The 71,382-nt window shown below is 34.2% G+C and overlaps 6 protein-coding genes across 9 annotated transcripts; 2 read left to right on the forward strand and 4 right to left on the reverse strand.

Moving 5' to 3' along the window:
* Positions 1-412: 412 nt before the first annotated feature.
* LOC117931119 (dormancy-associated protein homolog 3) lies at positions 413-2,374 on the reverse strand. The gene is made up of 3 exons (XM_034851997.1): positions 2,184-2,374; positions 1,818-1,979; positions 413-918 (listed from the first exon to the last, which is right to left on the reverse strand). The coding sequence occupies exons 1-3, from the start codon at positions 2,296-2,298 to the stop codon at positions 815-817; spliced, it is 381 nt and encodes a 126-aa protein (XP_034707888.1). The 5' UTR covers positions 2,299-2,374; the 3' UTR covers positions 413-814.
* Positions 2,375-6,174: 3,800 nt separating this feature from the next.
* LOC117929553 (50S ribosomal protein L18) lies at positions 6,175-8,749 on the reverse strand. Its single transcript, XM_034849864.1, has 2 exons — positions 8,639-8,749; positions 6,175-6,839 (listed from the first exon to the last, which is right to left on the reverse strand). The coding sequence occupies exon 2, from the start codon at positions 6,793-6,795 to the stop codon at positions 6,451-6,453; it is 345 nt and encodes a 114-aa protein (XP_034705755.1). The 5' UTR covers positions 6,796-6,839; positions 8,639-8,749; the 3' UTR covers positions 6,175-6,450.
* Positions 8,750-14,355: 5,606 nt separating this feature from the next.
* On the reverse strand, positions 14,356-26,622 carry LOC117931402 (fumarate hydratase 1, mitochondrial-like). 4 transcript variants are annotated; one of them, XM_034852382.1, is made up of 18 exons: positions 26,523-26,622; positions 25,002-25,165; positions 23,479-23,596; positions 21,287-21,436; positions 20,118-20,228; positions 19,827-19,910; positions 18,979-19,077; positions 18,794-18,844; positions 18,663-18,712; positions 17,623-17,704; positions 17,434-17,528; positions 17,286-17,352; positions 17,118-17,168; positions 16,796-16,891; positions 15,559-15,657; positions 15,419-15,448; positions 15,217-15,282; positions 14,356-14,897 (listed from the first exon to the last, which is right to left on the reverse strand). In XM_034852382.1, the coding sequence occupies exons 2-18, from the start codon at positions 25,151-25,153 to the stop codon at positions 14,811-14,813; spliced, it is 1,488 nt and encodes a 495-aa protein (XP_034708273.1). In that variant the 5' UTR covers positions 25,154-25,165; positions 26,523-26,622; the 3' UTR covers positions 14,356-14,810. The 4 variants fall into 4 exon arrangements, with proteins under 4 accessions (XP_034708273.1, XP_034708272.1, XP_034708275.1 ...); XM_034852381.1 differs by having other exon boundaries at positions 18,794-18,880; XM_034852384.1 differs by lacking the exons at positions 14,356-14,897; positions 15,217-15,282; positions 15,419-15,448 and having other exon boundaries at positions 15,581-15,657; positions 16,796-16,901; positions 18,794-18,880.
* Positions 26,623-35,574: 8,952 nt separating this feature from the next.
* On the forward strand, positions 35,575-48,278 carry LOC117930298 (topless-related protein 3). The gene is made up of 25 exons (XM_034850882.1): positions 35,575-35,959; positions 36,800-36,979; positions 37,068-37,181; positions 38,171-38,329; positions 38,960-39,134; positions 39,232-39,361; positions 39,807-39,922; positions 40,025-40,160; positions 40,286-40,395; positions 40,777-40,846; positions 40,917-40,990; positions 41,067-41,162; positions 41,254-41,346; positions 43,238-43,365; positions 43,566-43,800; positions 43,891-44,058; positions 44,152-44,241; positions 44,702-44,854; positions 44,940-45,050; positions 45,150-45,329; positions 45,412-45,540; positions 45,623-45,718; positions 46,533-46,715; positions 47,080-47,255; positions 47,805-48,278. The coding sequence occupies exons 1-25, from the start codon at positions 35,880-35,882 to the stop codon at positions 48,019-48,021; spliced, it is 3,399 nt and encodes a 1,132-aa protein (XP_034706773.1). The 5' UTR covers positions 35,575-35,879; the 3' UTR covers positions 48,022-48,278.
* Positions 48,279-49,763: 1,485 nt separating this feature from the next.
* On the reverse strand, positions 49,764-50,984 carry LOC117930631 (xyloglucan endotransglucosylase/hydrolase protein 2-like). Its single transcript, XM_034851264.1, has 5 exons — positions 50,975-50,984; positions 50,706-50,821; positions 50,524-50,624; positions 50,240-50,427; positions 49,764-50,151 (listed from the first exon to the last, which is right to left on the reverse strand). Exons 2-5 carry the CDS (start codon positions 50,719-50,721, stop codon positions 49,764-49,766), a joined length of 693 nt encoding a protein of 230 aa, XP_034707155.1. The 5' UTR covers positions 50,722-50,821; positions 50,975-50,984.
* A 1,774-nt stretch (positions 50,985-52,758) lies between these two features.
* On the forward strand, positions 52,759-57,134 carry LOC117930958 (pre-mRNA-splicing factor 38). Its single transcript, XM_034851775.1, has 6 exons — positions 52,759-53,116; positions 54,019-54,140; positions 54,291-54,381; positions 55,544-55,673; positions 55,796-55,866; positions 56,416-57,134. The coding sequence occupies exons 1-6, from the start codon at positions 52,827-52,829 to the stop codon at positions 56,891-56,893; spliced, it is 1,182 nt and encodes a 393-aa protein (XP_034707666.1). The 5' UTR covers positions 52,759-52,826; the 3' UTR covers positions 56,894-57,134.
* Positions 57,135-71,382: the final 14,248 nt, after the last annotated feature.

Genomic DNA, 71,382 nt, shown 5'->3' on the forward strand with positions numbered 1-71,382 from the left:
AATATAAGATTCTTCAATTCTAAATGATACTATGATTCATTTCCATGTCCCAATCGCAATGCGTAAAGCGTAAAGGTGGTCACGTAGGGAAAACACATACAAATGAAGTGGACGCACAGGACATCGTGAACCAAATAGCCAAAAGGTCCCAAGTGAGGCCTACAATCACAGAATCCACTCAAAATTTTCAAAACCAATAACCATTACTCCATTCCACCCACCACCCACCACCCACCATGCTTACAAAACAAAGCACCTAGTACTCCTATATCCTCTCAGAGTCGATGGTCCACCATTCTTGATGGCCTCATTATAACCCCAACCCCACCAAGTTTCATTTGCCACTTCTTTCCTAAGCAAAAGACCCCAAATCAATATCAATGTCAAAATCAAAATCAAATCAAACACATCATAATGGGATCAACACGGACTTCTTTCTTATTACACTACATTATCATATTACACCACCAAAAGGGAACTCACCACAAAACCTACTCTCCTCTCCTCCTCCTCCTCCTCCTATGGATACAGATAGCAGACTTCTACATTACAAACTACAGAGTCTACTGATTACAAAACAGACTACTAGGATCCATGCATGCATGCATGCATGCAGAGATCCCCATATTTACAGGGCTAGCTTAGCTACATGCACAACCCACAAGCAAACACTACACACACCCACACATATTCATATCTTTATGTAGCTCCTCCTCACGTACATGATCATGGGAGGTGGGATTGATACATGGAAAAAGAAGCTAGAAGCTAGGGTGCTGGTGCAACCAGATAATCAGATCACCAGGATCAGATCTCACACGTCGTAAGGAGGACGAGGGCTCCTTGGTCCAACCCCATTCCCCTTCTCGTAAGCATCCGATGTAGATCGCCGGCGAAACCGGAAAGACTCCTTCCCACCTTGTATGTAAACAGCCATGGATGGAGTCAATGTAAGAACCATGATAATGATAATAATAATAATAATAACAACATTAGATTCTATGTTTTCAATGAAATACATACACCCATAACCATGTTTCACCATCAAAACAATTCATTCTAACACATAGAATTATATAACAATACCATGAAGCTATATTTGGATGGATATTCAACATGGGATATAAGGCTTCATTCCAATACCTAAATATTGCAAGCTTGTACTAGAATTCATGAAATCAACATCTACATATCAATGAATCATGGGGTTTATTTTTAGATCTAACCTCCAAATACACCCATAATTCAAGCTTCATCACACTAAATCTAGACTACAAGATTCATCTTGCATCCTATAAGACAAGGGTGTAAGGTTTATTTCATGCCACCTTTTCTTATATATGGAATTGTTTACGAGCATATAATTTAATTCATCAATTTTCTAACAATTATATAATAAAATAAGATGAAATCCAACCCAAAAAGGCCAAAACTTTTATGTATTTACTAAACCTATGTGTACGTCGTAAGAAGGGCACGAATAGTTTAACAAAAAAATAAAGCATTATAAATAGCAAACATGGCCCATTGCATTATTGTCCGTCGATGAGGACAAAAACGTCATTTTCTAACCAACCAAAACAAACCCCAATACCATAAATTTCCATGACCTAACTCCTACTCACTCACCCATTATCATTATATCCATTTGACTGGGAAACATGTCAACTAAAATTACCATACTGCCCCGTTTTACTTTTGTGTAGGATCTTTCTAGATTTCCCCACCTCCACTTTTCATGGAGTGGGGCAGTTTCGCATGTGAAACAAATAAGCGAGGGCATTTTTGGCATTTTAAAGGAAATTCTGCGAGCTTACCGGAAAAAGGAGATACCGGGGGTGTAGATCCGGCCGGGGACACCGGCGGCGATCCGTTTTGGAATCCCGGAGGTTTTATTATCATAATACTACGTGTAACTCTCATCGCCTCCTCCGACGAATCATCGCTGTACGATCTTCCAATTCCACCGTCTGATGCCGCTGAAACCAATCACCAACCAGACAGTGAATAATCACAAAAAAAAAAAAAAAAAAAGCGAAAACAAAAAATCCTCAGTCCTTCGGTTTTAGAATTGATTTTACTTTTGTAATCTTAATTTTTCCGGTTATTTAATCCTGGATCGTATAAAGCATCATCAATCTAAAAAATCTCCGCGACCGGCAACGTTAGCGAGCCCAACGTACCCTTGCCGGAGGTCGGTCGGGAGTTAAAGGTAGAGTACTTCCGAAGCTTGCCGAGGCCGTGATCCGGCTGGGGCCCGGCGACGGTATCGTCCCACAACTGGTCTAGGAGGCCCATGGCGTAAGTTTGCTGAATCCGACGTGATATAGCGAATCCGGCTTACTCTAGAAACTACAGCCACAATGAAGGAGAAGATAGTGAGCAAGGAGTGGGGGATTTAAAGAGGAAACGAAGACATCAAAGGTCGAGTTTGGATCAATCTGAACCGTTGATCCGGATCTGAGATGTTGGAATGACGTGGACGAGCAATCGTGGCACACGTATAGATAAGATCAGACGTGACACGATATTTGAGAGTCAGGACGACACGTGGCGCAAAGATAGTGGGGTCGTCACGTGATGGGTCAGTTTCGAAAGCCCAAATTACCCCATATTGAATGAGGCAAAAATAGGCCTGAATATTAAAGAAATTACGAGAGTGCCAACTATGGGCCCCACCCAAAATTCAAAGCCGCCGTCTGATATATTCAATTAATCGGCATTTTATCGTGAAGGAGATAAATGAAATTAACTCGTATTTTAAATTAATTTTCATTTTAAACATTTATTAAATTTATTATAATTTCATTTAAAATTAAAATTCCATTTCATAAATTTTAAATTATAATTTTGAGTTGGATTTCACGAGACGATAAGATTCACATCATTTTGACCCCATTGAATATAAATAATATGAACCCAATAAGAAAAAAAAAAGGTGATTAAAATATTCAACAATATAATGAAAGAAATAATAATTTAAAATTGATGAACCTATAATGGTTTAACTACTTAAATAAATTAAATTAAATATATTTATTAATTTAAATTAAATGATTATGATTTCAAGGCACTTGACTATAAAAAAACATTTTTAAGATATGAAACCGTGACGAGACCGTGACCGATTTGAAAATTATATAATTATATTTAAAGCAAAGATTTAGATACTTAGTTTAAATATTAATCTAATAGTGGTATGATAAGCTTTTGTATGATTTTTTATTCATGAATTTATAAAATTAAAGTTTCAATAATAAATTCATGTGATGAAGTGACCATGATTCTTATGAGGGGGACAACTTGTACATTTAGTTTAAATTTTAAATAATAAGATACTTTTCATAACACGTTACCGTTAATATAAAATATCATCCCCGTCAAATTTAGAGTTTGTTTGATAGTGTTTTTAAAAAGTGTTTCTAAAAAAGTTAGATATTTAACAAAATTTTAAAAACATTTTTTAAAATATAAAAAATTAATTTTAGAATTGAAAAATCACTTTGTAATATTTATTTTTAGAGAAACAATAAGAGCATATTTGATAATGATTTTAGAAAACATTTGTAACTCTTTTATAGCTTAAAAAATAAAAATTTTAAGTGCTAAAAAAGTTAAAAATGTTTTCTAAAATTACTATAAAATGTACTTTAAGAGTACGTTTGATAGTGATTCTAAAAAATGTTTTCAACATTTGAAACACTTTAAAATTTTCATTTTATAAGTATTAAAAATACTTTTTATAATCACTATTAAACGCACTCTAAAAATATATCTAATACCGATTTTAAAAACGTTTCTAGTATTTTTAACATTTGAATAATAAATTTTTTTAAATATTAAAAACGTTAAAAGTGTTTTATAAAATCACTGTCAAACAAATTCTAAGAACTTGTTTGACAGTAATTGTAGAAAACGTTTTTAGCCCTTCTAACACTTAAAAATAATTTTTTTTTCAAAAGTTAAAAATATTAAAAACATTTTCTATAATCACTATCCAACACACTCTAATTCTTTCTAAGAAAACATTTCTATTAAAAAGACTTCAAATAAAAAACATTACTAAACACACTCTTATAAATTTCATATGAATATTCTTTTGTAGCCATTTTTTATATAAAAATATTTTTTTATTAAAAGATATAATTGGCGAGTGCGCTAACCTAATTCCACATTTCCTCGATATTTTGGCGAGATTAAAAAATACATATCATGAGAAATTACATGGCCTATTGCAACCCAAGTAAGCCAAGAGAGTGGGAATTGGAGATGACCACATCCACTCACTTGAGAAACGCGTGTCGAACACCGTCCAACCCACACATCCATGGCGAAAATAAAAATAAACTTCTTAAATAATATATACAAAACTTTTTAAATAATACATAAAAATGTTTAAGTCTTATTCAAAAGAGTTTGTTCCTAAAAAATAATTTTTAAGAATAGGTTTTAAAAGTTATTATTTAATTTTTTTATAAAATAAAAATCTATTTAAAAACCTAAAATATTTTTCATTTGTTTTTAATATTTTTAAATATATTTAAAATTTATTTTTATGTCTAATATTTTATTTTTAATCATTTTACCGTATTTATATAATTATTTTTTAAAACAATTTTTAATCTTTTAAAAACACTTTATTTTCTGATTTTAAGAATAAAAAACAAAAAACAATTTTTTATTATCAATAGTAGTTTTCTGATTTTTTATTTTATAAAACAAAAAACTATTCTAAAAAATAGTATTCAAACATACCCTTAAATTCCAACAAAAAAAAAATTAAATATCAATTGCAACTTCTAAAAATATTTGAATGGAAGACATTTGCAGGAGTAAAAATGTTAATCCAACATGAATATAAAAATGGAATGTTATTTGCGCGTGGAAGCACGCGCAGCGGAGAGTGAGTTGGGCTAGTGTTTGTTGACGTGAAACTACTAACTCTTAAGGTCTTTCAAACAAGATAACCCCCATTTGTCATATTGGTCTGCCTTTTGTCCCCTTCACAATAAAGCAAAAGGCTTGGGAGTGCAATTATTTGGCCTAACCTAAAACCTAATAATTAAAGAATTATATACTTATAAATTTTATAATCTAATGCCCCACATTGTGGAATGGGCTCATTGTTATCCATGTCGTACCCTAGGGGACAACATTTACATCAATTAGGTCAATCTTCTATCTCTCACGTTACATTATAAATGTTAATTCCTATTTTTTTGCTTCTCTAATAAGTTTGAGGAAAAGAAACTATAGATAAGAATTATAAGAAAAATCAACTATTTTCTTAAAGGAAATAGAAGGAAAAATCATTTACAATTTTCCCTTTTTAAGAGTTGAAATTGAGAGAAAAATCTTTTAAGATATATTTGAAAACAATTCTAAAAAAACAAATTTTCAAAATCCATTTGAGAGTATGAAAGGCTATCAAAAAAACAGTTTTTAAAAACAGCTTTTGAAGACAGATTTTTATAAGGAATTAGCAAAGTTGTTGAATAATGTGTAACAACACATGAAGGGTAGTTCATCCCTTTGACTAAGTGGATTGCCTTTTTACTTAATTCTAAATAGAACCTTCATATTTAATAGTATAAAATATTAGGTTATTTGTTTTTGTAGTATTTTATTTCTATTAAGTATTAAAAAGTAAAAAAAACTAATATATTATTTTTTTATATTTAGAAAAAGCTACATATTTTGGCTTTTTTAATTTAGTAAAAAGTTTATAATAAATCATGAAAAAATAGAAAAACAAACAAACTAAATTCTGAAAACAAATTGCTTTCAGCAAAAAGCCAAAAAAAAAAAAACACCACCTAAATGTACATTCCCTATATCTTCAACCTTCGGTTGCTTTAACCTAAAACCCAAACCCTAATTGTTTCCCACTTTCCGCTCCCTCACTTTCTTTCCTTCCAAACTTTACCACTTCAAATTAAAATACAAGAGGAGCCTATTAGGGTTTAGAAAGGAAAGCAATTTAGGGCCTTTCAATTAGGGTTTGTGTGGATAAAGGTTGAAGGGGGAATACAAATAAGACTTCTCCTTGTATCAAACTTGAGTTTAGGTCCTACTAAGCTAATCCTTTTTTTTATTCAAGAAAGAATTATTGGGTCAAATTTTGAGGACCCACAAGGGAATCAAGATAAGATTTGTAAAATTTAACCCTACAAGTCAGGATCAAGAAATAAGCTTAGCGCATTTATGAATCCACTAAGACCTTTGGGTCTGTTTTCAGCAGGTCCACCAGGACACATTCAAGGGGTATGGGTAGATACAGAGGAATGGCCCTATGCATGCAATACCTGGGTTTATGGTTCTAGTTTTATACATGGCCAAATAGAAGAAAATAAAAAATGGGACCCACCATATATTCCCCTCTTCAGAAAGATCAGAAATGCCAGAAAATGAAGTTTTCATTAGTGAATCCATAGAGAAGTTTTCCTGAATTCAAAGTAGTTTGATACCTACCTCTCTTAAGGAATCGATTACGGCCTTCACTTTACCATGGTATTTCTGATCTCTCTTCAAGAAAACGGTAACAGCAGGGATGTCTTGCAGCAGTAGGCGCTCCCCCAGTATCTTCCCAATCATTGCAGCTGCTGCCACATCCCGAGTACTTTCCATGGTCGACCTCAGGGTCTTCTCCTGTGAGCTTGCAGCTGAGGCAACTGTGGCAGTTGGTGAGTGGATCACTTGGGCATTTACAAACTTGTTCGTGAAGTGCATCTTCAAGACATATGGCTTGAGAAACTTCATAATTCTTGGTGGCTTGACGGGTGGAGGAATAACCATCTCCGCTTTGCAAGTATGATATCAATATAATGGGAAGAACAAAGCTAAGAGGAAAAAATTATGTAAGTTATTGCACTGTTGGGAAAAAATAGTTTATCTTCATCTTTATATAAGGTTAGAGCCAGAGAAGTTGGGTAAAGATCATCAAATTCATCAAAGGAGGAACTTCAATAGGAACAAGAGAATGGGGAACAGGTCATGATTATAGACACGTGCATACACACAAACAGGATGTAATCAGAACCAGTAGTTCAATGGCTACCCCAGGCCAGCCTCTTTTCTGGGTCATGACACATACAGGTTACCCCACCCAATCTCTCACAGCTGTTCCTTCCACCCCACCAACCGCTACCACCATCCCCCCAAAACAATAAAAACAAAGTAAGAATAAAAAATTGACACCCAGATTAAGACACTAAGTTAGAGCCAGGCAAAAGTCCAGGTCTCAGCCCTTTGGGCCAGTCCAAGATTCAAGGGCCGAAATCTCCTTTCGCAGACAGAATATACAAATGGGTCACAGACAAGGAAGTTCATACACAGATAAAACTCAAAATCAAAGGAAAACACACACAATAAAGGAGGATAAAGCTACTGTTGAAATTGGATAATGAACAAGAGAACCGACAACCATTGCATAAAATTTCCACCAGGAAACCATGAGACATGGGAGGAATGGTAGCCTTCCCCAGTCCCAAACAGTTAGGATGAAACCAAACTTAACATCTAAAACTGCCTTGAGATAACAAAGTGACATCTAAATTTTACCTCAATGCTACAGAACCAATGATCCCCTTGTCTAACACCCTAGCAAAGCCCCAAAATCATGTTGATATGATGAAATCAACAAGAACTATTATCTAGAAGTCAATTTCCATGTCAATTTAGCACTAGATGTCTGGTATAGAATTTAATTCTTAAGTAGATAAAGTCCCTTAAAGTTATAAAAGCCCATCAACCCCAAAATGATGTGCAATAGGAAGGTCAGACAATAAGCTTGAGTCCATTGTAAAGTTTGGAATCCAAGATTTTCACCCAAGTTTGCACTGATTACTCAGTAGAGAAATGGGTTTGAAGTCAATGTTAAAATACACACAAGCACACAACATGAACAAATATATATCACCGAAAGTAGACAATCAATTATTAAATGCCGCACCACCAATGTAACTTGGGAAAGAAAAAAAAAAAAAAAAACAAAACCAAACTGCATAAAGAGCCGCTTATAGAAATGAGATCGTCTATGAAATCAATCCAAGTCTATAACAACCAAATGACAACAAATTTTCGTCCTTTGGGATTTTCTTTTTTATGTTTGCTTCTTACCAATCAGAAAGCAAAAATCGAATCATGCAACAGGTTGACAAGCCTAATGCATTCCATTTGACCGCCAAGAAAATTAAAACTTCCAACCGCGAATTTGATTTTTCAATAACCTTCTAAACGAATGGAAATCATAATATACCCACAAACCAGTAACACAAATTGGTTATTCGAATTGGCATTGTATCTATCTGTTTACAGAAAAATTCAAACCATTTAGCGTTTCATCAAACATTTGTCGCATCGCAAAAGTTCTAATCACACAACACATTCACCACAATCATAAACAACACATAAGCAAAAAGCTATTAAAACCCTCCGTTTGGTTGCCGAGAAAAGTGGAAAAGAAGAACAAAGAAAATCTCCAATCTTATCGTTTAGGCGGCATCCGTGTTCAGAATTTTAATTCATTCGATTTTCGCACATTTTCTCGGAAACATAGAAAATGTTAAAAATTATCTAAGTTTGTTTATTTCCTAGAAAGAGAATCACGGAAAATAAATCAAGCAAGAAGCTTTCTCACCTTCCAAAGAGACTTTTCTCAGGTAAGGTCTTAAGGTCGAAGCTACGAATCTCCAACGGTTACCAACTCGCAAAGATGGCTAGGGTTTCATTCTTCATTTCTCTCTGTGATTCTTCTTCTGAAACGACGCCGTTTTTATACTTCGCCAGATTATCAAGGCTTGTGGGCTTTTAGGATTTCGGGCTTCATGCCTTCGGGCCCAACCTTTTGAGTTGTGGAATGAAAATGGAAGATATATGTTGTGGGCTTGGCACTCATAGACAGCCATTTTTTGTGGATTTTTTTTTTTTTAAATGAAGGGTTTTTCCCCAAATGATTTGGTATGTTGTTTTAGCCTATGAATGGAAAACCCTTATGGTATAACCAAAAATCTCAAACGGAGAATCGATAAGATAAAAGTTTTACTAAATATGAAAGAATTTTATGTACAGATTAAAAGAACTATAACAAAAACCACAAATAAAATTAGTTAAATGGATATAGATTTTTTTTTTTTTTTACATGAGTTTAAAATTAAACTTTCAACTTTTTCGAAACCAATCAAATAAGTCTTATCATTTTTTTTCAAGATCGATATCAATTACAAGAGGAAAAAGACATATAAACTTTAATATTATTCTCTTCTAATAAGTTAATTTTTTTAGTGAGTCGTCAATGGTCAACACCTTGAAATAGTTGACATGATACCATTTCAAGGTCTCATGTGATGACACCTTGCACCACGAGTGTTATGGCATGTGGGTTGATTTATTATAATGTGAGACAAGGTGATAAGTGAGGCCAAGGATCATGTTAATGCAAGTGGAGTATCGCCATGAGTGTGGAGTTTTGGAAGTTGACATTTTCCCTTCAAATGGGAATATCTTGAAAAATGGATGGCAAATTGGGAAAATGATTTTTCAAATTTTCTTGATTTTTTTTTAAAAAATTATTATGCCTTTGGAAGTACCTATGATATCTCCTCTTGGTATCATGAGAATGACTTAATATAAGTGATTCACTCAAATTTGGTGATGGTAGTATAAGCTATATCACAACAAAAGCAAGGCATAAGAGCCTTGAATATAAATAAGGTGATGGTGAGTCTTGCTAGCATGCATGGGCACGATGTCATGAGCATGGTACAACTAATGGATGTGATAATATAAGGCATGACTATGGCCCGTGATATGGGCTATCCATGCCTTGCATGGAAGCATCAAATATGAGTCATGAGCTAAGAAAATGGCTTGACACATCAAGGCAATGTTGCACAAGCATGAAGGTTAAAAGGGGTCTTAGCACACATAGACTACCTAGACACAAAATAGTGGGTTGAATGATATTAGTAGGCTTGACTACATGCAACACTTGGCATTGAGAAGAGTCCAAGCAGTGTTGGCAAACACTAAGGCATGACAAAGAAGTGTGGTACCTTAACATTGAAGGAATCCTAAGTGAGGGGCTATTAGCACAATAAGAGCATGACGCTTGGCAAGCTAAGATGTGCAAGACACGACACATGATACAAACTAAACTAAATTTTGAAACAAATGAGCATATGACATGAAACAAGTGTAGATAAGTTTCTATAACGAGTGATTAGTTGGTCGTTGAATTTAGGAATAAATGGCAAGATAAAAGATAGGGAATGCATGCAACAAGATAAAGTGGCAAATATTCGAGCCTCTTAAAGAGTCGATAAGATGAATGGTAATGGTTGAAGCATTTAACCTCAAATTTGATCTATATCACGTGGATAAGATTTGAAGGTCTATAAATAGTGTGTTTTGTTAAACATGAATTCTTTACATAAATTCATCGGAGCATGTAATGCGAGTCTTATTCAAAGGAGCTCTGATTATTTTTTATAAATTTTTGAAAAATAATGCTAAGGAATGCATGCAACAAGATAAAGTGGCAAATATTCGAGCCTCTTAAAAAGTCGATAAGATGAATGATAATGGTTGAAACATTTAACCTCAACTATATCACGTGGATAAGATTTGAAGGTATATAAATAGCATGTTTTGTTAAACATGAATTCTTTACATAAATTCATCGGAGCATGTAATGCGAGTCTTATTCAAAGGAGCTCTGATTATTTTTTATAAATTTTTGAAAAATAATGCAAGTTGGGATATCCTATAATTGCGTATCTTGTATGCCCTTCTTTGGGTGCAATTCATAGTCCGAAAAGATAACTCCCGAGGATGTCTAATCCTTACACAAACATTAAAAATTTAGTATTGATTAGGTTGAACCCTACGCGCCATTAATTACAACCATCATCTACATCCTTGAAATCAATTATATATAATTGAGTTCAACTTCTATCATCGATCATAATCATAATTGTTTGTACAATAAAAACAAGTCAATACAAACATCATTGTATAAAGAGTAAAGGTATACTCTTTATATAACACAAAAAATTATATTGTGGAAACAGTAAAGGTATGTTTTTTTCTTGGAAACTTTGAGGGAAATACAAGAAAAGAAAATTAAAATTAAAATTAAAATTAAAAATTATTTTTATATATTTATTTAAATTGATTTTATTTATTTTCTTTTATTATATATAAATTAAATAATTTACTAATATATAAATTTTTTATTAATTCTAATTTTGTTTTATTTTTTTTTATTGTTTTTACTTTTTAGTAATGAAATTAAATATAAAAAAAAATATATTTTCTATAGCATTTTTGCTTTTTTGCAGTAATTGTGGGAAGCTAAGTGGGGGTAGGGGTGAATGTGGGCAGCATTAATTCACATTTTACAAGGCATGAGCAGTGAGGTGATGGTCAGAAGCAGATATCAAAAAAACCCACCACAAACCATGGGGGGTATTAGAAAAAACAAAAGGAAAAATAACAGGAAAAGCAAACCCCTCTCCTCTCTCCTCTCTCCTCCTCTCTCTCTCTACTCTCTAGCCTCTCCCAGTAGAAGCATGAAGGAAACAGAGGCATCAGATCCACCTTGGAACTCTCCCACCTCTCTCCCTCTCTCCCTCTCCAAACCCAAAAAAAACACAAACACAGACCTTCATCTGTGGGGGGAGTTAAAGAGAAAGAGATAAGAGATGAGGTGGGGGTTAATGAAAAGGTTGCGTCCAACACGCAACCCCAACGTGCAAATCTTACACTGTGCTGTGCTGTTCTGGGGTGGTCTGGGTCTGGGTCTGGGTCTGTTGTGGGTTCTTTTCGTCTGATGCTTCTGCTGTTCTGCTGTCTTTCTTCTGCACCATTATATCCATTTTACCAATCTATGCTCAGCCCATCCACCACCTCCACCACCCAATCCCTACACCTCTCTTTCACTCCCATCATTCCATCAGTCTCTTTGGTCAAAGGTCTTCTCCGTTTTCGTCACTGCTCCATCACTACTTTTATCAATATGCAACCATCCATGCCATTCACTAGGTATCAATATCATACCTAATTTTAAAAAATTAACGGCTCACAATTTGTTTGCTTCTCTAAATCATGGATTGAATTGACTGATGAAGGAGCTATTTCAAACAAATTAATAAAAATTATTATTATTATTTTTTTTTGGGATTTTCGTATTTTGGAAATGGAAACGGTTGATGAAACCGGTAAGAATAAGATTTACTGGGGCACGTCAAATTGAGAGTCAAATCCAACATGGGTTGCTATTACGTCTTCCAAATGTCAAACTCACCTCTCTCCTGGAGCGCGTGGGAGGCACTCCCCAAACTAAGACCTCAAAGTAATCATCGAGCTTTGTTGGCGCGTGTATTCCACGCGCTGGAATTCAGATCTTGTCAAAATTTTCTTACCTTCTTTTTTTTTCCAAAAATACCCAGGTTTGGATTTGAAGAATTTGCATGGCCACACGCACACAACAGCAGCAATCACTTGGGAGTTGGGAACACATACTTGATTGCTTCTACAAATGGGTCTTTAAAAGAATGCCCACTTCAAGACTCCATCGCTTTAACTCACTCTCCCATCTTCTCCACTAAATATTGTGTTTGTGTGTATAAATACTACACATCGGCTTTCTCTTCGTCTTCATTCATCCATATAAGAGTGCTTAGCAAACACCTAAGTTCATGACATTGGAGGTGTGAAGAAGAAGAAGAAGAATTACATGATATATGTGATGGGTGTGAAGCTCTTGATGGAGAAGCAGGGCACGTGCAGTTCACAAATTCTAATCTGCACTGCACGTGCTCCCCTTCTCCAACATGGGTTCCTCATCCTCTTCTTTTGTGGCGGAGCTCTCACTGCGAAACAAAGATTTTGAGGTTTATGGAATGGTGGGTTTTCTCCTTTTCCCCTCTTTTGGCTATTTTTAGTTCATTTCTCAAATGGGTTGATGGTCAAAATGTGGAATTTGAAGTGTTTGAGGAAAATGATTAAGGTTTTTCAAAGGAGACAACGTGGAATTTGTGGTTGCAAAATATATTTTGATATTTTTCTCCAACACTTTTGAATTGCGTGACAAAAATCATAAAATAATGTATGGTCTTGAATTTTATTGAACAAACAATTTTGTAATCAGCAAAACTGAGAGTCAAGAGGGAATCATGATGACCCTAGCTTACCATGTAACCCACATGAAACTGTCTGTTAGTGGGATCCATGAAACCCATCAACCAGAAATGTATCCACCCATAAACCCATCAACAATAAATCTAATCCACCACAAACCCATCAATTCTCTCCATGGGTGATTCTACTTTATTTAGTGGCATCCACCAAAACCCCATTAATTCTCTATAGATGAGATCACTAAATCTTCCATTTTTTATGATTGGTTTAGTTTCAAACATGGAGAAACAGGAATTGAAGGAAGTGGGCAGGCAGAGTTTGACCAACAAATGAAAGGAGGAAGGCTCAGAAAGTGTAGTGAAACAGTGTGGCATAGCACCATGTGGTGGGGTTTTTCAGGGTAGGCTAGTAAGGGCCTAAGGCTAGTGTAGAGATATGGGGGCATTTTGCCTTAGAAAGTGGGGGACTTTGCAGGGCCCAGGGGGTTTGGGTTTTTTTTGCTTTTCCCCTCTTGTAGGGCAGTTGAGAGAGAGAGAGAGAGAGTTGGAATTTGAAATGGAGGAACCTTAAAATGCAAGCAATGGCGTAACACATTATGTACAGATTCAGAGACAGACAGAGGCAGAGGAGGGGGGTGGGGGGTGGGGAGAGAGAGAGAGGAATATGTCGTTTGTGGGGAAGGACTAAGGGGAGGGAGGAGTTTGGACACGCAATGCAGCAATCTCGAGGGTTCATAAACTGTTAATTTTGAGAATGATTGTGTCACTTGTGACGTTGTGGTGGTACCGTAGTGGTGCAATTTTTATAAATTCAAAAAGTAAATTTGTTTTCAGAATTTTTATCCATTTTATTTTAATAAGAAAAAAGCTACCATCACCTACCATCTCAAATTTACAATTCACAGTTTTGGCCTGCTTGAAATTGTAGTTGAAACAGTGTTTTTTTTTTTTTTTTAACTTAAAATATAATTTAGTTTGTAAGAAAGAATATAAACAATGCAATCTGATTACGAAATTTCATCTGCTCAAATTCAATAGTAAGAGTTTGCTTATTATTATTAAATTAAAAAATAATTATTTTATAAATTAAGATCATTTATATACTAAATTTAATGAAATTTACCGACAACTTCTGTTACATGTATTTGAACGTTGTATATGCAGAAACTTGATTTGCATGGGTCAAAGTACCACAGAGGAAATTTACTGTTGAGTCTTGAGCAATACTTGCAGAGTCTCAATGTCATTTTCTCTTCTGCAGATCTTTTAATACTATGGTCTTGATTGCTACCATTCAATTTTCATGTCTTCCACAAAACAACAATTTGTCTTACCAAGGCAAAAAAAAAACAAAAACATACAAAAACTTTTAGACAAAAAGAGAAAAACAATTCTCAAAAAATCAATCTTTCATTTTAATTTACCACAACATGATTTCCTTTGGTTTGGTGCTCTTCCTATTACCAAAACTGTAAGGGATGGACTGTTGTTATTGATCCAGGGAACTGCTCACTGGTGAAGAAAATACTCAACTCAAACAAAATCTTTTATCCTAATTATCCGAGGCTGAAGATAATATAGACTTATTAGCTTTTCAATTTCCACCACCATCATGCAAATAATCTTGGGATTTCAAAGAAGAGTTCATAAGAGTGTTACCAATCTTCTGTTTCAATCAGATGGGCCGATCATCTTCTCGGGTACAAGAAGTTTTTCAAACTCCTCGCTTGTGAGCACCCCTAGGTTTAATGCTGCATGCTGCAGAATAAGAAAATTTAGGTTATGTTTGGTTCCTATAAAGATTAAATAATACGAAATATACAAATTTCTAAGTAATTTTAGTTATATTTAATTTTCTTTCTTATTTCCCATGGTAAAACCAAGAAAATCATTTTCCTAAACATTTTTTTTTCTTTGCTTGGTATTTCATGGAACCAAACATAGCATTAGAGACCAGGGTTTTACAGTGTACACGGCCAAATCTGCAATGCATCAAACTATTGTGAAATGTGTTAATAATTTTCCTAACACAACGCACGAGGGTTCAGTTATTGCATAGGAAGGAAAATAAGATCACCTTAAGAGTGGTTCCCTCCTTGTGAGCTTTCTTGGCAACCGCTGCAGCATTATCATAGCCGATTTTCTGGTTCATGAAGAAAAAAGTCGATCAAAATCCATTGTCACATCCAACACAAGTAGGCAGAGAAGGAAAATTTAAAAATAAAATGGACTGAATCTTAAGATGATCAAACAAATGATGGAGAAGGAAAAGCACTCACAGGGTTTAAAGATGTAACAAGCATCAGTGACTGCAAGACCAAGAAAACCACCCAAAAGTATGAAATATATCACTCACTTTGAACTTCCACATGATATTCAAGTGTAAGATACCATTCTGATTGAAAGTTTTCAAACTTGCCTCGTGTAGTAATTTTGAGATCCTTTCTTGATTGGCTTGGATTCCCCTTATGCAGTTCTTTTCAAAGGAGGCAGATGCATCCCCTAACAACCGCAGAGACTGAAAAGAGTTGAATCCTTAGTGTTTAAGCAGTTCAGAATGGGTAGAGAGAAAAAAATGTTAAATCTACATAAAGAAATAATGGAATATCATAGGCCCATCAATTTGGAAATTTCAAGCATAGGATACACCCAAATGTGGGTGAGAAAAGAACTGAAGAATTATCACTCCATCCATCATATGGATCCCAAAATATGGTTGACAGTGAAGCATGGTTCTCCAAAAAAAATATAAACTATCTATTTGATTCAAATTGTTTACATGGAGCATTTACAAAGCAGAGATCTGAATAGCATGTATTTGGGCCAAAATTTTCCAGATTATGTGTTGTCATCACCAGTTCCTCTCTGGTTCAAGTAATAGCCTATCCATCAGCACAATAGTTGCTGCATGTAAGAAGGTTTCACGAAATACATTTTGTTTAGGAAACTTTAAGTGACAAAGGAAAATGGAAATTGGAAATACACGCAGTGTATCACTGACGAAAAGGTTGTTCTTGTTGAGTAACCAACTTTCCTAATAGCTAAAGTCATGCAGGTGAAACAAACAAATAGGCAAATAAATCACAAACCACCTCCTTTGTGCTTGCACATGGGTGCACTAAATTAAGGAAATGAATAAACAGTGAGATTTGAACTAATGACCTCCATTAAACAAGGTAGTATTTGGACCCACAATATATATCATGCTCTCTAACAGTTCTCTTCTGAAATAATACACCAGAGGACAAATTTGCCACAGCTCCTTTTGTTTCATGGAAGCCATTTGGGAATAGTAAGTCATCATCAGTCAAATCCTTCTCAGACAAGCCATTTTTAAGCCTTCTTGATGACATCTAATACTAGTTCCATCAAAAAATTCCCTCCAACTCTTTCCTCTACCCATAATCTTTGACAATTTTCCTCAAGGTTGGGTCGAAGTTGTTTCAACTACTCAGTTGAGGGTAAATAGAAATCCACAAACAACACCATTGTTATTATTAGAAACAAATGGGTATTGGTCATTTTCTATCAAAGGAAAAGAAGCCCATTCCAAAAGAAAAGGAGCCAATGCAGAAAAATATCCAATAGAACTAAATGGAGCTTCTTTAAAGTTACAAAGTACAAAACATTAATAACAAGTAGCAACTAAAACATACACGTAAGAGGCAGCTAGCAATCAGCGGCTTGTATACATTGAGCTCAAAATGACCATTTGATCCACCCACTGTAATGGCCACATGGTTTCCCATAACCTGCAAAGAACTCCTTGTTTGACCAAGTATTAGTATGACAATTCCATAATGATGCTTACACCAACTAGAAAGTACTTGTTATACAACAAAACAAAAGTATCCATCAATTACTAACAAAAACTTCACAATGAATAAAATATATAAACCCATCTTCCTCATGAACAAATTTCAACTAACTTGAACAATTAAAGAATTAAACAAAAAAATACATGTGGCTGAAAGTTACCTGAGCACAGACCATAGTCAGAGCCTCACACTGTGTTGGATTGACCTTTCCCTGGAATAGAAGCGATACATGAAAATTAACTCCCAGAATATTGAATATAAAAAGCCTTTCTTTGTCAACAGGAAATTAGAAATGAACAAAAAAAATGGTTTTAGGTAAAGAACTCACAGGCATGATACTGCTGCCTGGTTCATTTTCAGGAAGTGTAAGTTCACCAAGGCCACAGCGTGGGCCACTACGTAACAAAAGCATTATGAACCTCCTGAATTTATACAAACACAAAAGAAACAGTAGTGAATAAAACTATCACACTTACCTTCCTAAAAGTCTTATATCATTTCCAATCTTCATAAGAGAAGCAGAAATTGTATTTAGGGCCCCACTAGTCTCAACAAAAGCATCATGTGCAGCCTAGCCAAAAAATTTGAGCAAGAAGCACAAAATTTTGTTAGTAAAACACAAGACAAAAAGATGATAAAGTATTAGTCCAATGTTTGAAGGTTACCAGAGCTTCAAACTTGTTCTCAGATGTTATGAAAGGCAGATTAGTCTCCTCAGCTACTGTAGCAGCAATTTTTACATCAAACCTGTTCGCCGAAATTTAATAAGTGAAACTATATATGATCAGTCCAATGCTAGTTAAATGAGTTTTGTGCAGATACTGAAGTTAAACCAGTAATGATAGATAGAAATGCATAAGACTTTCCCTACTAGCAAAAAAGGAATCATCTTTATAATTATCAATACCAGTTCCCAACATCCATGTCCGTGATAAAATAAGAAAAGGAGATCCAAAGGTATAAGAAGCACTGTCTATGTGAGAAGGCTCTATTGACAGGGAGTTTATCGACCAAAAAGCATGAACTTAACATGGTTCTACACTCCTACAAATGCTAGAATGTAGAAGAAGCCCAATAGGACGGTCACTCAGCCTCTCTGTTGCAGTTACCTACCTTATCATCCAATCTTCATTACAGTTGTCCGAACTTTCAAGCAATTTTTTGTGTGCAAGCACATGGTACAAACTCAATATATACCACATCAGCAATAGCAGTAAAATATAAACAAATGAAGTTTAATATTCACTGAAGAAACTTTATTCAGAATGTACCCAATATGTAATCCCATCTTATCAATTTACACATTCAGGCAATAAAAGGTCATGAACATGCAATCACCTCCATTTATCCAATCCCCCAAATTGAGAAACACCCCTGTCATTTTATTTCAAACCTACTTTATTGGTCAGTGATGTACACTTTATACCTCTCACTACCCATTGGTGGAAACAGTGTTTAGTCACACAGTCCATCAATTAAGTTAGTGTGATGGAAAAAGTAGCTGAATGGAAAGGCCTAATGCAGCATCAAATGACAAATATAACTTTGAAGTGCTACCCACTAAACAGAATTGAAACCCAAGGAACATGAACAAAAGAATATTTCCATATGAAGAACAAATATACAAAATAAGGATTAAGAAAAATCCATGATGGCATATAAATCTGAATGGATAACAACAAATGTCCAATCTTGGAGAACAAACCCTTTCTTAGTGTTCAATCCTGTGCCTACAGCTGTTCCACCTTGAGCAAGCTACTCTTAAGGACAACTTCAACCAGGAAAAATTATAAAGATGGGTGAAAAATACAGGAATTAAAATTTTGAGTAGCTGACCAGATACATGCGAGGTAGTGTACACATGACTCTATCAATTCCATACTTTACCTGCACCCAAAGAACAACTTTGAGGTCCCTATGAACCTGATATCAGACTTGTCTATATAGCATCACCATTATAAATTTTTTAGGTAATAAACAACAAAACATAAAGGTTGTAACTAATGGGAAAAAGAACTCACTTGAGTTGAATAGCCACTAAACTCTTGCCCAAGGGTTAAAGGCGTGGCATCTTGGGTGTGGGTCCGTCCAATCTTAATAATGTCTTTGAATTCAAGGGACTGGCATAACAAAGATAAATACAGGAATGCATAAATCAGTAAGGGTTATTCACAGGACAACAGAAGCAAAACAGTGTTGAACACTATAATAAATAGTAAAACAGGGTTATTCACAGTAAGGGTTATTCATGTTCAACTCATTTACATAATTTCTTAACTTCTCATACTTCGAGACAACATAATAAATAGTTGAATACTAGTTCAGTCGAAAAGTGCTTCACAACAAGCTGCATAGTTTATATTTACAAGAACACACTCATATGGAATTCCCTCCTAAAAGTTTATGGCCATATAAAAGAAAGTACCTGTTTCTGCATGATATACACAAACATAGACATAAAACGAAAGCAAAACTTCTGAGTTTTAACTGAGAAATGTTTTTGAATTTAAGTGGAAACTACAAGAATGTAAGCATCTATATTCAGCTGAGACAATCTTGAATCATAACCAAAGTTGATATTGATAAACAGTGAGCTCAACCAAATTCAAGAAAACCTCAAAACTTCAACTAATTTGGGGACCAATGCAGTACTGCTTTAACATGTAGCTCTATCTAGGATCATATGCTCTGTCATTTCTTTCTTTTCTTTTTCTGGATAGGTAAAAGCAATATATTAACAGACCACCAAAGTTGCAACTACTTGATCTCCTATATCACAAGAACCAACATCTATCACTACGATAATTTTATCATTGAAACATTTTCTTTTTTCTTTGTTTTTTTTTTTTAGGGAAGGAATTAATCCAACCTTGGAATGAAGTGAAGTATGCAATTGCTTTAATTTTGGTATAAATCTTGAATTTATTTCAACTGCTGCTGCAATGTGCATGACCTGAAGAAAGCAGCAACCAAACAACTCATTAGAATCAACACCCACTAGTTGTACTGGAAAGAAAAAATGGTTAGACAATTCTGGCATCCCAAATAAACTAAAAGATACTATATCTTTAAAAGGTACAGTAGTTGAATTTACTAGTATTAGAAAGACCCACTCACATTTCTGAAGTTCTAAAATTCCCATAGGACACCAAGCACTTACTGTCGGAAATGTGTCATTTGATGATTGTGATCTGTTGGCATGATCATTTGGGTGCACGAACTTTTCACCCCGTTTTTTGCCAAGAATCTCAGCTGCTCTATTTGCAATTACCTGGAAAGAACTAGTCAATAAACATGGTATATGTGTGCATGTGTGTGTGTGTAAAGAAAGAAACAAGATAATTAACAACAGAAAACAATTAGATGACTATAAGCTCTACTTCTTGACATATTTAGGCATGGGAAATCAGATTGACAGTGTCCTTGTCCTGGCCATACTCCAATTGCTTGAAAGAATAATGCATGTAACTGTATGACAGCTACTCACACAGCTGGGATTTGGATGAAGAGGAATGCGAAGATTTCATGGATAGAGATCTATTTAAGGGATTGGATAAGCCTTTTCATGTTTCTTAGGGAATCTGTTACCAAAGGGTTTGTGAGCATTTCTTTTAGTTTGATCTTGCTGGATCTGGGGAGCCAACTGCTTTTCCTCTTAAGGAAGTAGGTAAATTCCAGGTCCTCAGCTTCTTTCTTTTTAGATGGGCTGTATTCAGGGTTGGGATTTAGCCATAATGTTGTAAACGATATTCATCCACCTATACATCTGACCTCCCTTTTTTAATAAATTTGTCTCCATTTTGTATCAATAACACACATACACACACACATCATATATATCTATATATATATGTATGTATATATATTGAAGCACTATGTAGGAAGTTAATGCAAAAAGAAGGGAACTATTTTTCAGCAGTTGCTTGACCCCATCATTTCAGATCCTCAGTAGCAAACCAACATTGAACATTTTAACCCTTTGCAGGGATTTTCACTCTTAAACTGAGATTATCACCAAAAATAGCATGACCTTTTTTTTGCTTCTCAACAAAATCCATACATGTATCAGGCTGCTGCTACCATACCCACCTTTTATAAGTGGTACATCACATTATCCTATCTATTTATTCATCATATATTCCTATAATTTTAAAGAATTTAAGAACCTACAAGTGGAAAGGCACAAAGTCACGTGTCTCCCACCAAGGGGCTAAAAAAAATAAACATAAAAAGTGAGGCTAAAAAGCTAGAGACTTTACCAATGACCCCATATGCTACCTGTACCATTCTATCATAATTATGGACTGAAGTATAAATAAATGTGCTAACCTCATTGGCATTCATGTTGCTTTGAGTCCCACTGCCTGTCTGCCATATGACAAGAGGAAAATGGTCATTCAACTTCCCCTCATCCACTTCTTGGGCTGCCTGCATTATTGCTTTCCCTATAGATGAATCCAGCCCATACTCCATGTTCACCTGTAATAGAAATCATTTTTAAGTAAATTCAACATCAGGCAGAAGTTAGGTGCATGAGAAAGATGAACATTTTATGGTGTTAATATAAACTGGTAAATCAAGGTTTCATCTCTCAATGAAAGATATGGAGAGCAAAAGCTGAAAAGAAAAAAGAACAAAGAAATCAAAGGATCTAAATGCATTTCATCTCATATCAGCTTATATGATGACCTAAGGATAGGCAAACTGTGTATCAGATTCCACGTTCTACCAAGGTCAGCCTAAAAAAACCCCCAAAATTTAGACAAAAGAAATATGATATATGAGATGGGTAGACCAATTAGCTCCTCTGTGAAAGGAATTGATATTGAGTTGACTGTGGATCTCCTTTGTGACATTCTAGAGATCCACTGTATGGGACTTTGTCTTTTCAAGTCCAAGGGATGTCCCTCTGTTGATGATTTTGATGTTGGTAGGGTTGTCCAAAGGCTTTGTGATTTACCCATGGACATCATCACCTCTAGGCCTCATACCCATGCACTGAGTATCACCAGTAGAGTGTTCCACCATATGATCAGTTATATATTTGTACCCAAGGGCAGGCACAAAGATGAGGTATCTTACTAGGAGGCCTTTTTTATGAACTCCATTCTGACAGGTTGGAAAATGAACTAGGGATTTATTATCTTCTAGCACATGAAGAAGTGCTGTGAAAGCAATTCAAAGATGCTCCTTATGGTAGATTGCTTACTAAGATTTGAAGGCCTTTGGTATGGACCTTAAGGGGTAAAAGGACATTCGGACGCCTACTATCTACAACACTTACAATGCCAAATCATTGGACCGCATGCACTTTGAAAAACTAGATGATGGTTCTTGGGTACAAAAAGGAGGTGGTCAGGGCATTCATGAGGATAGAACCAAGGAGGAGGCTAAGATCCTTGGGATGGAGGCTTGGGGAGTTCAGGAGGGTATTGGAGATGCGTATGAAGACTGAGACTTTCCTCACTGCTCAACATGAGGAGGCCTTTCCCACATCCCAACTTCCCAAGGAGACATTTTTTACAGCTCAAACCCATACTGGGGTGCCACATCCCAAGTTTCCTGAGTACCTTGAAACATTTGCTCCACCTGCTTCTGATCACCAGCATTGGGATTGATTGTATGCAAAGATTGGATGGATCCCTTGGCACTCAACTTGAGAAGCTATCGAAGACGAGTGACCATCATTTCTCATCTTTAGGTCTTCATATTGACCACTTTCAGGATGACATATCCATTCGATTCCAGAGACAGCCTGAAGTTCAAGGAAGTTTGATCAGTTCCAGGCTGCCTTGAGGACATGCAGGCTGAGCACCAGGATATGATGGCCTATCTACACACCTATTTTCCATCACCTCAGCCTTGAGCCACATCTTTCCTCCTTTGTTTTGATGTTGCCAAAGGAGGAGATATATGTAGGCATCTAGGCATATAGGACATCTTTCTCTTATTGAATTATGCTTAATTTGTCTATTATCTATTTTCGATTAACTTTGATTATTTACTATGCATATATTAATTCCCTAGATAGCCTAGTTGTGTCATTATCAAAAAGGAGGAGATTGTTAGCCCAAGGTTTCCCCTAATCAAGTTTTGATGATAACAAAACAAGGTTAATGGTTCATCCGGTTTATTATTTCAGGTTTTCAAGAAATTAGGACAAAATCAAGTACCAATCAATGGACGATCTCAGTTTGATGAAGACTTAGGAACCATGGTTAAGATCTCATCAAACTGAGATTGTCCATTGATTGGTACTTGATTGTGTTTTAATTTCTTGAAAACTTGAAATAGTGAACTTGATGAACCATTAGTACCATTAACCTCATTTTGTTACCATTAAAACTCAATTAGAGGAAACCATGGGCTAAGAATAAATAAATGGCATAAGGCTGTTAGATTAGTTTTAAAAGGAATCAATTCCCACAAAGCCAATCAACATAATAAAGACAACAATTAAAAAGAAAAAAAATTAAAGAAACTGAAATATCTACTATCAAGTAATGAATTTATATGTCAACCTTTGCAGCACATTTTTTAAGGATCCCAAAAGCCTGAATAATCGGCTCAGGCATTCGCTCACTCTTGCCGCCAATTTCAAAGTTCTGCAATGATCTTTGAGTCTGAGCACCCCACAACCTAAAAAATGTCAATTACAGGAAAATTCAATCAATATCACAAAATTTAACATCAGTTATTTAATCAGTTTTAAAATGCAATTTTACCTAAAAATCCTGTTCAAAAGCTTGGGACTCTTAGAATTTCTAGAAGCATGAAAGATTAAATTGTAGGGGATTGTAGGCTTATCAACCCTCCACTAAATAATGTCCCTTTTACTCAGTCTAACATGCACGAAACCTTGTTATGTAATAAATCATACAGATTCAAGTATTCCACTGATAGGGAAATAACCTTTCCGTGCATTTTCCAAGTTATTTTACCTAGGTCCATTTCTGACTCTAGTCCAATGGTGGTGGAGACTAATCACCCTTTAAACACATCCTTATACCTTTCTGGTTTCAGAACATGTAGCTGCAGCACCCAAGCTCCACTTCTAAGATTAATAGATGGTGGCACATGTCGGTTATTGTGGGATGGGAAGGGCATAGGTTTGAAGTTAATACTAGGAAGGTGAATTGACAAGGTACAATTAAACTCGAAAAAGACTCCTAAAGATTGAAAAAAATAAATCATTTTGTTGCATCAAGTTGGACCAAAAAAGCACAAGCAGCTAAGGATAGAAAAATACCATAAAGAAAGGCCTCATATTTGGCATCAAATCTTCCATTAATTCATGTGTATACAATCTTCAAAATAAGAGCAAGACCAGTCCGTCAGGAGCCATGGATCAGTTTCACTGGTAAAACTTTGGGCCAAGTTCCTTGCCATGTGGTTACTAGCATAGCTCAAAATTTCAAATTGTTTTTTTTAAATACGTTGGAGCAATCTAGAATTTCAATTTTGACTAAAGCATGTACCCATTTTCTAAATTAGGGTGCAGGCTATACAGACCCCTAAAAGATGGTCAAGTGCATATATCACAAGAAATGCCATGATATAAGATCAAAGCAAAAAATTATGACAAATATATGGGAGTCCTCTCTTGATGTGCTTACCCTTGATAATAATGTTTTCTTTTCATTTATAAATGGATTAGAAATTCAAAATATATCACATCAACATTCTATAAACAGATAAATATGCCTCTTCCTGTGTTGTAAAAGGAATATAATTTAGTTTGCTTAATGAAAACAGTACAGGACAAGATTACTTACAGCAGATTGAACCTGAAATAACCTATTCACCTTGCCAACCTTATACTTACCTGGCCAAAAGTCTATTCATGCACAGTATTAAGGCACACCTAACATTGACATTAAAACCAGCTAACCTTTTGATGAGTTGTTCTTATCAACTCACAATAGCTTTACATAATATACATACAAAAGACTCCCAAAATGATCAAATGAAAGCTACTTAAATCTTCCAAAATTTTCAAAAGAATGATGGATATAAGAGAGAATAGGAAATGGAAAATACAAACTTGTCAGCAGGAACGAGCACCGCTCCTAATGTATCTTTCTCCTCCCTGAACGAGGTTGAAAATGCCCTTAAACAATCATAACGCAGCATTTCCGTGAATTGAGGCATCAATGATCTGTATGAGCCACAACGGTATGCTCTCAACATCGCCATATTTGATTGATCCTACAAAAGCAAAATCATTAAAGGTTATACTAAAAAAAAATAGCTTACGGTTGCTGAAATCATCCATTTTTGTCACATAGATATCAAGCATAACAAGTGTTGCATCACCATGGGAGAGAAACTTACAGTGACTATATCATTCTAAGCAATTCACTATATATAAGAAAATTAGAATAGGAAAACCTTCATATTAACAAAACTAATTACACGTGGGCTCTGTTTGAATCTCTAAAACAAGTAAAGAAAAACAAAGGATGGAAGAAACATTAATTGGGGCATCTGGTTGGATTGGAAAAGGGAAAAACAAAAATAAAAAATTACAATGAGAATTAGAAAAAAATTTAAACATTTTCATACACTCAAAAGGAAAGCTATTTGCCCTACCAAAAAATCCTTAGGATATGTTTGGCTCCCTGAAAATTTAAGGAAAAATGTGAAGGAAAGAAAATAAAGAGGAAAAGTGAAAGGAAATAAAAAGTGAAGAAAAATAAAAAAATAAATTTTAAGTCAATAAAACATTTTTATATACTACTTCAAACTCATTTCCTGGTTTTAACTTTTCAATATAAAGATTAAATAATTTGAAAATATATAAATTTTTAATTAATTTTAATTATGTTTTATTTTCTTTAATATTTTTCATAGCACATCCAAGTGTGAGAAAATTGTTTTCCTTAACATATTTTTTTTCTTTCACAGAAGCTTTTCAGGAACCAAACATAACCTAAATTAAACGAGAGAAAATCAAGCATAATGCAACCAAGCGGAACCAAGATTGTTCATGCAAAGCCTGATTGCTTGAGCATATCAAAAGGAAAATGAGGAAGATGTTATAAATAGAACTGATTCAAAAATGATCCGTTTGATAGCCAAGAAAACGAAGGGGAAAAAAAGAGAGAAAACAAACCAAAATCAAAATCTTAAAATTCTTTTATAATATGGAACCCGAGAGAACAAAGACAGGAATCTCCACTCAACCGCCTCCAACCACCGAGGATTGCCCCTGTTAAGCATGTATTAAAAATTTAAGACGCTTAAGATTCTCTGTTTGATTGCCGAGAAAGCAATATAAACAAAATCAACTCATAAAATTCCTCATCCTTTCGAACCCCGATAAAAACAAAAGCATACACCTCCGCCTCTCTGCCCCTAACCAAGGAAAATTTAGCTCAATTGAGCATCGTTTTTCCACTTCTAGAGACCGCAACAACATCGCATAAGTTTCAACATTTCATTTTCGTTTCATTATCCTCCGTTTACATAGCAACCAAACAGAGTGTAACTGAATGAACGGATAAAGAAGAGATCATCAACTCCTAAGTATGACACTCTCGTTAGTGAGCGTACAGAAGCTAACCTGATCGGAGATCTCACCGGATCAGTGGAAATCGCCCGCCGAGCAACGGCGAGCTCGGTGGATAGTAGCACACTGGTTTGGTCTTGGTCCTACCTTGGACGAAACGGTTTGGGTTTTTTGTAGCGAGGGTAGAAATCCTCTATAATTATTACATGATATAAACTAGTTCTTCTCAATCACAGCCGTTCATTTCAAGAAATCTAGAGTTACGGAGTTCCGCAAAGCAGGAGATTACAATCTTTTTAATTCTTTTTTCTTTTTCTTTTGCATATTTTTTTCCCAATAAAAATTAAAATTAAATCCAAAACTAATATTACCTTTAATTACATAATATAATTAATGACAATTTGGAATTAGAAATTTTTTAGATGTATTTATTTTTTGACTTAAATTTGGTTAACTTAATTCGAAATAAAACTTAAAACTAAATGTACTTAATAGTATTAAAAATTAAGTTGTTTTTTTTCTAATATTTTATTTTTATTAAATATCAATAAATTAAAATAATGATATATTAATTTTTATATTAAAATAATAAAATATTTTTTTATTTACTAAAAAAATTAAGAAATAAGTAATAAATTAACTAAAAATAAAAAAACAAGTCATATAAAATCCCAAAGTAAATAGGTGTTTGTTTTTTAATTTAACTAAATAAAAATCAATATATTATTTTTTAATTTAGAAAAAACATAATATTTTGATTTTTGTATCCAACAAAAAATTTATAATTAATAAATCATAAAAAAATTAAAAAAATCAATAAATTAAAATTTAAAAGCAAATTACTTTCAACAAAAAGTTTTTTTTAAAAAAATACATTCTAAATAACTTTTAATAAGAAGCAAAAAAAAAAAGTTCAAAAAAAATTAAAAATTGAAAGTAAGTTACTTTTAGCAAGAAGTAAAAAGAACAAACATTGTCTTATTATTATTTTAAAAAATTATATTTTTAAAACTATTTTTTTAAAGGGAAAATCATCTAACCATATATCAACTATAAAAAATATGAGATTTTCTCACATCAATATATCTCCCTTACCACTTGTCGTGTTTCGATTTTTTTTTTTTTCTTCTTCTTCTTTTTTTCCTCTTCAGTCACCATTATCCATTGTCACCTGTTATAGTTTTTATTATTATTTTTCTTTTTTTCCTTTATATTCTTTTTAACACACTCATGCATTTTCTCATAAAATTTCTATAATTTTAATTTTTTTTTTACTCTCAAATTTCTCCATATTTATTGATTTTTTTTTTTTTTACATATTAAACTTAAAATGATAATATATAATAAATAGTTAATATAACAAATTAAATAAAAACAAAATATATAATGGACAAAAATAAAAATATTATCCCACAAATAATATATTATATGATTTTAAATATTAATTATAATAATACATTTTATAAATTAAGGTTTAAATTAAAAAATTCCATTTTATTATTTAAAAGTTTATGATATAAGATTTTTTATATTAATACTAAACAAAAGATTTATTTATTTTGTAAATTCTATCACATGTAAAAGTAAAAAAATTATTATAATACTATTTTATTATTTACATTATTTTTCTTTTAATTTTCATTTTAAATTTATCATATCAAAATCACAATAAGTAATTGTGTTTTTATCATTTTTCTTATGATTTTAAATTGATTGTGGATCTAACTTTTTTTTTTTGTTAAAATCTTTAATTTTTAATTAAAATAAAATATATTTTTCATAAAAAATTGTATTTAACATTTTATATTAATTTCATAAAAAATAGGTAAATTAATGCTTAGGAGAACCAGAAACACTATTATACTTATCACTGTGTATATATTCATTTGGGACCCTCAATAAGAAATTGGAGGTCTTTACCCACCCCAAAAAGAACTTTGAGATCCTAGGTATATCCATTATTAGAGGAACCAAGACCCCTATTTTCATTTTCATGGTTCATATATTTCTTTGGGGACCCTTTAAAAAGAATTAGAAGTTATTTCCCACCCTAAAACGGACATTGGAAACCAAGGTACATCCTAAAGACAATTTGATACATCATTTATAAAATTTGGTACATATTTTATAAAGTTTGGCACATCCTTGAACAATTTAGTACATCAAATCCATGAGCTACCACGACCTCTATATTATTACCTATGGTTCGCTTATTTCTTTAGGGATCTTTAGGAAGTAATTAGAGGTCATCCCTACTCCGAAACGAACTTTGAAACCTTAGGTACATTCTTAAGGAAATTTGGTACATCGTTAAGAAATTTTGGTACATCCAATCCTCGGGCTATCGAGACCCCTATTTATCTTCCCATGGTCCATATTATCATTTGAGAACCATTAGGTAGTAATTGAAGGTCATTCCCCACATCAGAATGAACTTTGTCACTCTTTATACATCCTTTACAAATTTTGGGACATCCTTCAAAATATTTAGTATATACCTGAGCTATTGAAACCTCTATCTTATTACCCATGGTCCGTTTATTCCTTTAGGGATCTTTGGGAAGTGACTGGATATCGTTCCTTACTCCGAAATGGACTTTAGAACCCTAGGTACATCATTGAGAAAATTTGATACATCCAATTCTTGAACTAACAGAATACTTATCTCCATTTTCATAGTCCATTTTTTCATTTAGAGGCCCTCAAGAAGTTATTGAAGGTCGTTCCCCACCTCATAACGGACTTTGGCAACATTAGTACATCATTTATAAAATTTGATACATCATTCACAAATTTTGGTACATTATGAAAGATGTACCAAATTTTGTGAAGGATGTACCAAGGGTCCTAAAGTGCATTATGAGGAGGGGATTAACCCACAATCACTTTCTTATGGGTTCCAAAATGAAATCATGTATCATCTATGTTCAAATGGGGGACCCAAAAACAATAGGATTTGATGTACCAAATTTAATGAAGGATGTACCTAGCGTTCCAAAGTACGTTCCGAGGTGGGGATCAACCCTCAATCACTTCCTTATGGGTTTCAAAATGAAATCATGGACCATCCATGTTCAGATGGGGGTATCGGAAACAATTGGATCAGATGTACCAAATTTAATAAAAAAAAAATGTATCAAATTTTGTGAATGATGTACTAAGGGTTCCAAATTGCGTTCCAAGGTAGGGATCGACCCCCAATCACTTCCTTATGAGTTCCAAAATGAAATCATGGACCATCCATATTCAGATGGGGGACCCGGAAGCAATAGGATAGGATGTACCAAATTTAATGAATGACGTACCAAGAGTTCCAAAGTGCATTCCGAGGTGGGGATCGACCCCAATCACTTCCTTATGAATTCCAAAATGAAATCATGGACCATCTATATTCAAATGGGAGTCCCAAAAGCAATAGGATCGGATGTACCAAATTTGGTAAATGATGTACCAAAAATTGTAAATGATATACTTATATTACCAAATTTAATATAAAAAATCTTATATCATAAATTTCTAAATAATAAAATGGAATTTTTAAATTTAAACCTTAATTTATAAAATGTATTATTATAATTAATATTTAAAATCATAGAATATATTATTTGTGGGATAATATTTTCATTTTTGTCCATTATATATTTTGTTTTTATTTAATTTGTTATATTAACTATTTATTATATGTTATCATTTTAAGTTTAATATGTCAAAAAAAAATTATCATCAATAAATATGGAGAAATTAGAGAGTAAAAAAAAATTAAAATTAAAGAAGTTTTATAAGAAAATGCACGAGCATATTAAAAAGAATATAAAGGAAAAATAATAATAATAAAAACTATAATAGGTGACAATGGATTATGGTGGCAAGAGAGGAAAAAAAAAATGGAAACGTGACAAGTGGTAAGGGAGATATATTAATGTGAGAAAAATAATAAAAATAAATGACACATATACTTATTAACATGTGGTATTAAATTGGCATATATTTTATCATTTACTTTTGAGGGTAATCGTACAACAAATTTGAAAGCACTATCGAAGTGCATGACTAGACAATAATTTTTTTCCCATTTTACACCAAAATTAAATAGAAAAAAATAAAGTTCTAAAATTTCATATTTTTTTTATAATTGGGGTATGGTTAGATGATTTTTTATTTTCTAAATTTAAAAAATATATATATTTGTTTTCCTTACCTTTTAAAGTTGATCACTTGCAATAATAAGTTGACCAGTTTGGTAAACATTCACAAAGTCTAGCCTCCTTATGTTGACCATGCCCATCACCACCACTCCATAATTTTTTATTTTAATAATTTATATTTAAAATAATATACTTTTGTAATGACAAGCTTATTAATTGAGTAATGTTAAGAACTTATGGGACATTTGTTGTCAGAAATATTAAGAGTCTTTAAATCTGCCTTAAATTTAAATAAAATTGAATATTATTGAGTATTTAGTTTGTTTGTTTGTTGATTGGTTTTTATTGATATTTAAATAAAGTTAAATATCGAGTTTATTTTTATTTTAATAATAAAATTCAAATACGAAGATAAGACTAACAATCAAATTTAAAAATAAATAAATAAAATTAAATCTTATATGGGTTAAAATATCAACTAATTTATTTAATCCGAATAAATTAATAGATTTGGGAAAAAAATTAGCAATTTAGATTCAAATAAATTGAATTGATTATTAAAAACAAGCCTCTTAATGAAAGAGTTTATTGAACTCAAAACTGTCCGATTTAAAACGGAGACCACGTGACTCAATAAATCAAGCCCCGATAAACAAATTCGCTTTTGGAAATAAAGAATGGTTGCCGACTTAACTATGAATATTATTAATTTGTTTTTTTATTAATCATTAAAAAATTTAAATATCGAGTTATTTATTTTTATTAATATCGAGGTGTTAAATTATTTTTTAGATATTGAAAATTAATTATTCAATAATTTTTATCTATAATGATAATATTTGAAAACTAATAATTGGTATATATATATATATATATATAATCTTTATAGAATTAGAAATAATTATTATTATACTATAATTTTTTTTTTATCACTTTTGACTCAATATTTTTAAAATCTAATAAATCGTTGACTCGGAATCAAAAAATTTTGTTTCAATTTAATCGAATTTTTATGTGAATATAATATAATAATTATATATTTAGAAAAAAAACCAATAATAATAAAATAAAAAAGAGAGAGAGACAGAGAGAGAGGAAGAGACAAGTTTCTTTCTAGGCGGGCCACGTGCACGCCAAAGGCCACTTTTCAGCGATGGGGGACGTGAGTCCACGCGCTAAGGAACCGAGCGTGGGAGACACGAGGCATCTGTGATGGAGGTTGAAGTGGAACTCATCTATGTGGGCCCCACTTAGTCGTCTCGTCTCGTGAGTCACACTCGATAAATTCACGGGATAGACAAAAAAGCCATAACCATTTTTTCCAATATTATATTATTGCCGCTACCAAATACTTTGATTTTTTTTTCGTTTTCAGTGGGTCGCCCACCAATCATTCTCTAACTTTTTCTCACATTCCAATAATAATAATAATTTTAATTTTTATGTAATTTAAATTATTAAAAATATCATAATCATATTTATTTTCAATAAAAACATTTTTTAATACAATTTTAAATAAATAAACCAAAAATGGAATTATGGTGTCGACCAACCCTTGATGACCCACCAAGAATATTTGGGTTTTGAAAGGATGAAGAAGAAGAAAAGATGGTTGGTATAGACTTTAGTTTAGTCCATTCAAAATAGTCTCAACGTAGGAAAGCACATGGTACCACCTTAATGGGCAACACCACATGTTTTAACATTGTACCTAATGTCCACACATATTCCCCTTTGACCTTTGTCACATGGAGACGCTTGAGGACGTAAATGTGTATATTTTAGTTGGAGCATTGGCGTGTAGAATTGCACAAAGTTAACTAACTTTTTGTTCTTAAATTACGTAAGTAATGAGATACATGACAACGACGGATGTTTTGGAGTCCTACCTTTCAGCAAATTTTTTTACTTCATCGTGCCAAATGGTTCGTAGCTGGCAAAGATTGAGTTGCATGTAGCCTAATTGTGATCTAACTTTGAAGATCAGTCAAGTCAAATCTAAAAATAAAAGATATGTTTTATTTTATAGAAAAAATATATATATTTTTTTAACTCAAAAAATTGTTTCGACTTTTTAAATGTATTGCGTGTATTTTTTTATAGAGGGGTGTTTGGTATGTAGGAATGAGAAGTGAGAAGAGACATGTCATTCATCCTCTCTCTTCCTTCATTCTATGTTTAGATAAATTCTATAAAGATAGGAGTGAAATAGATAATGATTTTATGATAAATCAAATTTCATTTATAAATGAGATTTCAATTCATTGCAAGTAGTTGATATCATGATTTATTCATTTCGTAAGAAAATACAAAATAGTCTAAAATTGTTATTTTATAATTAAATTTCATTTATAAAATCTCAATGCCTCTTCATCTCATAATAAAATTATTTTTTTAGTCTTATTATTTAGTAACAAAATTAAACTCTCAAAATTTATTTATTTTTAAATATAAATAAAAAATGATTTTAAACTATGTATAAAAGTATTATTGTCAATTTATTTATTTTTCATTATATTTCAACAATAAAATGAAAACAAATAATAATTCAAGTATTGAATTCGTAAGTTTATCAAAACACTAAAAATTGAATTAGCAAATTCATTTTCATTTACAAAAAAATAAAAATGAAAACAAAATATTTATTTTATTCCCGATTCTCATGTACCAAACATCCAGATTGTTTTTATATATGAGAGAACATTGATGAAATCGTTTCGTATTTGTGTTTTGAAATAAAATTTTGTTCCTCAAAACAATTGATACCTTATTTTTTAAAATAATTTTAGGTTATATTTGGTTTTTGGAAAGTTTGAGAAAAAACGTAGGGAAAGAAAATAATAAAAAAATATATAAGAAAAAAATTTAATATTAATAAATTATTTTTATATATTACTTCAAACTTTTTTTCTTCACATATTTAACTCTTTTAGAATAAATCATTTTAAAATATATGATATTTAACTCTTTTTTTATTTTTTTTATTTTTCATAATAAAGTCAAATATAAGAAAATAAATTTCTTTACCATTTTTTTTATTTTTTCATTATTTTTGGGGAACAAACATAGTATTAGGAAATTTAACATTATCTTAATTGTAAAACATTTTAATGAGGCTTTTTAATACCATTTTCCAACTAATATTATTAAATTCTAAAATTTTAAAATAAAGAATTAATTTTATTTACATAAATATTTTTTATTTTAACATAAAAAAATAATACACTCCTAAATTTTTTAAAAATAAAAATTGTGGCAATATTTCATAAAGGATTTGTCAAAACCATTAATATATTAATTATTTTTTAATATTTCTTATTTAGCAGCCACGTGGCGGCGAAAAGGATATACTCGCCGCCGGACAAGACTGAGGATCTCGCTGCGCCACAATATCGAGCGAGAAATCCGTAGGCGAGATAGCGAGGTGGGAAAGCGACAGTGTTAATAAATGGACGTCAACAAAGAATATTCATTAGATTTGATTTCTGGTTTCGAATCCGCCACACCGCACACGCCTTTTTCCACCATCTCACGCAATGATAACCAACTGACTACTTATCACTCGTCATCTATTAGGATTTTCACCCCTATATCCACACACACCGTAGTATTGTGTGGTCCTCCAGTGAGATTGATCCTAGTTAGTCAAAAAGATTTGTTGGGCGATGTCTCTTGAAATAGCTCTCAAAAAACGGTTTTTTTAAACTAATTTTTAAAATTACGGATACATTTCCTATATTTTGATTTTAATAATAGAAACCTTAAAATTATTTTTCTAAAATTTAGGATTTGAGGTAATAAATTAATTATTTAACAAGTTTTTAAAAATAATTAGGACCCGTTTGGCCATATTGTTTGAAATTTGTTTTCAAAAATTGTTTTTAAGTTAAAAAATAAAAACCATTTTTTTTAAAATAATTTTCAGAAAACATTATCAAATGAGTTTATATTTTTCTTTTATTTTTAAAAACCAGTGAAAAACTCTTATTTATTTTATAAACTTTTTTATTTGTTTCACTTTATTTTTTAAAATTATTTTTAAGAAAACAACCATCAAACAATATTAGAATTTTTTAAAAACAATTTTTTATTTTAAAATTCTTAAAAACAGTGTTTTATTTTTTTAAAATAGAAAATCGTTTTTAAATTATATGGTCAAACATGCTTTTATATTTTTAATATAAGTTTTTATATTTTATATAGATATTATTATTATTTTTTGTTTTTAAAAATAGAAATTTTGAAATGCGTTCAACTAAACACTATAATCTTGTTATAAAAAATATTTTTTCAAAATAAATTATTAAAAATTTATTTTTATTTAAAAACTTATCAAAAATGTTTTTAACTTAAAAGGGAAAAATTATGTTTTGATAGATTACTTTTGAAAAAAAAAAAATAAATAACCGAAAACTTCTAAAAAATAACTAAATTTTTATACACTTTTAGTCATATTTAAAAGAATATAATTTTAAAAAAATAATTAACTTCTTCTCACAAAAAAAACATTTTAAAAGGGAAAATATATGTTTTGAATGCTCACTTTCGTAAAAAAAAAAATATAAAAACCTGAAAACTTCAAATTTTTTATATGGTTTTTAATTAAAGATAGTACCCAATTATTAAAATAAAACGTAATTTACTATTATTTTTTAAATTGAAAGAAGATAAAATTCTAATTATTTTGAGTTGAGTACATTAAATTTTAAATTTTTTTTCTTAAGAAGTGTGCACCAAAAGACAATTTTACCCAAGCTGATATGCTCGGAATTAGATAAATTTACCATAAATAAAAACATCATCAAAGACAAGTGAGTACGTGGACTAATTCCACCATGAAGGTCTACATTTAGACGTGAGGTGGAGGAGCACCGGATCAGCTCTCTGTATAAGTGATTGTACCTTTCAGCTGATAAGTCAGCAGAAAAAGAAAGACTCCTGCAAAACGCATCGAAGATAGCGAGACCAGGTCTCTCTCTCATCTTTATCTTCTCTCTCTCGCTCTTCGGCAGCCTTTATTCTCAAGCTTTCTCGATCACCAAAACCCTAGAAATTCTGCGTCTTCGTACACTTCTCGATCCTCTGAAAAAACCCTAGGCCTACCACTCCTTCCAGATTTCTCACCCATTTCTACTCAGATTCGACCCCTCAACTTTTCAGTTTCTCCGATTCTTACGCTTGCTTGAGGGCGCTGTGTTTCTTTTCAGCTCCGTTTTCGCGGAGTTTTGAATAGGCGTCGAGTTGGATTTGAGTTTTGTGAGGGGAAATGTCGTCTTTGAGCAGAGAATTGGTGTTCCTCATACTCCAGTTTCTAGAAGAAGAGAAATTTAAGGAGTCCGTACACAAGTGAGTATCTTCGTGTGTCAGCTTGAATTTTTTGGATGGAGATTGTGTATTGTGGAGCTCGGGCTAATTATATTGTTGATTAATTGATTCTTGATTGTAAGCAGAGGAATTGGAAGGGGAAAGGTTAATGAAAATTGGAAATTTCATTTTTTTAGCTACAATTTTGGTAGTAAATGTTTTGATTTTGTGTAAATGTTGGGTTTTTCAATCAGGCCACAGAAATGCCCTTATGCTTTGTGAAAAGTCATAGGCATGCCATTGTATCTGTTTGGGAAGCCCTTCCCGGGAAGTGATGGCATTGCTTTTCGACAAGCTACAATGCAAAAATGCTCATTTTGTCAAAAATAAATAAATAAATAATTACACATCATGTTTTTGTTTTATAAGCAATCGGGAGAGTCAGAGGGATTATCATTTGCTTTTGTATACTCTTGGTCGTAATTCTAGTATAGTGGGTCCTACTGGGTTCATGAGACAATTTTAATTTTTGTTATTTTATAGGGACATTTTATTTATATTTGTATTGTTTTGTTCAGTGGAGGTTTGTGAGACATCTATCTAAGATTCAAAATCTCAGCTTAGGCTGTTGTTGAGAAAATGTAGAAAATGAAAAGAGATAAAAATATTGAGACAAAGGTTATTAGGTTTTGAAAAAAAAAAAAAAACCGGGATGAATACAACATTTAAGCTTATTTGAGTTGCATTTTTCAATTTTAAGAAGCAAAAAATAAGAAGGCATCTTTTTTTTTTTTTCTTCTTTTCCAATTTACAATTTCTTGGAAGTTTGGTGCAGTTAATTAATCTTAATTTGAACGGAAATTATTTTTTGGTGTTTTGTAGGCTTGAGAAAGAGTCAGGGTTTTTCTTCAATATGAAGTACTTTGAGGAGAAAGTACAGGCAGGAGAATGGGATGAAGTTGAGAAGTATTTATCCGGATTTACCAAAGTTGACGATAACAGATATTCCATGAAGATATTTTTTGAAATCAGGAAGCAAAAATATCTTGAAGCACTTGATCGGTAAATTTTGTATCTATATTTTGGAAGTTCTATGTTTGTATCAGGAGATACTAAATTGATTAATTAATGGAGTGTTGATTTATCTCAGGCAAGACAAGGCAAAGGCTGTAGAGATATTAGTGACAGATTTAAGGGTGTTCTCAACTTTCAATGAAGACTTGTATAAAGAAATCACTCAGCTTTTGACCCTTGCCAATTTCAGGTAATTTTTGTTTTCTTCATATAAGTGATATACATTAACAAAGAGTGAATGTAAAATGGTTATGTATTTCTTCCTTTTATGCTCTTTTCTTTTGTTGAGGCAATGCAAGGAAAGGAAAATAATCTTTAGAAACCAAAGTTTTAAATCTTAAAGTTTTTTATCCTTTTAATACCAGGTTTAATTGCAGTCCCATTTCAAAATTATTAAAGATCCAAATGCTCTGGCTAGTTCATTTTAATCACATTTTTGCTTAATCTATTGACTGGACATCATCTCTCTTGGGTTTTCTTATGTTGAGCTTTTGTGGTTGTTTGCTGTCAACCAAATTAGATATGGTTCAGTTCTATTATTACAACTTTGAATCTGGGTTGGTCTTTGTGCTTTCTGGACCTGTTGATGCATGGGTTGCTATCATATTGAAGTGTCTTACTTTACTATGGGCTGAATGGTTTGTTGTATGCCCTCAGTTGGACTAAAAGAGGATAGTGCTATTATAGATGCATATAGCCATAGTTGAGGGAGATCTTTGATATAATGTGGCACATTTGAAGGAGAAAATTGAGGGAGTGGGTTCAGTTGGGGTGGACTAACAGAAAATCATGTTTTGGACTTCATGGGAAAAGGAGCTCTGACCATGTATAATTTTGATTATCTTCATTTATCTTACACTCTTTTATTGATTTTTTTTTTTTTTTTTACCTTTTTTCCTTTTATTGTTTCTTTGCTGGGTTTAGCTTCTTCATCCTCTCTGTCTGCATTCTTCTCTTTTACAGCATTCTTAATTCTTTGTGGGAAAAAGGACAGTCCACTCTACTGACCAATTAAATTTAGTTGACATAGTTTGGATTTTTTTTATTTTTTTGGTTTTCCTATGCAAAGGGTAAATTTGTGAAGTTGCACTACTTGTTCCTTTTTTTAAAACTAAACTTGAGATGTGGGTGTGTATGTGCATCTCTTGAGCTGATAAATGGTTTTGCTTTAAAAATCAGGGAAAATGAGCAGCTGTCCAAGTATGGTGACACCAAGACAGCTCGTAGCATAATGCTGATAGAGCTTAAAAAACTAATTGAAGCAAATCCTCTTTTCCGTGACAAGCTTGTTTTTCCTACTCTCAAGCCATCAAGATTGCGAACTCTAATCAATCAAAGGTAAGTTGGTATAATCATAGATGATATGCAAAAGGTTATTCTGTTACATTAAACCAGAAAACTGTGTTTAATTGTGGCACTTATGTTTCAAAAACACCCCAGTTATATCAAAGTATTTTCAGTGTAAGCTCTGTTTTTTTTTTTTTTTTTGTTGTTGCAGGAAGTTCAATTTCTGTTGGCTACTTCATTAAATTACTAATATGCCATCTATTGTTTTGACTATTACCATCTTTCACAATTTGTCCTGTCTTTAACAAAGGCTTACTGGGACTTGGGCCCTGTGCTGTCTTTTAATACAGATTGCTCATTTATCCACACACATACACACATGCATAGAAAAGAAAAGAAAATTAAAAGAGGAAAAAAGAGCAGAAAAGTTTAGCTTGTTCATTTCATGTTCTAATATGCGTTTGTCATGCAATTAGAAGAATTAATATTATTAAGAAATAGATGGCTTTATCCATAGTATGGGGAGCCTTATACCCTTCTCTTTGAAGATCTTGGAGGCTTCTTTTGTTCTTTTGCTTGTTACTTTACATATACTGCTGTGTGTTACACGCATACACACACTCAAACATATATAACCTGTTGTATCAACCTCTAGTATGAATGAGTCCATGGTGTATGCAGTTTAAATTGGCAGCACCAGCTTTGCAAGAACCCCCGGCCAAATCCAGACATTAAGACATTATTCACAGACCATACATGTGCCCCTTCAAATGGGGCTCTTGGAGCTACACCTGTCAATCTTCCTGTTGCTGCAGTTGCAAAGCCTGCTGCCTTTACATCACTTGGAACGCATGGTGTATGTGTTATACATCTTAGAAATTCCCTTTATTTTCTAGAGCACTGACCTGCATTTTACTGATGGATGCCTTTTTTCTTTCCTTTATTGCTTCTAGCCCTTTCCACCTGCTGCAGCAGCTGCTAATGCCAGCGCTTTAGCAGGTTGGATGGCAAATGCAGCTGCTTCATCAACTGTTCAAGCATCTGTGGTTACTGCTTCATCCATGCCAATGCCCCTGAATCAAGGTCATTTCTTTTGCTTGAGTTGAAGCTGGTATTCCAGAAATTGCATTTTGCTTTGGAAAACAAAGTAATGGTTAAAAGTGAGAGGTTTCTTAGATACTATGCTTATAACCACCTTATATTTTAGAATATTTTAGCAGAAAATTTAGTGGCCTTAGGATATCTTGTGGATCCTACATTCAAAATTGTGAAGGAAAAACTCCTGAAAAACTTGTAATCTTCAAATTCTTACATCTAGAGAGTGAATATAAGAGGTTGTAATGGAGGATTGCCAGTCCAATATTTTGTTGTGCTACAACTGGTTGCAATAAGCATTTATGTGACCTAGTAGCCTATGGTAACTAATCTTGGTATATGCAATGAATAATGAGTGCCAGGTCAAATTTTGCCGTTTCAATTATTTCTCTGTTGTCATTTCTTGATATGATTTGCCTTTTTCTTTTCACAGTTTCAATTTTGAAACGTCCAATAACGCCTCCAGCTACTTTGGGTATGGTTGATTATCAGAATCTTGAACAGGAGCAACTAATGAAACGCTTGCGGCTTGCACAGAATGTTGAGGAGGTAAATTTAATTGTTACTATTTCATTATGCAATTTTGAGCACCTCATCATGCCTTTTTTGCTTCTGCCACTGACCTATTTTATTCTCTCCTTTAATAATTAGGTAACATATCCGGCATCTCGCCAACAAGCTTCTTGGTCACTGGATGACCTGCCAAGGATGGTAGCTTTTACCATGCAGCAAGGATCCACTGTCACAAGCATGGATTTTCATCCTTCTCACCACACATTGCTTCTTGGTATGAACTTCTGTTTTCTCTGTATCTTAGTGATTAAAGAGCTAATTTCCAAAAGATAGATTACAGTCTAGTTGTTTTATTACCTTTTTTTTGGCATTTTCTAACTTTAAGAATACTTTGAGCAGTTGGTTCTGGTAATGGTGATATTACACTTTGGGAAGTTGCATTGCGAGAGAGGTTGGTTACAAAACAATTCAAGATATGGGACGTGACAGCTTGTTCATTACCATTTCAGGTTCTCACATCATATTTTTCTAGCAGTTTTATATTCCATTTGCTTTTTAGTAAAATTATTGGGTTTATCTTCTCTGCTTTATGTGTTATTATATACTTTAGTAGATTGGGAGATCTTTTAGGAATTTATATTTGATGCTTCTTGGTTTTGCCTATGATATTTGTTTAAATTGAATATTAACTAATTTGTGGCTAGTATTCATTCTTGATGTTATCATTGGAATTGTTAAAACCATATTCAAAGATCAAGAAAATAAGTCTAATCTACACATGCTAATGTTGTGCCAGCTGTGTTGGTTTTCATTTGCACCTTTTATTCTTGTGCTCAAGAATTTGAAATGACTATTTATGTCAGCGACTTACAGTTAAGAGATTGTTGCAGGCTTCCATTGCCAAAGATGCACCAATACCTGTCAGCCGTGTTGCATGGAGTCCAGATGGAAATTTTATTGGTATGGATGCTTTGCCAAATGAAATTTATAAGGTTAATGCGAGTGTTTCTTGATGTTTTTCTTCTTACAGGGGTTGCATTTACCAAGCATTTGATTCATTTGTATGCTTATACTGGGTCAAATGAACTACGCCAACATTTAGAGGTGAGTTCGGATTCTGGTGCCTTTCCAGAAAGGCCAAACCTAATAGCTATTTGACTTGCTTGCTTTGCTCTTGCAGATTGATGCTCATGTTGGTTGTGTTAATGACATAGCTTTTGCTCATCCAAACAAACAACTTTGTGTAGTAACCTGTGGTGATGATAAACTGATAAAGGTGAAAGGGAGTTTTCACGAGTGTTTTTTGTTTAAATTGTAAATCCTTCTTTTTTCCTTTTTACGTTCTCTAAGTGAAAGAAATGAAACAGGTCTGGGATATGAACGGGAGGAAACTATTTAATTTTGAAGGTCATGAGGCTCCAGTATATTCTATATGTCCCCATCACAAGGAGAGCATTCAGGTAAATCAGTTAAAACAAGAGGTTTTGTTGGTTGTTAACTTATGCATTTGATGTTTATTCAAACAAAAGTGTGCCAAGTATTAGTTTTAATTTATCCCATCTAATTTCAAATGAGAATATGTCAAGTGTTAGTTTAAAGCTATCCCATTAATAGAAACAATGTATCAGTGTGAATTATAATCACAAGCTTTTTACAAATGATGGGCTATTTTTTCATAGGGTACCAATTAAAGTTCAATGCTTCAATTGACCCAATGGGTAGTTTGTACAATAAAATATAAATAATAATGAGAAACTGGCCCTTTGTCTGTTGTGTGTGTTTTGTGGAAGGGTTCTGTTTCTCCTCAAAACATTCTGAGTTATCTCGTACATACTCCTCCCTGAATCCATCGCCAGTTTCAATGTTTTTTTCCCTATACTGACCCTATTCTATTACATGTGTTTGCATGCACACAGAACCTTAATCCGATTGTGTGCCTGTATGTATGTGGCTAGCTCCAATAGTGCTAGGATGGGATTGGTTAACCAACTACATGATTAAATGTGTATTGAATGGAAGCAGATACAAATTACAAGCATATGTAAAACAACATCAAGCAAATAATAGTTATGCAAACTTAAAACCAACTAATGTTTACTAGCTTCATCTCTCATCCCAACTATCTCAATCCAAAATCAAGTTGAATGGCTCTGGGCTGGGCTGCATGTTAATACATTTTTAATTGCAACCCCTATTGTGACTCCTTGACTAGTGTTCTTAGTACTTGTTCACTAGTATGAAAAATGGAAAAAATGTTATCGAATGTTGAGTTGTGTGGAGCCTAATTATACCATGTACTTTTTTCTGCAACCATGGAGCCTAATACACTAATGCTGTTCACTTTTCCTGCAAGGCTTTCAATAGGCTTACCCTTTAACAGCTTATAGGCCCATCATAGCAAGTAGCTCAACATAAAAAAGGTATAGATACATGTTAGTTAAAATTGAAATTGGCTGATTTTACTTGAGGAGACATGGTTAAATTTTTTAGTTATTTATAACATGGCATAGAATTCATATTTGGAATTTTATTGATGATAAATGGATGAATCTTCCCACATGCATTTCAATCTGCCCATGCATGGTTTTAAGTGTGAGTTCATGGTGAACATATTAGAGCATGCTTTATAGAATTTTGCATTTCATTGCTCTATTTGAAGGCTTAGATATTGTGAGTTCACTGGGCTACCACAATTTAGTGGTATAAGGAGACTCAGCCATGATAATAAGTTGGGTCTCTCAAAGGAACATGGGTCTGTGGAAATACGCCTCCTGGGAGCTTAAAAAAGAGCTTTGAGCTGCTCCATCTCTTCAATCCTCTGATGGCCAATCATACTGCAAACTGATTGGCTAAATGTGGGGCCTCACTTAGTGTCCTTTGTGACAGATTTTTCATTTTGAGGTGCACTCTTTGGTTTTGATGTATTTTTTTCTCTCTAAATTTTTCTCTGTAGGATTGCTGTATCCATCTTTCAAGGAAAGCTTCTCTTTGTTTTTATGCTGTGTCATTCATTCATTTTCATGAAATGAAATGTTTGTTTATGATAAAGAAGTTCATACATATAATAAGGAATAAAATTGTCCTTTTGTCCTTTTCCTCCCTTTTTTTTCTCTTTTCCCTAGCTCTTTGCCTTTTCAACATTATTGAAAGAGGGGTGTTCTTTTAATTATTAAACTGTAAGCTGTCTCCTTGAAACATTTATTTGAGATGAACATTTGTTATTATTATTATTGTTGTTTTTTTTCTTTATTGAAGATATGATTTCTAATTGGGATTAAGGTTTTGTTTAGTTGAGTTATAGTTACAGACATTCTCTAATGATATGTTGCTTTCCACTTGTAAATTTTGCAGTTCATATTTTCAACTGCTATGGATGGGAAAATTAAAGCCTGGTTGTATGATAACATTGGCTCCAGAGTTGACTATGATGCTCCTGGGCTATGGTGCACTACAATGCTTTACAGTGCTGATGGAAGTAGGTAAGATTGGTGAAATTCACAATTCCAGACCTAATAAAGTTTTATTTTATTTTTCTTTTTGCTCAATTTAAAATTTCAACTTTTCTGTAATGTTGTTATAGTTGTCTTTTCATACCATACTGTGCTACTTTTGATCAAATATATCTGACAGAACATTTGTAACTAATTTGTGACTTTTTTTTTCCTCTTCTTCTTTTCAGATTGTTCTCTTGTGGAACAAGTAAAGATGGGGACTCTTTTTTGGTTGAATGGAATGAAAGTGAAGGAGCAATAAAGAGGACGTATAATGGGTTTAGAAAGAAATCAGCTGGTGTTGTGCAGTTTGACACAACACAAAATCACTTTCTGGCTGCTGGTGAAGATAACCAGATAAAGTTTTGGGATATGGACAATGTTAATGTCCTTGCAAGTATTGATGCGGATGGTGGACTTCCGGTCAGTATTGCAGGAATAAATCTTTTATTCTTATGCGAAATATCTGCATGATTGAATCAGGAACTGACAACATCACATTAAATGCTCCAGAGTGTTCCTCGCTTGAGATTCAACAAGGAAGGAAATCTTCTTGCTGTTACTACTGCAGACAATGGATTTAAGATACTTGCAACTGCTGCTGGTCTCAGATCTTTGAGAGCAATTGAAACCCCATCTTTTGAAGCATTGAGAACACCTGTTGAAGCTTCTGCACTCAAGGTCAAAATAAGTCTTAGTTCTCATAACTTCCATTCAGAGATACATACATCATGGGTTGTATAAATGCCTTTTCTTTTTGTTCATTGAAATTAGGTTGCTGGTACTTCTGCTACTGCTGCAAATATCAGTCCAAATGAACCTAAAGTGGAACGGAGCTCTCCCATTAAACCTTCTTCCATTCTTGTATGCCAGTTTCTCTTTTAACTTATTTTATATTAAAGCTCCATATGTTAGTCAAAGCAGTAATTATATACATTGATTAACTAGACTTGAGTCTAATATATTAGCCAATGGTACTACTTAAATCCTTCAATTCCCTAGTTTGGGGATTTATAGTTCCTACCACAAGCATATTAGAAATGAAGGTACTCACTCCCCATTTTTCAGTTTGCTTATTTCCTAATGGCTGATCACCAAAATCATACATGGCTGATCACCAATCATGAATGGTGAGCATGTTCCTATGCTTAAAGGCAGCAAGCAAACTGTTAAAATTGGTGACCTGGTAGATCAAAATTCTGTGCCGGATCCTTCTTGCTTCCTGGGCAAAGATATCCTATGATTCTTCTCTGACCTAAACTACTGTAGCTTGGTAAGTATTCTGCTGGAAAATTTTGATTAGTGTCTGACTTTCTATTTTTAGAATGGAGTTGACACAGCGGCTAGAAGCACAGAAAAGCCAAGAAGCCTCGAAGATGTAACTGACAGATCCAAACCCTGGCAGTTGGCTGAAATTGTCGAACCTGGGCAGTGCCGGCAGGTTACCATGTCAGACAACAGTGATAGTTCCAGCAAGGTGAGTGATGTGGCTTCTCATTATTGTGTTTTGTAGCACAAATCATTTACCATGTGATGATTTGCTGCACATCTATGTTTTCCAGGTTTCCCGTCTTCTTTATACGAATTCTGGTGTTGGCATTTTGGCACTTGGATCAAATGGTGTTCAAAAACTATGGAAGTGGTTCCGTAATGATCAAAATCCAAGTGGAAAGGTAATGTTAGCTAGAAATAAGTTTGCTTGTTCCTTTGTTATTCTTTGTCCAGAAACAATTTGAATAAAATGGATTTCTGAATCTGGCTATGTTCCAAAGGCCACTTCCAATGTTGTTCCACAGCATTGGCAACCAAACAGTGGTCTTCTTATGACTAATGATGTCTCAGGTGTCAACCCTGAAGAAGCAGTCCCATGCATAGCACTATCGAAGAATGACTCATATGTAATGTCGGCCTGTGGTGGAAAAGTTTCCCTCTTCAACATGATGACATTCAAGGTATGTCTAAACATCACAGTTTTGCATCTTCATCAAATTTGGCATTTGAAATGGTTTAGCATGATGTTGCTTTCATTTGTAGGTAATGACAACATTCATGTCACCTCCCCCTGCTTCAACCTTCCTAGCCTTCCATCCTCAAGACAATAACATCATAGCCATAGGAATGGAGGATTCTACCATCCACATTTACAATGTTCGGGTAGATGAGGTAATTACATGATAACATTGTTCAAGTCTTATCAATGGTTTGTGTAGCCCTATTAACTGATGCTGATGTTTGCTGCTTCTAGGTAAAATCAAAACTGAAGGGACACCAAAAACGCGTAACTGGTTTAGCTTTTTCCACCAGTCTAAACATCCTGGTCTCATCTGGTGCTGATGCTCAGGTAATTTGAAGGGGCTCTCCTTTCGAAAAGAAAAGCACCATCCAATGCCAGATAGTTTTTCTTGAAGATTTCTTGACTCTTTTTGGCTTTAACTTTGGTTTATTCACATACCACCATTTGGAATATTCTGGTCCCCATTTAACCCCAAGTTTATACATGGATAAAAAATTTGAGCTACCACTATATCTAAGGCAAGGTACGCTATATGGGATAAATAACCATACTTGATCTCTATGTCATTTAAAGCCTCATTTCCCCCCTTTTACCTCCTATGTTCTCCTTGTTGCATGGAGGTATATCATCTATAATTTTGTGTTCTGATATTTTCCTCAAGTTAAGTCTTCTCTCACCTTTTTGTATATCTAATGTTAACCTTAATAGCTCTCTCTTATTTTTTGTTTGTTACTGGTGTTTCTGCTTTTAGAATCCATGTCCTTAACTAGATAAAAAGAATTGGTAGGCAGGCACTCACCTCATATTATGGGAAAGAGATCTATTGGTTGATGGACAATAGGGTAGTAGATGCCTAATGTGTCAGGCCACAACCCTCAGTATTCTTTGCTTTGAAGCCTGAGTACCACTTTTTCATGCAATCTTTCAAATTGTGTTGCCGCTGTCATGTGGGCTTTGTGAACAGAATTTATATTATTATAATTAAATGTGTGGTCTACTCCTTGAGTATTTACCAATCCTCTATTCTTGTCAGATGGCATTCCTCTTAATTGAGGGTGTTATGAGGGAGGTTTCTTACACACATTGGCAAGTAAGGTAATTTTGGATTTTTGAGCACTGAAAATAGAAATTATTTCTGTAGCTCTGCATGTGGAGCATTGATACATGGGAGAAAAGGAAGTCAGTCTCAATCCAAATGCCTGCTGGGAAGGCGCCAATTGGTGACACTCGAGTACAGTTTCACTCGGATCAAATCCGGTTGCTGGTATTCCATGAAACACAGTTGGCAACATATGATGCCTCAAAAATGGAGCGGATTCGTCAGGTAGAAAGTTTAGTCAGTGACTCAGGTGGTGTTTGTTTTTCTGGCTTTTTGCTGAAAATAATTTAGTTTTAGAATTTAGGTTGTTTATTTTTCTACTTTTTCATGACTTATTATAAACTTTTTACTAAATAGAAAAAGCCAAAATATGTAGCTTTTTCTAAATAGAAAAAATAACATATTGATTTTTTTTTACTTTTTAATACTTAATATAAATAAAATACTATAAAAACAAACAACCTAATATTTAATACTATTAAGTATTAAGGTTCCATTTAAAATTAAGTTAAAAAACAAACACCACCTCAGTTTACTTCAATGTTTGACATCAGAATTTTTGTAATAAGTTTCTTATGTGTACTTGCAGTGGATCCCACAAGATGGACTATCTGCGCCCGTATCTTATGCAGCTTACTCTTGCAACAGTCAACTAATTTATGCTACTTTTTGTGATGGCAACATCGGGGTCTTTGACGCTGATAGCCTAAGATTAAGATGCCGCATTGCCCCATCAGCATATTTATCACAAGCAGCATTAAATGGGTAAGCTAGGGTGAACTTATCATTGTGCCTTTTCTCTTTCCCTTTCCATACACACATATATATACACATACATACAACCACACATTTTTCATTTTTCTTTCCAATTTTTATGTCCATGATCCACCCCAGTAATCCGCCTTTCCTCAAGTGGGTTATGTTATCAACATGGGACTTTAGGAATTAGTTTTTTGCTGGTCATTGGATCGCCTCATTTAGTTTTTTACTTGTGCAAATTGCTGCCCAAAGCCGAGCTATTATTCTTTCTTGCCCATGCCCATGCGGCAACTTTCCTTGGGGACATCTTAGGGCTGGCTTGCTGAGCCTTTTTCAGAGCGGTTTGGGTTGTATGTTCGTATTATTTTATCAGAGCCCAGTTCCTCATAGAATAGTTGCTTCCAAGTCCCTCGGTCTCACTTCCATTTTCATCCTCTCATACTAATTGCAGTTGCTTCCATTTTCACCTCAATATGCTTAGCAGCATAGGCTTTTATAGAACCTTGTGGTATCATCGCCCTAATCTTACAAACGAACCCCGCCCCATATTTGCAGGAGCCAACCTCCCTACCCAGTTGTTGTGGCATCACATCCACAGGAGTCCAACCAACTAGCCGTGGGCCTGACAGACGGTAGCGTCAAAGTCATCGAGCCCCCAGAATCAGAGGGAAAGTGGGGCGTATCCCCGCCTGCTGAGAACGGTATACTGATTACCAGAACTGCATCGTCTTCCACCACAAGCAACCACACACCTGATCAGATTCAAAGATGAGACCTCTCCTCCCCCCTCCCCCCTGTACTTCTACTTTCTAAATTCTTCTGACTTGTATTCTACCAGTGTAGTTTTTTTAGATATTTATTCCTGCATAAAATGTCCGCTTGTCACAGGTAAGATTGACCGTCAAAAATGGTTTAGACATTCTTGTAGACTGTATTTGTTTGTATTAGCTGATTCATAATTATGCTGTTCTATACACCGTTCTTACAAAAATACTGTATGTATGCAGTGATTCTTTACTTCCTTTTTGATGAATTCATTCTCATTAAGATAAAAGGAGTTTAAGAACGATAATATTAAACAGATGGACTGAATATGGATTGAATTGCAGTCGGGTGTTTGATAAATCAATTTAATGATTTAATAATTTTAGTTACTGAGGTTCTGATAAAATTTAATACGTTGATTTATATTTTAGTTTGTTAATTTAAAATTTATTATTTAATTTTACTTATTAAAGTTGTTTGATAAAATTAATTTAAAATTTAGGGACAATTGTGTTTTCGACCTAGTTAGACTTAAAAATTAAGATTTGGTCCATAAAGGTTGCAAATTAATGGGAAAGATATAAAATATGAAGAGATCAATATATCATTTAAAACTATTTTGAGTATTTTCTACCCTAATATCTGACAAACTTTTTTATCTTAATTTTTTTTAATAATTATTCTGAAATTTTATTATTTTTAGAACTAATTTTTTAAAAAATATATATTTTAAAAATACATCATTTTTTTTAAAAAAAATTGACATAGTTTTGGTTATTTTTTACATACATAATTTTAAATATATATATTTTCAAGATGTTTGATTTTTAAATAATAATAATAATAATTTATTTTTATTTTTTTGGAAAATGATATATATATTTTTTCAAATCATTAAATTAAATTAAATTTTATTGAGATTTACAAAAGGAATAAAATTTAAATTAATGCTTTTTTACTATTTTTTTTCCATAAGCAATAAATGTCATTTTTGAAAAGATAAAAAATCAATATCCTTTTCAATTTTCACATTTTCTCTAGATCTTGCTTAAATAGTGAACTTATATGAACTAAAACTTAATTTTTGGATCCAACTAGATCCAAAACACAATTGCCCATAAAATTTATTCTAAATCATTAAATTGATATATTTATTCTTATAAATTACAATTAGGACAAAGAGGGTTGAGTAGGTCGTAATCTCGTAAGTAGGATAAATGAGGACAAAAAGGTAAAAATGAAGATGTGGATTTAAGAATAAGTTAATTTTTTATTATTTATTATTTAAAGTTATTTTTTATTTTAAGTTGTTGTATCAAATATATTTAATTTATTTAATAATTTAAATTACGTTATTAAATCATTTTAAGTTATTAAGTTGATTTATCAAATATTTATTTAATATGTTATTTAAATATTAAATCAAAATAATTAATATATTTTTAATCTCAAATCTTTTAACCTAAAAGGGTATATTTTACAACAATAACTCCATAATCCGAACTATTCTTTTATAATAAATATTTTGAAAAATTATCTTATGTAGATTAAATAAAATTATGGATCAGAATTAATCTAAGGAAAAATTAGTTAAAATTAAAGACAATAAATGTGTTAAAATTAATATTTGAAAAATAAAGTAACATAATCAAATTTGATAAATTTGAATTATTCTCATTGTTATACAACCAAATCAAAGAACACTCAAAACAATTTTGATTCCAAAAAAATTTAAATAAATAAATAAATTTATTTATGCTCTTGGCATTCTAGAGGGGCCTCTGGGTACCTCCACCTGTCATTGCAGTAGTCATAATTCACATACTTTCTTCTCACATTTTCATAGGCCCTTTGTTGTACAGGGTCAAGTTGCCTAAACTTCTCTCCATTCCACCAATACTTTGAGGTCTCACACTCCTGTGAAATTATGGGTCCCTCTGAAGGGCACCCCTCAATTTTGAAACCCTCGTAGATGGCCTTAAAGGGTCCTTCTCTCCAATTTATGGGTTTCCCATTTGATGCCCACCCTTCTCCATTCCATAGAGTCCCCTCTATCATCATTCCTTGCGTAGGGTACCCTACCCCAAGTCTTGTGTTGTTCTTGAAAACCCTAATGGGGATGTTGTCTATGTAAAACCTGAAACACCCATCAAATTAAAAATCACGGGATTAAAAAACAAGTTACTATAATTTGTTTTGTCTGTCAGAAAAGCAAATCGACTTACACTAATTGGTAATGGTTCCAAAGAATGGAATAGGAATGAAAGTCCGAGGCGGGATCAAACCATAGATGAATCCTTTGTTCTCTACCTCCTACACCATTTGTGTAAACATTCGTTTGTAGTATAGTCTTTTTGCTTCCACCCAAAAACTCAAAGTCGACTTCATCGTGAAGAGGGGTGTGAGAATGTAACTATCATTCTTTCACATGATTAGTACTAAATCCTTTACTACTAAATAAAAATGGAAAAGAGAAAATTAACTACGAATTAAAAACATTAATACTTACATAATAAGTGGTGACAACAGCAGTAGAGTCTCTCTCCGGGAGCTTCAATCTCATTCGAAAAAACCCGGATCCATACTTGAGTTTCGACATAATCCCACATCCTACATCACACAAAAACATCATCCCAATCCAAATTTCATCCAAAAAAATCACTTTTAAAGTGTAAGAAAACCAAAACCAACCTGAATGCTCATCCATGGTGAGTTGAATCCTAGTCCCACCATGCCCAAGGGCCAAAACATGATCATGTCCCCAAGAAACATCAAAGTTCTGATGAAAGGAAGCAACACCTTCCCCTCTACAAAAATCAATGAAGAAGATCAAAGAACTAAAGAAACAAAGAATGGGAAAATCCATATGGAAAATATTGCCAACTTGGCTAGTGATTTTCTTTGTGAATATATAGATGAAAAAAAAGAAAGAAATAGATGTTCATTTCTTGTATACAGACCATTTCTAGCTGTTCACCATATGTATTGCCTGTATATTTGTTGTTACACCCATATGTATTGGCCATTTATTAAGTCATTGCCCTATTTTTTGGCCTGCTTTTTTTTTTTTTTTTTCAATTTATTTCTTCTAAGCTACTTCGTTTTACTTCTTTAGAGCAAGACAAGGTTATTAATTAATACCATTAATAAAACTCTATTTAATTAAAATATTTAAAGCTTATTTTTTAAGAATAAAAAGAGAAAAGTCAACATTTTACTCATCTCCATTTTTGTTAAATTTTTTATTTTTTTATAAAATTTAATGTAGAAGAAATTATCTACATCAAATGAAAAAATAAACAAGAAAAAAGGGTAATTAAAATAGAAACCTAACTGAAGTTGTTGGATCTTACGTGATGTATGGTGGCCTTTTGTCCATGACCAAATTGTATTAGATTTTTTATTTTATTTTTATTTTTAATATTATCAAGATATGGTTGTTTTAAAAAATAAATATAAAAATATGATATTTTTTATCACTCCTTTTATTTTTGCACTAATCTCGTCTTTTAAAAGAAAAATTCATTTTTTATATTAAACTCGTCTTATCAAAAGACAAGTAGTATAAAAGGTTTAAGGATAAAAAAAGATAATTGTCTTTTGAAAAGATGAGTTCATTTTTTATGTTATGATTTAAAAAAAAAAAAAATTTAAAAATAAACTATTTTTGCAAAAAAAAAAAACCCAAATTGTATATTACTATCTTAGAAAAAAAATATTATTATTTCATATCAAATCTTTAACTTTGACTATTAAATTTGACTTTATGTAAAAGATAAAAATCATAATCATTATCATGGATTACCAAATTAATATCATTAATTAAATATTATTTTATAATAATTAATAGTTTTGAGAAAATTAAATTTAAGAAATTAAAAATATTTGTGAAGAGGATAATGCAAACCATCCTAACAAATTTTGTTGGATGTTACGTGATGCATGTCCAAAACTTATGAGCTGTTGAATTTATTAATTTTTTAAAATATATTGAAGAATATATATAGGGAGAAGGATTTTTCTATTTTTATTTTTATTTTTTAATTTTCATAATACAAACAAAAACTCAAAACTATTTTTCTAAGGATAACAACTGGGTGAGTTTTTCTAAGTCCTGTCATGTCCCGTCTATAATGAGAAAAGTTTTGGATAAATATAAAAGAATTTTGGGTTGGTTTGGGAAGTTTTTTAAAAAATCTAAGATAAGTTCGGTATGGATTTGATAATGACTTTGTCTCATTCCACCGTAATTATAGATAATTTTAAATAAAAATTTATTTTATTGATTTTTTAAAAATAAATATACAATTACTTTTCCTAATATATAAATTATATTTATTCTACTAAAATTTAAAATTTTAAATATTAATTTTTTATTTTATAAAAAATTTCAAAATTAAAAAATAAATGGGTGCAAGGTTGTGGGTACAATAAATTTCTTGTATAATCCTATTTATTTATTTATTTTGTATGGAGAATAAATATAAATAAACAGGATAAGGTTGGTACGATCTGGTCCAAACCCTGCTTAGTTGTCATCTCTTTATTTTTCAATAAAAGAAATTATTAAGCAATTATTTCATAAATAAACTAAATCTTATGCATTTTCAATAATCCTTTTGTTTTTTTTATATCTAAAAAATAGTATTTTGTAAAAAATTTGATTGCATTAATATGGCAATAATACAGTGTGGGATGACTACAGCCACTACGCTGGACCCTTCTCACCTATCCCTATATTTCTCTCTTTCTTAGAGAGGTAGGGTTAGGGTTCCCGCCTCTCTGTGTCGGAGACTCGACTCTCCTACGGCGATGGCGAACCGTACGGACCCAGCGGCGAAGAGCATACGAGGCACGAATCCGCAAAACTTGGTGGAGAAGATTCTGAGGTCGAAGATTTACCAGAACACGTACTGGAAGGAGCAGTGCTTTGGATTGACCGCGGAGACTCTGGTTGACAAGGCCATGGAGCTCGACCACCTTGGCGGCACCTTTGGTGGTAACCGCAAGCCCACGCCCTTCATGTGCCTCGTCATGAAAATGCTCCAGATCCAGCCCGAGAAGGACATCGTTGTCGAGTTCATAAAAAACGAAGAGTACAAGTATGTAGTGGAATTTTAGTTTTAGGTTTCATTTTTTTCTTCTTCTGTTTTTCCTTTTGATTGCTGAATAAACGGATGACAGAAAAAGAAAGAGATGTAAGGTTCGTGCTTTTCGTATTCTGAGAAAATTAAGGAAATGAGAAGTTTGGCTTATTCGTTCGCTGAGAAAACTCAGGAGAAGCAAAAAAATTGTGGGGTTTTTTTTTTTTTTTTTTTTTTTTGCTGGGGAATTTGAGGAAAAGGAAAGAAGAAAAAAAAAATGGTACGTTATCACATACGAATTGGTACTCACTGTCTGGTTTATGGGAGAATAAAGGAAATGAGAAGAAAAGAAGATTGATGTTGTTTTATGTTGGTTTTGTTGTCATTTTCTAGGTGTAATTCAACTTTATAATTTTCATTCTCCTATTTATGCATTGGTTGCTGAGGAAACAAAAGTATTATCAATTCTCCATCTGCTGGAATGTTGGCTGAAAAGAAGATGAAGGGAAATGGAAAATGAACAGAATGAAGAGAAGAAAATTTTCTGTCCTGACTTTTATGTTGTACTGGGTCTAAGTAAAATAAAGAAATCGGCTTGAGATCGAATTTGAAGTATTAGAATCAGTTGAGTGAAGTTTCTATTTTCTGCAGTCTCAAGTTCAAGATTCAGAAACTTAGTTTATTTACCTGTTTTGTCGGTTTCTCATCAAGCTAATGGGGAAAAATCTTTAATTTTTTTTAATGCTGTAAGAAACTGCAATTCATTGCTGCTGTGTTGTTATGTTTTTATGCATGTTTCTTTTGCAGTGATCTGTTCCTTGGATTTTACAATTTGTAATGTAATATTTGCTTTTGCATAGATTGTTTCTATTATGTTTTGCTTTTGAGACTCAATTTCATATTTTTTGCTTGATTTGCAGATATGTCCGTATACTTGGTGCATTTTATTTGCGTCTTACAGGGATAGATACTGATGTGTACCAATACCTAGAGCCTCTATACAATGACTATCGGAAATTGAGGAGAAGATTATCTGATGGAAGTAAGACTTTTGACCCGTCTCCTGAATTGTTCCCTGATTATTTTCTCATTGCTACTTTCATCTACAACATGTTACTATTTCCGATTCATTTTGCAATTTTTCCATGGTTACACTAAATTAGTTGGGTGTTGTCTTCCTGTAATTTATCAGATTATTCTTTGACACACGTTGATGAGGTTATCGATGAACTTCTGACAAAAGATTATTCCTGTGACGTTGCCTTGCCCCGTATCAAGAAAAGGTGATTCTTTTTGTGCTTGATATTTTTTAAGTTAAAGCATGCTATGCCTTATTGTAATTTTTTCAAGGGGATGCAAAGAGAAAACTTATGACGTATAGTTATCAAGTCTATCAGAATGATGGGATTATTGCAGCATTAGCTTCATCTACTTGTCAGTTCTATAAAATCTTAAACATAAATGGGCATGCTTTGACTTGATGCACCATACTATAATGCCCTGTCTAGTCTTTATCCTCTGTTAAAGGTGCATATTTATATATATGATCATTAATAGGGGCATTGCAAAAAAATATTTTCAGTCCTTTTGCCGAGGATTCAGTCTTGGGATCTGCTGTTGTTTGGAAGCTTCTTTGACTAAATCAAGGTGCTTTAATATTGGGGAGGGAATCTGGTTTATCTTAGCATTTGAGCTCTCAACTTTTAGATCAGCCCTATAGCTTTGCAAGGACCAAGCCTTGGTTGCACCGGTATAGAAATTGAAATCATGTATTACCTACAGATATGTGCAAATTTTCCCTGCTAGGCAAAAATACTATGTGAAGAATAAAAAACAGCAATACTAGTAGTATTTTGTAGACAACGAGCTGGGTCAAAGCTAACCTAACCTGTAGCTCTAGATTGGTACAAAAGAACCTGGGCCTGTTATACTGGACCTGCCTGGCCACATGTGCTAATGTTAAGCTAGCCAAAACAGTTTTTAGCGCTGGGTGGTCTAGGTATGAGATTGCCACACAATTTGCTATTGAATTTTAGTCATGCATTATGCATATCCCCACCGGGCAAAAGTAATATGTGAGGAACAAACATATATTTTGTTGGACAATTGCCTGGATCAGAGCTGACCAAATTTGTAGATTGAGCTACACCTCTTCTCAAAAGAAGAAGTGGAAGAAAAACCTGGGTCTGGCATTTTGAACCTGCTTGGTCCAATGTGCTTATCAAGTGAGCCAAAGCTTTATTTTAAACTGGATGGTTGAATATAAATTTGCTACATGATTCAAATGACTAGTGAATTTACTAGGGAATTTTTTCGACGTAGGTTTTTTGTTGGTACACATTTTTAACAGGTTTCATTCTAGAAGAACACTGTTCCATCTTGCTTCTGAATTGAGCTTGAGCTTCTTTGAATTCTTTCTTATACTCGAGCATTCCATGCCAACAGATGGACTCTTGAATCCCTTGGTACACTGGAACCAAGAAGAAGTGCTTTGGAAGATGATTTTGAGGAAGAGGAAGAAAAAGAAGAGGATGACCAACTCATGGATGAATTAGATGCTGGGGCTCATGAAAAGGTTTACATTTTTTTTCCTTGAAAAAATCATTCCCTGTGTATTCAATTACAATCTTGCTTCTGTTTTTTTGAGTTTGGAGTGTGTTTCTTAGTTTGGTATGTTTTCCTTTTTTATGTTTACAGGATTATTATCGTGGGCGAAGCCCTGCAAGGGAGAGAGATAGGGATAGAAAGCGTGACAGTCACAGATATAGGTAAAACACTTTCTATGTTTCTGCTGTTCGGTTTTCTTTTTATTGTGTGTCCTTGTTGTCTCTCGTGGGGAACTGTGAGTTCTCATCTTTACAGAATCTGGCTTGATGAATTAAAATGGAAGCTTGTCCAATTACAAGTCTGCACACACACACAAAAGTTCACACAAATTTCAACAATTATGTTATCACCATGGCATCAAAGCCATTGGTAGATTATAACAGCTTCCTAAAGTAATAGTAAGTGATCCTGCCAGGTTTCTCTGCACTGACAGTGTGCAGTGAGAAGTATGATGGATCATACAATCTAATGTAGTATTTGATAAATAATTGTTAGTGATCCTGCCAGGTTTCTCTATACTGATAATATGCAGTGAGAAAGAAGCATGATGGATCATGCAATTCTACTGTAGTATGATTGGTTTCATGGTCATGGATATAATTTCTAGATTCTAGGGTGAATTCTTCACTCAGCTTTAAATCAATACATGATGGCTTTTTTTAATGTCAATTCTGCTGACTTATGTGGTCGTTATTCCTACCCTTTCTCAGAGATCGAGATTATGATAGGGAACGTGGAAGAGGACGAGAAAGAGATCGGGAAAGGGAAAGGGACAGAGACAGCTATAGAGACAGGGAGAGGGAGAGGGACAGAGACAGGGACCGCTATCGTCTGAGAGATGATAAAGAATATGGTCGTGACAGGGAGAGGGAAAGGGAGAGGGAAGGCAGGGAGAGGGAGAGGCGAGACAGGGACCGTGGCAGGCGGAGGAGCCATTCAAGGAGCCGAAGTAGGAGCAAGGATCGTAAGGATCGCGAGGGTGGAGACCACCGGAAGAGGCATGCTCGCAGCAGCACCAGTCCTAGAAGGCGTGGAGACATGCCAGAGGATGGAACCACTCGAGAAGAGCCAAGGAAGAAGAAAGAAAAGAAGGAGAAGAAGGATGATGGCACTGACCACCCAGATCCAGAGATTGCAGAAGCAAACAGGTTGCGGGCATCCCTTGGGCTTAAACCCTTGAAACTCTAAGCTCAGATGGCAGACATGTCAGCTAAGCTAGTTCTTTCTATCAAATATGGGCGGGTAGAGTACCATGTGAACCAAAAAAGGATAATGTAGCATGCAACTGCTGCTGCTACATATTTTTCATGTACTGTCTTGCTTGTTTGGTCTGGTGTTACAAACTCGACTTAAGTTCCAGATCAATCAGAAAAGAAAGTGGGTTTTCACCATATTTTCTGTGAATTTGATGTACTATTATTCTTATAAATATACTAAAATTATAGAACTGTTCCACAATGATAACAAACAGTCAATTAAAATCTTCCTAAGAAACAGAGAAAATTTCTGTTTGGAGGGCATTAGGTTGTGCAGGTTAACAAAAGGAAAATAAATAAATAAATAAAAAGACCAGAAAACAAGACAACCAAAGGGGAAAAATTTTATGGCATTCGCGGAAGGACTCATTCTGATAACGTTATGCCATTCTCATCGTAGCGAAGAATACCCGAAGAAGGATTCAGTGGCCTGCACTTCCCTCCCAAAGTATTCTCGTCTTCCATAGCTCTGCATCTTCTCCCTCTGAATCCTCTTTTTCTTCTTCTCCTTTTCTTTGGATATTCGGTTAAATGTAAATACCCAAAAAACTCATTGGCCTGCATTTCCCTCCCATCAGAATTCTCTTCTTCCATAGCTCTCTGCATCTTTTCCTTCTGGATCCTCTTTTTCTTTTTCTTCTTCTCCTTCTCTTCCGATGTTCAGCGGCCTGCACTTCCCTCCCATCAGAATTCTCTTCTTGCATAGCTCTTCATCTGCTCCCTCTGGATCCTCTTTTTCTTCTTCTTCTTCTTCTCCTTTTCTTCGGCTATTCGGGTAAATGTAAATACCCGAAGAATTCAGTGGCCTGCACTTCCCTCCCATCAGAATTTTCTTCTTGCATAGTTCTGCATCTTCTCCCTCTGGATTATTTTTTTGTTCTTCTTCTTCTCCTTTTCTCTGGGCATTCGGGTGAATGTAAATACCCGAAAAACTCAGTGGCCTGCACTTCCCTCCCATCAGAATTCTCTTCTTGCATAGCTCTGTATCTCCTCCCTCTGGATCCTCGTTTTCTTCTTCTTCTCCGCCCAGTTTAGGTGCCCTTCTCCTCCTCCTCCTCACAGTCCTCCTACTCAAAACCTTAGCCAACTTCACTGACCCTGCCTCTTTCAGTATTGCAATCCTCACACTCCTGTTGCGTCCATGGCTGACACAGCTCTTGATTTTGCTTCTGAAGAGCTTCAAACCAGTCTTCTTGCAGAAAAAACTCGGAAAAGATAGAGATCCTCTGTGCCTACTGTGGGCCATCATTCTTTCCTTCAAGCTCTTCCCCTTCTCTCCCTCAGTCTCCTTATCCAATGAAGCCTGTGATTTCTTCTCACCTTTTGCAGGTTTTGAGCAACTTTTCTCATGTGGTTTCCTGCTCCCAAACACACTGGACATCACCAAACCCAACTTCTTTGAAACAAACCTTGCTGTTGCCTCCCACTTCCTCTGCTTCTTCCTGTCATCTCCACCACCATTCTGCCCATTGCCTCTGACCATCACCTTGGGGACCTTCACCCTCCTCTTTGGCTGAGGAATGGGGAACAAGTCGATCATGTCCGACTCAGAGAAGTCACTGTTGAAGTCCTTTTCAGGGTTGACAGCCTTGCAGGTTTTGAACTCTTCCTCACCCATTTTTCTCAGGGAAGAAGATGAAGTTGCCATGAAAAAACCCCACCAAAAAATATGGGAAAAAAAAAAAAAAAAGGATACTGATTTTGATATTGGGTGTGGGTGTCCTACATTTGTGGGACTCAGCCACCACTTTCTCTCTTCAGTTTCAACCCAAAAACAAAAATGGCCTTCAAAACTTGGATTCTAGAGAAAATCAGCAAATTATCATCAAAGGAGATAATAGCTTAATAAGATAATATTTCAAAAATGAATCATTGGGATTATGTTGATAATATTATTTTATTTTTAATAATAATAGTAAATAAGTAATTATTTAATAGGACGATAACAATTAGATAATTATTATGAAAATTTATAAAATAAATAAATAAATTCTCTAATTTCGTAATTTGGTTATTTCATCTTATACTCACATTGTAGTAATTTCTAAATTTTCAACTAACCTACTTTAAAAAAAAAAACCAAACAAAAATCTAATAATAATAATTTTTTAAATTTGAATTTTAAGATATTTTTAGAATTATCAATTTTCAATTTTTTTATATTAGTTATTTCGAAAAATAAAAAATGTTGATTAAAAATAAATTAATGGTTAAAAAAGAATAACAAAAAAATATTTATAAAATATATTTTAAAATACTACTGATAAATGTGTGTGTATATATATATATATATTGAATAATATAATATAAATTTTTTATTTAGAATTTTTAAATATTTTAATCACAAATATTAATCATAAATAAATATTTACTAAATTTTAAATTATTGAACAATTTCTAAATATTAATAGAGAAATTTAATTTTTTTAGCAAATATTGTAATGTAATATAATTTTTATTTTTAACAAATATTCCAATACTAAAAAAAATATATTTTTATTTTATTTTTATTTTTATTCATTTTAAAAACTAATTATAAGTATAACATAACATATCACATTACATATAGTATCCTAAGATATTTTGTCTATTAAATATAGATATAATATCTAAAAACATCATATTTGATTAGAAATGATATTTTAGTATATGCATATCATATTAAAATGCATATAATATCCGTAACATATACATATCTTATTATATCATATCCTGTCATAAAACCCTAAATTTTAGGATTTTTACACTACTATTTTTATTATTTTCTACTCGTAAAAGAAAATCAAATGTTGAATTTGGGTCGGGAAGAACCAAAACAAAAAACAAGGAGTAGCCTAGAAGTCTAATAATATGATTGGGACATTTGCTTATTTCAATCAAATCGAGGCCTTGATTTTTTTTTCCTCTCTTAAAACTTATATCTCAGAGTAAATAGACATTCATACTTTCACACATTTGCGTACTTCTCATCATTGTAAAAAATGTCATTGCAAATATGTATTAGTCGACCTTGATTATTTAAAATATATCTCAATTACCTACTAATGTCCATGAAGTGCAAATTTGTCTATCATTTTATGCTAAGTATATTCAAATTCTTCGCAGGTGATTGCCAAGAACATGCATCTAGCAAAATTTATAATAGAGTCCTTAATATGATATTTGTGATTACATTTACTTCAAAATGCTAAGCACACAAACGATAAGACCGAGGAACATTTTTTATACGGTTTTATGCACAATTGTATCTTCATTTGTTACAATTGAAAGAGGCTTCTTATTCATCCATTGTATCAAGAAATATGTCCAACCCTTATGTATAATTTAATCGAGAAGTATAATTTGCCCAAAACAAATTTGTTATACAATTTTCTTTATCAACATTAAACTATAATAAAATGACAGGTCCGATTCAATATTTCCACACAAATAAACCAAGACCCATTCAATATTATTGTCCTTAATGTCAAATCTATGCATAACATTAATATGATTATGTCAATCCTTTTTGGCAAAGCAAACATTGTCAAAACATCTTTATTATTTCACCATATAATCAATAATTTGACTAATTTTCACACCAATACCACACATTGCATGAAACCGAGTCTTATCCGAGTTCCATATAACCAACCCTATGTGAGCAAAGAAATTATGCATCAATTAGATCCACCAAATGATGATTACGATTCATCGCAAATCCTTTAACAATATACTTATTTGAATTTTTATTAAATCTTATATAAATCATAACCAACTCTAATAAATGCTTTCCACTCCTGTTATCAATTTTCATTTTGAAAACATTTACTAACCCGATATTTTTTTTTCTAAAACAAACCCACTTTCGAGATATCATAATTTGATTATTGTCACATTCCAAATCATCTTTCCATCCATCAAATCTTATCGCTTTAACATATATATTATAGAATATATTAGATTTATCTATAAAATTGAATTCTATTTTCGATGTATCTTAAAATATGTCACATGCATCACTAAACAAGACAAGGAATCTCCAAAAGCAAACACTGCACTTCAATCAAATTTATTTTTGTTTTAAATAAAACTTATTTGATGTTGGGCCCCTACCAAAACCCAATTTATTTTTGCATGAATAAATTTCATAAGTTCCATCATTTGGAATTACAGAATTAAATTCATGTTTATTTCAAAACATTTTAAAAGGATTTTTTTTTTTAAAACAAGATTTTTTTTTTTTTGAAACCAATTTTTAAAAGGATGCATAGGTGGATGAGAAAACTTGTGAGTTTTGATGAGGAGCATGGGAGGGTGGCCATGCAAAAATGAGGTTATGCACGTGGGCTCGGGGTACAACTATGTTGAACTGTATTAATAGGAAGAGTCTCTGGTAGACCAATCCCATTATTCTGGTGAAGACTCAGTATCAAGAGAACATTATTGCTTCCAACTGTACTCCAGAAAACTCGTTTTTGACGCATTAAGATGAAACGCCTTGAATGCTTGGAGCACAGGTAGATGGATTTGAACATTTCATATTCGAATCAACGGGCTTATTCAGAGCCGTTGTTTGTTTCTAGTTTGACATTCATAGCCATTATGTCTCTTTTTCAGTTTGGTGTTTAGAGTTGTATCTTCATTTTGGTGTTCGGAGCCACTGTCCTTTTTTTAGTTCGACATTCATAGCCGTCGTACATATTTTTTTCAGTTTGGCGTTCAGAGTCGCATCTTCATTTTGGCGTTCAGAGCCACAATCCCTTTTTAGTTTGGCATTCAGAGCCATCTTCTCTTTTCCGATTTGACGTTCAGAGTCGTTGTTTCATTTTAGCGTTCAGAGCCATTGTTTGTTTCTAGTTCAACATTCGTAGCCATCATACCTTTTTTCGGTTTGGCGTTCAAAGCCATTGTTTGTCTTTAGTTTGACTTGTCGAGCCATTTTCCGTTTGGCGTTTAGAGCTGTTGTTCATCCTCAGTTTGGCGTTCAGAGCCACAATTTCATTTCGACATCTAGAACTATTTTTCGTTTGGCGTTCAGAGTCGTTGTTCATCTTCAATTTGGCGTTCAGAGCTGCAGTTTCATCTTGACATCTAGAGCCATTTTTCGTTTGGCGTTCAGATCCAGTGTTCATCCTTAGTTTGGCGTTCAGAGCCATTGTTCATTCTCAATTTGGCATTCAGAGTCGCGTCTTCAGTTCGACGTTCAAAGCCACCATCCCCTGTTTAGTTCGACATTCAGAGTCGTCATGTCTTTCTTCCTGAGAAAACAAGGGTTATGCTTAAATAAGAAAAACACCTAAAAGGGGGGGGGGGGTGAATTGGGTTTTTTAAATCTTTTCAATCACAACAAATTTAAACACAATATAAGCAAAATAAAGAGATAGAGTTAGAGAATTCAAACTCGAGTTTTATAGTGGTTCGACACTTCCTTGCCTACATCCACTCTCCTCAATCTCCTAATCGAGTGAGAGTTCCACTAACTTGAAGCTTCAACCAAGCTTCCAATCTTCTTACACTTGGATTCCGATTCCAATGGGCTCTTACACAATCTTTTCAAGATTCGAACCTCTTGAAGGCTTTAACACTCAGATTTTTACAAGAAAAAAATCCCTCAACCTAGCTTAAGGATAGCTCAAATACAAGACTAAGCTAGGATGATACACAAGAGTGCACTAAAGGATATGCAAGTGATGATTTAATGCACTATGAAAGAAATGAGAGCTTTTTGATCAAGAACAAGTAGGTAGACTATTGAATGCAAGTGTTTTCTTATCAATAAATGAAGTGGAGCTCTCAATTTATAGGTTTCTAAGCTTGGGAGTCAAAAACAGCAAAAGGTAACCTCGTCCGATCGAGTTAGGGGTTGACCGGTTCACTAGCCGTTGGAGTATTTAATGCTTGATAGGTTACCATTGCCTCGATCGAACTTCGATCGAGAAAAGAAGGCCACTGGGAAAGAGAGAGAAAGTTTTTGGCATCCTTTGATCGGTCCTCGATCGGACGAGGTCAATCGGTCGACCGGTTCCTTAACCAGTTGAGACTGTTGGCCATAGCATCTACCGGTTGAGCCTTTTTAGCCCTGAAAACCTATTTTTTCAATTCCTTTCTGTTAGGAATTTGAGGCTAATCCAAACTATGGTAATCACCCTATAGACAATTATATGCAAATATATAATAAACAAAATAAACACAATTGCATATAATTTAAAAGAGTTAGGGAAGAGAGAGTGCAAACACGAGAGTTTATAGTGGTTCGACACTTCCTTGCCTACGTCCACTCTCCTCAACCTCCTAACCGAGTGAGGGTTCCACTATCTTGAAGCTTCAACCAAGCTTCCAATCTCTTTACAATTGGATTATGGTTCCAATTCACCTTCTTGGACTTTTGGCTCCAAGCACCCTTTACACTTCTTCAAGAGATATCCCTCTCTTGAACAACTTCTCAAGTGATACCCCTCACTTGAGAAAATTTCTTACAAAGATATACAAATAATGATCTCTCAAAATCCTAGTAATAAAACTTTAGGTTCAAAGATACAAGAAAAACTAGGATTGAATGGTGCACTAAAGATATGCAAGTTTTGGAATAATGATGCACTAAAAAATACTCTTCCAAGGCTCAAATATAATCAAGAAAGATTTGGGAAGGTTTAGCTTATGAAACAATGAATTTTGGAGCCTTTTTATAGAAGAAAAAAGTCATACTAGCCGTTGGGGGTTCGACCGGTCGAGCTAGAGGTCGACCGGTTGACTAGCCGTTAGGAAAAGTGACCGTTGGGCCTCAACCGGACCTCAACCGGTTGAGGTTCAACCTTAACCGGGAAGAGAAGGCCATTGGGAGAGAGAGAAACTTTTTGGTCTCCCTCAACCGGTCCTCGACCGGACGAGCACAACTAGTCGACCGGTTGAACCGGTTGAGCCATTTTTTGGCTCAACGCCCAACCTTTAACAACTTAAAACCTTTTAACACAAGTTTGAAAATCATTTAACACAAGGTTTTAGTTGAAAACATGAAATCATCCAATTCTTAAGATTTTTAAAACAATATTATTCTTGGATGATTTTGGTGTATAAATGAAGAATGAAATGCATGAAAGTCCTAGTGCACCAACAACCTTACAAAGAGATCTTAAGAAGCTTTGGTCTTGAAAAACTCTTCTCTTTGAGGTGGTCTTCTTCTTTATGATTTCTTCTTGGCTTGATTTGTCTTTGGATTGCCACTTTGGAAGTCGTCTTGCCTAATCACACTTGAAATATGATCATTAGTTCTAAACCTTGTTTTGTTATCATCAAAATCAAGAGTAACCAAACCTTGGTTTCACACTTTCTTTTCTAACACTTAGGTAAGGTCTTTAGGAGAATTATTAAGCTAATTATAAAACATTTGACCTAAGGTACATTAGTTAAAAACTCGGGTTTTAATGAAATCGAAGTTTTAAAAAATAAACCGAGTTTTCTAAGTTGCATGAAACGTGTGAAAATCCTAAGTGCACTCATGCATTCATCTTACATTAGTTTTTTATGATCACAAGTCTTCCAAGCGTCTCGATCTTGTAGCCATTTGGTCATTTGATGCATTTTCGAGTTTATGCCTGAGATTCTTAATCATTAAACCAATTAGTCACTTAACCATGATTTGTTATCATCAAAACCCGATTAGGAGAACCCTTGAGCTAACAATCTCCCCATTTTTTATGATGACAAACCTTGGTTATCTAGGAGAGAAAAAAATATCCTCCTCAAACCAATCATGGATCAATCAAACAATTTTTAATAGGAAACAATGTAAAACATGAAAATTTGAATAGGAAGCAATGGATCATGAAAATATCATATCATATATATATGGTAACCTCACATGTACACAAAAACTTATGTTAAATAAGATAAATATGACAATGATGACAATGACATGCATGAGGGTCTCCTAGATCCTATATATTTCTTTCCATTTGGGAACCTAAAAAAGAAATTGAGGGGGAACTCTAGATAATCTCAAGGCTGAGGGGGTGGAGGAAGAAACACAGAGTGGGGGTAAGCTATCATCTCCTCATGCTGACTCGCCTGGCGACTCTCAATGCGATCAATGCTCTGCTGGAGATGCTCGAATGTAGCCTGCTGCTGATCCATACGCTCCTCTATGCGCTCAAATCTCTACTGGAAGTGCTCAAATCGAGAAGTGAAGCCAGTCTGATACTGATCTATGTGCTCCTCCATAGAGTAGAAAGGAGTGTCATGGACTAAAGCAAGCTCCTCCATACGAGTCCCAAGGGAGTTGATCTGAGCTGAGACATCCATCCAAGGCGCATGATCAGGAGTGTGAGGTGCCTGAGATGGTAGCTCTATGTGAAGAAGCTCGGTAAATGATGGTTGAGATGATGGTCTTGTCGTGTAAGACAACTCAGTCATCATAGGCTCGGAGAAAGTGGCCTCAACATGAATACCCTTTGACTGAGGTGGAGGCGGAATGTCAAGCTCAGGTCTTCTCCGCTTAAAATCCCTCTGAAGGTCTAACCCATCCTCCATCTCTCTGATCTTGACCTCCTCCTTTGCTCCGGGATGCATCTATCCCTGATCCCGGGCCTATCGCTCAGCTCTCCTAATCCAGGAATCATCGGGTGCCTTCTCGAACTTCATTCGCCCCAAGGACTACTCGTCGTACGGATCATAGCTAATGGGGACCTCAAAGTCCGTCTCTCTGCTCAAGTCGACCCTGACATCTTTGAATACTCGGGTAAGGAAACAATCGTAGGAGAGTACTCGGGTCGTGCTCTCAACGCAGGATATCATATGCATCATCATCAGATATCCTACGTGAATTCGTCTCCCAATGAGAATCGAGTCCACAATGAATGCCTCAAGGTAGGAGACCTTGTCTCGATGTCTTCCTCGTGGCAATAAGATGGAGCAGATCATGTGATGAAGGACTCGGTTGGGCACGGTCAGGTTGTGTGCCGATGGTTTGCCCATCCCCTGGGCATCTGCGAGTCCGCACAACCTCTGAACAACCTCTTTAGGCTTGAATCTCGGCACAGTGGGCCATGCCTTGGCCTCATACACTCGGAGTCCAACTAAAAGAATGTCGAGAATGTGGCAGATACTCTCCAAGCTCAATCTGATCTCAACTCGTCTAACTGTGGACATAACCGATCCTCCAAGCCCATAGGTCACCTGGGAATAAAAAGCCCACACCAGAGTCGGGAAGATCGGCTCAGAAATCGTCACGACTGGTAGCCATCCCATCCTACTGAAGAGTCTCTCAAACCCGAAGTGCTGAAGTTGGGAGAAATTGATACTTTTCCCTAGGACGACTTTCCTCTGGGCGAACTTTTGCTTGTATAGCTGATAGTTTTCCACGGAACTGAAGAGAGTCGTGTCATACCTCGTCTTTCGGCAAGTTTCCGTCTGCTCAGGCTAAGATGGCTCAGCAGGGCGCTTGCCCTGAGCCCTGGAGGTGCTCGTCTCTTGCCTAGGAGCCATCCAACGAACGGAATAGGGAGAAGAAGAAGTCCAAAAAGAGAATGAAATCAAACAAGAGAGAGTAAACACCAACCCAAAGCCCTAGGCGCATGGAGATGAAGCTGAACCAAGCTTGAGGCGCACGGTACAGAGAGAAAACACTCCCAAGACTGAAAACCCTAGGTTTCAGATTGAAACCCTAGCCTCAAATGCGTCCCAAAATCCACTCCAAAGCCTTCAATCGGTCCAAGAATCAACCCAAAATAGTCTCTGGAAGCAAGTAGGTGAAGAGTTTTCAAGGAGAGGAGGAGAACAGTGAGAGAAATAATGTGCGGGGGCCTCTTTAAATTCCTAGCCCCGACGAACCGGTCGATCGGTTCCTCAACCGGTCGACAGCTTGGTCAACGGTCAACGGTCAAGGATCCAAATTTTTTGCATATTCTTGTCTTGCGATCCCCTCCCTGCCATTTTTAGTTGAAATCCCCAATTTTTTATGTCCAATGCCAAAAGAATTTTGATTTTTGGTCAAAATTTGACCTTTTTCCTAAGATTATTTCTATATGATGCATATGATATGAAATTTCACGCAATCATAAGGTATATTCAATCAAGAATTCATCAAGCAATCATTTGATCATAAAGAAATCACCCCTAGTTGTCTTCTAATATCAACAAATTGCTTTCACTTAGAGGTTTTGTAAAAATATCGGCAAGTTGATCTTTTATGCTTACAAATTCAAGTGTAATGTCACCCTTTTGTGCATGGTCTCTAAGAAAATGATGTCTAATCTCTATATGCTTAGTCTTAGAGTGTTGCACCAGATTTTTTGAAATGTTTATGGCACTAGTGTTATCACATTTAATAGGAACATGCTCAAAAATCAAATTGAAATCACTAAGTGTTTGTTTCATCCAAAAGATTTGTGCACAACATAAATCGGCTGCTATGTATTCGGTTTCCGCCGTAGACAAAGCTACCGAATTTTGCTTCTTACTATGCCATGAAACAAGTGAGTGTCCTAGGAAATGACAAGTGTCACTAGTGTTTTTCCTTTTAACTTTACAACCGGCAAAGTCAGCATCCGAGAATTCAATTAATTCAAAGTTATCACCCTTAGGATACCATAAGCCTATGTCCATTGTCCCTTTTAAATATCTAAGAATTCGTTTTATGGTACTTAAATGAGATTCTTTAGGACAAGATTGAAATCTAGCACACAAGCATCCACTGTACATGATATCGGGTCTACTAGCGGTCAAATATAGCAAAGAACCTATCACGCCTCTATACATAGTTGAGTTGACGGACTTACCTTTCTCATCCATGTCAAGCTTGATGGATGAACTCATTGGAGTCTTCATTGTTTTGGCTTCCTCCATATTGAACCTTTTGAGGAGATCTCTTATATACTTTGCTTGATTGATGAAGGTTCCTTCCTTTAGTTGCTTGATTTGAAGTCCAAGGAAGAAGTTAAGTTCTCCCATCATGCTCATTTCGAACTCGCTATGCATGCATTTAGAAAATTCTTCACAAAGAGAGACATTAGTAGCTCAAAAAATGATATCATCAACGTATATTTTCACTAAGAGCACGTCATTTTCTTTGGTTTTTATGAAAAGAGTTGTGTCATTTTTTCCCATTTTAAAACCCTTTTTCAAAAGAAATTTACTCAATCTTTCATACCATGCTCTAGGTGCTTGTTTCAAACCATAAAGTGCATTTTTAAGTTTAAAAGCATGATTAGGAAGGTTAAAACTTTGAAAACCGGGTGGTTGTTCAACATATACCTCTTCATTTATAAAGTCATTTAAGAAAGCACTTTTCACATCCATTTGATATAAAACAAAGTCTTTAAAACATGCAAAGGCAAGTAGCATCCTAATGGCTTCCAATCTAGCTACGGTTTCTTCATAATCTATCACTTCTTCTTGATTAAAACCTTGGGCTACCAATCTTGCTTTATTCTTTATAATTATGCCATTTTCATCCATTTTATTTCTAAAGACCCATCTAGTTCCAATAACACTTTGATTTTGAGGTCTTGGCACTAATTCCCATACTTCACTTCTTTCAAATTGGTTTAACTCTTCTTGCATAGCAATCATCCAATTTTCGTCAACTAGAACATCTTTTATATTTTTAGGTTCAATTTGAGAGATAAAAACAAGATTATTGTAAATATTTCTAAGAGGTGATCTAGTTCTTACCCCACTAGATGGATTATCTATAATTTGATCTTGTGAGTGGTTTATAACAAATTTTCAATCTTTAGGGAGGTCTTGGCTTGATTCACCTTGCACTTGTTGAGGAGGAGGTAGTGCCAAAGGTGATTCTTCTTTCTTGGGATCCTCTACAATTTCTTCTTGTTGCATTCTATCTTCAATTTGTAATTTTTCCATAGAGGTCTCCAAGCCTAAATCATCATCAAAGCTCTCTGTGGACCCCGCATTTTGGCTCAATGCGTTTCCCACTCGATGGCGAGCTCGATTTTTATTTTGAAAAAAATTGATTTTTATTGATTCTTTGAAAATGACTTGGAGTCGCCACTTATTTTTGTTTTATTTTTAAAGGGTAAACAAAATAAGAAAGAAAAACCCTAAGTGTGACTCCTAATTTTGGAAAAGGCGGTCTGTGAAAAACCGGATCGGGTTCGGGGGTCAGGTTACTTATCGGGAAGGTACGGTACAGACCGTAGCACTCCTCTAAGTCCCTAAAGTCGGGTCTCTACTAATAAAATGAAGCAATCGTGGCATCTAATAAAGAAATCAACGAATACCCAAATTGATCATGCTCATATGGGAATCAATACATGTATATAGAGTGATTAGAGCGAGAATAGGTGCATACCTGACCAATGAGCCACCGTGCGCTATCAAGAGAGGAGGTTAGTGCATAATAACAATCACAAGATAGGTCACAGAGCACAATAAAATCAATCATGTATCATAATCAAATCAATCAATCGATCAATCACATATGTGGGGCCCCCACCAAAGCCCGTTTATTTTTGTATGAATTAATTTCGTAAATTCTATCACCAAGAATTACGAAAAATAAATTCACACTTATTTTGAAACATTTTGAAAATCAAAGAAAATTCGAAAGTGGCTCGCCAAAAAGAAAATGGCGACCAAATTTTATTAAAAGTGAGATGTTGGTATCTAAAAACTCTAAGGATGAAGTTAAAAAAAAAAAATTCTGATCGCTTTGATGGAAAGCAGATTTTAGAAAAACCAATTTAGAATGGAAAATCACAAGGAAATGTGAAATGCGCCATAATGAGAGGAAGTGGCCATGTAGGAGTGAGACTTATAGGTATGATTAAGACTGCATTACTAGTGTGTGGGTGCTGTCACTGGATCTTCACTTGCAGAGCATTGGGAGTCATCAAGAACTAGGACAATTCAAGGCAGCTTTTATTTGTTGGACAGTGCTACCGATGAGTTTATTAACAGTCGTCACCGACTCCAAGTTCCGCTTAGTGGATGGCAAGCTGCTCACCAGTATCTGAAACACCATTGTAATAAGTGACCCTCTTGACCTCCCCATGCTCACTGCTGTACTGGAGCTGCTTGACGCCCCGTCACTACAAAATGCCTTGGTCCCCTTCCATGTATCTCCAAGAACAGTCTCTTCATTAGAATCAGGCGCCACAAAAGCCAATGACCCAATTGAGTGTACTCGTGTTATGGAGGGCACTTGCTCCATCTCAACAGATATGGTATCAAAAGCATGAACTGTACAGCCGGGACGATCAAATCTATAGAGCATGCCTCGGTTGATATAACAAAAATGACCTTCAGCTTTCAGGAAATACGATGCATTTAGAGCTCGAAATCTTGGCTTGGTCAGGCTATGCAACATCAGAAAATATCACATCAACCATGCCAACCAGCATTGCCAGATGCTTCAAGTGTAGGAAACCCATATTCCAAATCACCCTCCTATTTGCTATTTTTTAGCACCAGTCTGTGAAAGAAAATTGCAGCTTCCCAACTGTTGAACTATCATTGATGTTATGGGTAAAAGATAGGAGCTTCTGAGCATCCTCCTCAGATCCAGCGACAAGGAAAAGTCCCATCTCCATTGTAAACTTATTCAGAGCTTGAAAGGCCAAGTGAAGGAGTGGTGAGTGATCAAACTAAGGGAAGTCATCCTAGAGGAAATCACCAGAATCATTGAGTGTCCCTTTGAAAGGTTTCCAGTTTAACACCTTAGGTTGCTTCACCTATGTGACAATACCAACTTTCTTTGGAGCCATTTCTGAGTGACAGTGCTCCTTCTGACTTCTGATGCGGCGAAATAAACCCTAGTGGCACCCTAGACTTCAGTTCGTTTTCAATTGGGTTTGATAGAGCAAGGCGCTGTTTTGTTGCTATACAGGCTGCTAAATCGAAATAGCTTTAAGCTATAATGTCGTCTCTGGCCTGCAGCGATCTGAGTCAACAAAATATCCAGCTTTTTAATTGGTTCGGACAACCTTGACTGATCTTTCGATGCTAAATTCTGTCCGTTCAGAAGTCCACGCGGAACTGCAAAAGAATTCCCAGCAATTACAACACGAACTATCTCTGCTGCAGTACCTTGTTCTTCCTCATCTCTTAGATGTCTTGTCCTCCCTTGATTTTAGTGTCAGCCCTATCTGTGGTCTGTCATCTGGGTATATCACTCAGATGTTCAATGGCTCTGCCTCCATATTTTTGTCCTTCATTGATGCCCAATCTTCTGTCTTTGACTTGTCAGCAATCACCATGAGCCGCCTTTGCAAGATAAATGCCACAAAGAGGAAAATCGAGCACATGCATAACATGACAGTGATGGGGAATGCATTAACATTATATAGCACGATGCACACAAAGATATTGAGGGGAATGAGGAAGAAGTTCATGATAGTGCTTCTAGCCTCCTCTGGAATGTAGGGACTTCATCTTCATGATGGACGACCAAAAGATCGCCACACAAGCCTCGAATGCGCAGAA

The sequence above is a fragment of the Vitis riparia genome, chromosome 14 (assembly GCF_004353265.1).
Source record: "Vitis riparia cultivar Riparia Gloire de Montpellier isolate 1030 chromosome 14, EGFV_Vit.rip_1.0, whole genome shotgun sequence".
Lineage (NCBI taxonomy): Eukaryota > Viridiplantae > Streptophyta > Magnoliopsida > Vitales > Vitaceae > Vitis > Vitis riparia.

Coding starts and splice junctions, on each gene's coding strand:
- LOC117929553 (XM_034849864.1), bottom strand. CDS start 6,795: ATGGTTATTCCTCCACCCGTCAAGCCACCAAGAATTATGAAGTTTCTC.
- LOC117930958 (XM_034851775.1), top strand. CDS start 52,827: ATGGCGAACCGTACGGACCCAGCGGCGAAGAGCATACGAGGCACGAAT. Junction 53,117..54,018: donor ATAAAAAACGAAGAGTACAA/GTATGTAGTGGA, acceptor CTTGATTTGCAG/ATATGTCCGTATACTTGGTG. Junction 55,674..55,795: donor ATGCTGGGGCTCATGAAAAG/GTTTACATTTTT, acceptor TTATGTTTACAG/GATTATTATCGTGGGCGAAG.
- LOC117930298 (XM_034850882.1), top strand. CDS start 35,880: ATGTCGTCTTTGAGCAGAGAATTGGTGTTCCTCATACTCCAGTTTCTA. Junction 39,135..39,231: donor CATCACTTGGAACGCATGGT/GTATGTGTTATA, acceptor TATTGCTTCTAG/CCCTTTCCACCTGCTGCAGC. Junction 47,256..47,804: donor TCACAAGCAGCATTAAATGG/GTAAGCTAGGGT, acceptor CCATATTTGCAG/GAGCCAACCTCCCTACCCAG.
- LOC117931402 (XM_034852381.1), bottom strand. CDS start 25,153: ATGGCGATGTTGAGAGCATACCGTTGTGGCTCATACAGATCATTGATG. Junction 21,437..23,478: donor TTAAAAAATGTGCTGCAAAG/GTTGACATATAA, acceptor TTTCTATTACAG/GTGAACATGGAGTATGGGCT. Junction 15,449..15,558: donor TCTCAAAATTACTACACGAG/GCAAGTTTGAAA, acceptor TTGGTCTTGCAG/TCACTGATGCTTGTTACATC.
- LOC117930631 (XM_034851264.1), bottom strand. Junction 50,428..50,523: donor CTGTTGTCACCACTTATTAT/GTAAGTATTAAT, acceptor AAAGAATGATAG/TTACATTCTCACACCCCTCT. Junction 50,152..50,239: donor TGGAACCATTACCAATTAGT/GTAAGTCGATTT, acceptor TGGGTGTTTCAG/GTTTTACATAGACAACATCC.
- LOC117931119 (XM_034851997.1), bottom strand. CDS start 2,298: ATGGGCCTCCTAGACCAGTTGTGGGACGATACCGTCGCCGGGCCCCAG. Junction 1,980..2,183: donor CCGACCGACCTCCGGCAAGG/GTACGTTGGGCT, acceptor GATTGGTTTCAG/CGGCATCAGACGGTGGAATT. Junction 919..1,817: donor CCCGGTATCTCCTTTTTCCG/GTAAGCTCGCAG, acceptor TTTACATACAAG/GTGGGAAGGAGTCTTTCCGG.